At 38.1% G+C, this 72,089-nt stretch overlaps 1 protein-coding gene across 1 annotated transcript; it reads left to right on the top strand.

Annotated features, from left to right (window-relative positions):
• The first annotated feature begins 37,013 nt into the window (after window positions 1-37,013).
• On the top strand, window positions 37,014-66,975 carry cdh10a (cadherin 10, type 2a (T2-cadherin)). The gene is made up of 12 exons (XM_053486459.1): window positions 37,014-37,097; window positions 42,876-43,221; window positions 49,462-49,756; window positions 56,161-56,280; window positions 59,171-59,338; window positions 59,572-59,759; window positions 60,586-60,839; window positions 62,032-62,168; window positions 62,260-62,381; window positions 63,929-64,037; window positions 64,154-64,405; window positions 66,159-66,975. The coding sequence occupies exons 2-12, from the start codon at window positions 43,027-43,029 to the stop codon at window positions 66,650-66,652; spliced, it is 2,334 nt and encodes a 777-aa protein (XP_053342434.1). The 5' UTR covers window positions 37,014-37,097; window positions 42,876-43,026; the 3' UTR covers window positions 66,653-66,975.
• Window positions 66,976-72,089: the final 5,114 nt, after the last annotated feature.

The raw sequence follows: 72,089 nt of genomic DNA, 5'->3' as shown, positions 1-72,089 counted from the left end.
GCAGTTACTGTACAAATTTACTGTTGTGTTTTCATGCTTTTAATAGATTTTTTTAAAATAAATTCTGTTTTATGTTTTAATACATCGCCATGTAGAGATTTTTTTTTTATTTTAACAAAATTCCCTTTAAAAAAGGAATAAAAAAATTTCACAGATATATCACAGATCGCTGAGAGTCTTGTGAGTTATGTAAGATGTGAACGCTGCACCAACAGCAGTATTTTATCAAACATACTGCAGAAATGTTCATTAAAAATAATTGAGAAAGTAACCTGACAAGCGAAGCCACTGTTCTGTAGTTACCAGAAGTCTCCAAATTTCCCACAGGGAATTAAAAAAAAGTCCTCTTAAAACTTTAGAGACTCTCACCAGATGCTCCCCACCCAGTGGACGTCCAATCCCATATGGCTAAAATTTGACGGTTTTTAAAATTCAAGGTGGGGAAATAAAATATTAATCTATATAATGGCACACACACAGTCTAAACGCCTGGAATAAGTGCATATGTTTCCTGACATGCAGAACATATTTGCATTAAATGTGCTTCTACTTGGAAAATATCTAATGTATTATTTACTTTCCTGCTTAAGCGATCATTAATGTTAAAATCGTGTATTCTTGTGCATGTTTTATTATAGAATCATATATTAAATAATATTAACTCAAAACAATAAGCGGTGGTCCTCAAGACATCGCGAAACCGAATGCAGGCTCTCATCTTTTTTATCATCATGTGTATTTATATCAAGGACATTCATAAGAGTTATTTTAGATTCAATGCCAACTTATGAGCACTACAAAGCCACTGAAAGGAAACAGGATAGACAGAATGAAGTATTCCGCCTTTAAAATAATAACAAGCCATTTCATACAAAATTTATTTTGCTAGACTAACTGTATAACTGTAACCGTGCAGCAAGGTGAAAGAGTTATAGTTATAAGTTTATGTTGATGTGGCATCAATGATTTTGATGACAGAAAAAATGACTTTTTTTTGTTTGATTTTAAATTTTGTGGCTTGATTTTTTTAATTGACTAAGACAATTTAAAATTTCCTTTGAAGTTCTGAATTTTCTGTCATGTTGTTAATTTGTGTTGTAGTAGTTGTTATGTTTAAGGCAATTGTTGGCTTTTGTTTTCTAATTTTCTAATTTTCTAATTTCCTTGGTAATTTTTAATTACCATTAAAATTTGCTGTTAAGATTTTGTTTTGGGTTTTCTTTATTTTATTTAAATTTTTTTTTTAATGTATTTCTAATTTCTGCAGGCAATTCCAATGGTTTTGATTTTGGTATTGTGTTTTTTGCAGATACGTAATGTTTGAAAAAATGTGTCTGTATTTTGTGTTTTGTCCTTATGTTTATTAATTGTTTCCAGATTTCCTATGTTGCTCTGAATTAGCTGTTACTGGTTTGTTGTCAGTGGTGGTGGTGTTATTGCTGCTATATGGATTTGGTTTTATTGTCATGATTTAGATTTTTGTTCTTGGGTTTGTGATTTGTTGATGTATTTCCGTATTCTGCAGCGGTTATGAATTTGCTGTTATGGTTTTATTCTGACGTGCTGCCATTCAAACTTTGACTCTGGGTTTGTTGTGTTTTCAGATTTGTTTGTCTCGTTTGAGAATTTGTTTGGTTGTAGTTTTCTAATTCGTTTACAAATTTACTTTGGACTTTCAAATTTGGTGTCATGTTTTCGAGTTTTGTAAGTCTTTGTATTTCATTGTGTGTGTGTCATATCACGTTTTTTACACTCACATGCCACCATCAGAACTTGCCTAACAAACCCTGGCTTAATTTACACTGCAGTTCTTCCTGTGTATTGATTTCCTTTGGCATTTTATGACCTACACACTTGACTTTACAATCTGCTCTCGCAACCATAAACACACTGTACAAGTAACAAGAGGTGGGCTAAACGCATCGGTTCAGCTCTGCAGTTTTTGATGGAGTTCTTCAATACGAATCATTGCCAGAATCTGTTTTCTTCCATCCAACTGGCAGAGATTTTCCACTAGAAGCAACCTGATGAGCAGATTCGAGAGCATCCAAAAGCACCCGAGGCAGCGATGCTCGCATGCTGAGGAAGTACAACACCAAGCTGCTGGTTGCGACACCTGAGCCAGGGGCACTATGACCCACTTCTTCTAACAGACGATATTTCACCACCATTTACACCAGCGTTTTATCTGCGATCATCGCGAGACAGCATGAGCTGGAATCTTGACAGTTCTGTAGCCGTCCATGGGCAGGAGTCCAAGAACTTATCGTTGTCCTGCTGGATGTGTGGGAAGGAGCTTTTCTTTCCCTGTTGATCTGAACAATACTCAAAACGATATTGCTGCTAGTGTCTTGCATGTTAACAGAATTACACCACAGTGCTGTTGATATTCAGATTCTGATTGGTCAGAAGATGTTGCATAATTGTTTACAGCAGCTCTGAAGGCAGGGCAGCTAAACATCACAGGTTTTTTTTTAAAATGCTTCTTTTTAGATTTAAGCATGGATGATCAGATGCAAAACTCTTCCAGCAACCTTGGACATGGTGTTGTTGTTTTTTTCCTGTCTATTAACATTTATAGAAGATGGAAGGAGTTTCCGGTGTCAGATGTCTCTTAACAGCCATGTTTTGTAGTTTCTCAGGAAAATCAAGAGTAGAAATTTTGTTTGTTTTATTAAATTCACGAGAAAAGAACATTAAAAGCTGAAGAGGAAACGACTGATCAGGGAACTAACTTGCACAACATTAGATAAAAAAATTCATGTATCATTTCTTAATTAAAAAAAAACAAAGATTGCTGTAGCATACAAAAAATAAAACTCTACAGGATGTGCTGTTACCAAAAAAAATATTTATCTTTGGAGTAGTTACACTAACTCGACTTTATCACAGCACACTGTCCTTGATTATTTTCCCATAGCAGCCGCCTACTCGGGTATAAAACAGCATTGGCTGGACAACTAATACATTGTACATGCATGAACTAGTAACATAGCATTTATATTGTTTATTCTTTATATATACCTTTATCGAAATAAATATATAAAAACATTAATTTCCCCCTAAGTCTCACAAAATGGTCAGTTATTGTATATTAAAAAAACGAATCAGTTTGTGTCATGGCTCTAGTCATTTAACTGAAAATTTGCATACAGGAAGATGATTGGCTCTTATAGTTTATGATGTAATCACATAGATTTCATTTATATTTTTAGAGAGATCAGAAATTTTTGTTTCTCCAAAGGGACCAAATTATTATAGTAAATATCTCTGTCTCACCTGTGCACTATAAATAATATATTTGTTTTTACAAAAAAAACTAACTTTTTGTTATCATCGTCATTGCATTTTTTTGTTTTTGTTGCAAGTCAAGGCCAGTGAAGTTAACTTATATAGTTCCTCTCCCATCTAACATAATGTTAGAGGCATAAAAATGTATAGGAATACAAAAAACAACAACAAAAATCCACCACCCCAATTCCAGAAAGGTTGGGACAGTATGGAAATTGAAAGTAAAACCAAAAAGTAGTCGTCTGTACAGTCTTTTCCTCTTGTACTATATTGAAAACTCCACAACAACACCAACTTTGATGATTTATCACAAAAATGTATTTGTTTATTATAAATTTGTATAACATACAGTATCAAATTCTTTGGTTGCAACATTCTTTGGTTGCAAAATGTTGGGAGAACTTACTAGGTGATGAGAAACAAATATTGTTAAAGAGGTGAAGCAGTTATGTTGTTGCATTAAAGACCCTCAAGGAAAGGCGTGGTCATTCTAGGGCATGGATGGGATAGGGTTTGCCAACTTGCCAATGAATGCAACAGTAAATTATCCAAACCATTCAGCATAACATTCCCCAATGTACAGAATATCATCAAGAATTTTAAAGAAACCTGTCAAACCTTAATATGCCATGCGTCTGTAGTGGATATCATGATGTGGGCTCAGGAATTATTATGTCCATATTATTATATTGTTATATTATTATGTTCATTAACACCATTTGTTACTGCATTTACTGTACTTAAGGCTTAAAGAAGCCATATATCAATTGCATCTAGAAGTGTAAAAGACATCTCTGGGCTTTGTCTCATCTGAGATGGACAGAGTCACGCTGAAAACGTGTTTTGTGGTCTGACGAGTCAACATGGTCTCTGGGTCAAAGAGAAAAAAAGCAACATCCAAGCTGTGATCAGCATCAGATCCAAAAGTCAGCATCAGTCACAGTATGGGTGTGTGCCAGTGTCAGTGCCAGTGGTCTAGTGCCAACGTTAGTTATAGTATGGGTGTGTGCCAGTGCCCATGGCATGGGTAAACTGCATTTCTGTGGGGGTTCCATTAATGCAGAAAAATATGTTTTTCTTAAAGCAACATCTGCTTCCATCCAAATATCTAATGTTTTTTTGGAGACATCCTTGTATTCTCCAGCAGGACAATGCAAAAGCACATTCTGCTTGGATTACACATGCATGACTGATAAACACAGAGTACGGGTGCTGGACTGGCCTGCCTGCTCCGATTTAGCATGCGTGGTGCATTATGAAGTGCAGGAAGACTCCATACAACTGCTCAGTTGAAGACCTACATAAGGAAAGAATTGGGGGGAAACTCCTGCTACAGTAGCTAAACTTGACCAGCTAGTGTCTTCAGCGACCAAATGTTTGAAAAGTGTTATGAACAGAAATGGTGATGTTACACATAAGTAAACAGTTGACTGGCTTAAATTTTGTGGAGGATGTTGCATGCACAGATTTAAAATAAATGCATATTGTCCACAATCAGTTACATTTGCGTGTTAAATGATCAAATAATGAGTTGTTGTAGAGTTTTCAATATACTGTAGTACGTACAAGGTGAAGGGACTGTCCAGATGACTGCTTTTTTTTTTCTTTTTTTTTGGGCCAATTTCCATTCTGTCCCAGCTTTTTTGAAATTGTACAGTAGGATTGTAGTAATTCTACAAATACGGGTTGTTTCTTGAGGTACTGATACTGACAGTTCGATCCAGGTCAATTCAAACCAATCAAACCAGTCCTGTGACCTTTGCTGATGTGCTGGGAGAAAGCATGTGGCCTTACTACCTTATACTGGGGCACTGGCTTACCATTTTTGACACCCACAACAGTTACCACATGTGGTTCTTTGCTATGATTAAGAGTTAAGATCATTTTTAGACCAGAGGCTTGACTGGGAAGACCTAGAGACATCAAGCAATACATTCAACTAATTGCATCATGAAGCACTAACAGAACATGAATGCACTTCCTGATACACACTACAAGCACCATCCAGTTCTGAAGAACGTTCTGTCTAAGGGCTTTCTCGTTCTCATGATAAGCAACAGAAGCATAAAAAGTTCCCATAAGAGCATCCTATATTTATTCTGCCTTTTTATTCACAGCTTCTTTTATTTTCCCAGAAGCTCAGTGCTGCTGCTGCACAGGAGCGCTAATTGCCAGTAGAAGACGGCTTTAGAAGAGCATGAGTGATGGAAGCCGCATGCATAATTCAGCCAGAGATGGAGATGGAGTTCGAGGTATGAAGAACGATCGCAGTTAACAGAAGTGTGTGAGAGTGTTAATGTGTGTGTGGTCTAAAAAAGAAAAAAAAAAAAGACGGCATAATGAATTTGGTGCGGGCGGCGCCGCCGGGGCGAGATTATTAGCGTAGTAGACTGGAAGATGACGGCTGAAGAAAGACACACACGCATTTTTTTTCTTTCTTTCACTGCAGACGTTTGATTAGCCGCCTGGGACCCCGAGGGCTCCAGAAAGAAAACTCCTCGACAGGAGAGGGAAAAAAAGGTCAGAACTGCCTCCTCGTTTAGAAGCCTCCCGCCGCGTAGAGGAGCCGAACAGGAAATGGCTGAGTGTATACCACACGACGCCTACACGAGTCCCTGCTAATTGGCTCCGCAGTCACTTGTGCGAGAGTGCGAGCGAGAGACGATGTCCGCCGGCGCTGAAGGATATAATCGTTACAAATCCATTCTTCGTTCTTGAACCATTCCAGATCTTGAAAACAAGAAAATTCTTGCTGTGGGTTTTTCTTCTTTGGATCCATTGTGGTGTTAAACAATGCTAGCGCCCCACCGCTCCAGGATTAGCTCAGGGTTTAAAAATCAAACGCGTGGGAATTTCAAGTCTTTACAGTGTTTATTCATGGAAGACGCTTGTGAAGGCCTGACCTTGTGTTTGCAGAAAAAAATAATTACTTTGGACAGCGAGGTTAATGATGGATTTCTGAAATATAATGTATAAAGACATTCTCCTGTTTAATGTAAACTTTGATGAAATTTGTAAAAAAAAAAAAAAAACAGCTGTTTGTTTTTTGAAAATGTTTGTCATAGAATTAAAAATTTCAGTCACAAAAAAAAATCGCTAACATTATAGTCACTATATATAGAAATAAAGTAAATACCCCAATCATGTGCAGTTACAGGAAAATAACTCACGAGACAACCTTGGAAAAGATTATTTTCCTTTATTTTTTATCATTAAATAATGACATAATAGGTTTTTTTTTTTTGGGGGGGGGTTTCCCCAATTTCCCCAATTTCCCCCCTAATTTAGTCGTATCCAATTCCTCCCAGTCACTAGGGGGCTCTCACATTAAGCTTCTACTACCACTCAGTCGGGAAGGACTATCACGTGTTTTCTTCGACCCACGTGATAGTCACCGACCGCATCTTTTTTCGAACTGCTTGCTCACGTCCCATTAGGGGTGGCGTAACACACTCGGAGGACAGCGCTATCCGCTCCTTCCTCTTGCGCAAGCTCACAGACGCCCCTGATTGGCTGTAGAGACGTGATTAATGTGGATGCACTAAGTACCTCTCATCCCTCCCCTCTGAGAGAGCTCGGCCAATTAGCTCTCTCTAGGCCTCCGGCTGTCAGAAGTTACAGCATCACCCGGGAATCGACCTCGCGATCTCCGGATGATAGGGCGAGCACTTTACCACTACGCCACAAGTTACTTCCTGTTCTAACTTATGTTACAGCAGCTGTACACTCATTAGACACTCATTACTTCACCATCCTCTCTTTATTTCTCTTTCTTAAAGTTAAGACAAAAAACAAACTAAAAACATGCATGCAAAACTTTCTTACACATGACATGTTATAAAGCTCTGAAGCTAGAGACTCCTTCCATAAATGTTACATAAAAAGACAACTCATTACAATCAAACTTGTAAGCACCATTCCACTGAACGCGGTCTCTCAGACGGTAGGGGTGGCATACCCACGCTCCCACATCAAACACAGTGGTGCTAGCCAATCACGGGCGTTTGTGAGCTCATGCAAGCGGAAGAGGTGGATAGCACTTTCTTCTTAGTGTTTTACCAGGATCCCCCATAAAAAGATGCTGTTCAAAAAGACGCGTCTCATGTCTCAGAGGAAGCACATGATGGTCTAGTTGGTACTGTAGTTGTTGCCTTGATGGGAGAGAGTGGCCTGTCTGACGGGTGGGAATAGGATACGACCAAATTAGTATGGAAATCGAGGGGGATTTTGGTTTACCAAAATGAATACATTAAATAAATGAATAAATAAATAAATAAATAAACAAATAAATAACATTCATGGATTGTAAACATAAATGAAGCAGCAAAGTGAGGAGAAAAAACACATCAGATAACAGAATTAAATTTGTATCGCACTGCTGAAGGATTTAAGATGCAAAAAATCTGCTTAACAAAATAATAAAAAAAAAAAAAGCAGAACTCTATTCCTCTGACGTACACACGTTTTTAATGTTTGATCAGACAAGTGTGAAATCCGTTTTTCTGAGCGTGCACACGCACACACACAAACACACACGAAAAATATGATACTGGGACGTCAACCTGACACTAAAACTAACAGAGCGCAGAAATGAAGTGATGTTGCAATTAAACGCCACTGCTAATTATTTGAAAGCTCTCATTCACTCACTTATCTTCTATACCGCTTTATTCTCTACTCAGGGTCGCGGGGACCTGGAGCCTATCCCAGGAGGCTTAGGGCACGAGGCAGGGTACACCCTGGACAGGGTGCCAATCCATCGCAGGGCATACACACACACACACACACACACATTCACACACTACGGGCAATTTGGGCCACACTAACGCTAATTAGCCTAATCTGCATATCTTTGGACTGAGGGAGGAAACCGGAATAATCTAAGGCAACCCACCAAGCACAGAGAGATCATGCAAACTCTACGCACACAGAGATGGAATCAAGCCTGGCCGGGAATCGAACCCGGACCCTGTGCAAGCCGGACCCTGTTAGCACCACTACACCACCGTGCATATGAAATATGTAAAATAATAATAATAATAATAGTTTAAAAAATCTTTACTCAAACTTCATTAGTTAAAAACAGTGCAATGTGTTTGACTCACTGCTGTTACTCATGAAAACAACCCTATGTGACTACCATTACGTCAGTCACAACACACAGTGCTAAGCGACATTAATCTACCGCGTGTTTTCACTCATAATTATATCCGAGTTGTATTTCAAAGCCAAACAATAAGAGAAAGATTACTTGCCAGATCACCTAATGATCACCTGATGATCTGATGAATTACCAGATGTTTTGTCACACGGATAAAAGAGTAAAAGCATCCGATAGCTTCCGTTCTGATTATTTTCATATGCAGCGTGTCGTGATGGACCTCGTGACTTATTCAAAGGAGAAAGGAGCATGTGAAAAGTCTGTGATTAGCTCAAATGCTGTAGAAATATGTGGTTCCTCCTGGATTTAGAGGCGTTTGATAGTTATGGCATTAGCGGAATGTTATTGAGTGCTTCTGTTCCAAATGAGACGACGCTATACAATACGCCGTGCTTTACACCTCATAAAATGACGAGCAGGCATCGTTAACTAATACTGACATTTCATGCTTTCTAATTAATAGCTAACTTACTGTTCTGGGATTAAATCCCAAATAACGGTAAATGAAAAGCTTGTCATGTCCTGTCATGTCAAATCATGTTATGTCAAGTCGGCTTTTTATTGTAATTTCAGCCATATTTGGTTAATTGATGAAAAGGAATGACTTTACTCCAGGACCAAAGTGCTTCACAGAGTACAACATCAATTAAAAAACCTAATTACTGAATAGCTAAAGCAACAAATGAACACCATACGTTAACAAACTTAGCTAAGGTTATCTAAGAACTATACAAAAACAAAAAAGACGCAAATGTGCAAACAAGAGCAACAACACGGACACAATGCAATACTGTGTGATAAAGCTAGCGCACTATGTAGTGTGTACAGTATAATCCCTTCTTTCACACTTTAAGTAGTTCACTTAATCATAGGTTAGAGAGGGATTTGGGATTAAGCCTTGTGTTAAAAGCTAGTTAGCTTTGAAGCTAAGCGTTAGCCGTGAACAGAACGTCCCGGACAGTTCAGAGGCGATTCAGAAGGACTTAGACGTGATTAGTGCCGAGACGGCGTGTTGTTTTAAACGACATAACGTTATCAGATGTGTGTTCTTACTGAAAGTGCTTTTGTGATTTAAAAATAATTTAGCCTTTAATATGAGATGACCTGACGTTTTTTTGTAAAGTTCTGGCCCTGATGGTTCCCAAGCAGAACCCAATATCTGACGGATCATCGTCGTCTGTTCTGTGTGTAATTTTGTTTGAGAAAAATATCGTCCAGCAAAATGATATGAGTTTTTCATAATTGATGAGACCTAAATTATTGAGTGTGCACTCAGAGTTTTGGTTAATGTGGTTGATTTTTCTGGAAATAAATCAAACCCCCGCTCTCATCTCCTCGTCCGCTTGCGATCTTCGGATCCATTTCATCTTAACTTTCGTATTGGGCTTGTGCTTGAATTTTAAACTCGGTCAAGACAAATGTAATAAACGTGAGCATTTTAAATTCTTTGTGGAACTGCGCGGTTCTGACAGTCCTGACAGGTTTATGCTAATGCGCTCGATCTTGGACGTTGCAGTTTCTACAGCAACCGCTCTTTCAGCGTGACTCCTGCGACATGCCCTCTTCATGAACCGATTGGTAAAAAATTAAAGGAGTCTCCAGTTTTAGTTACAAATTCATCATGCTTCTTTACACTCCTCAGGCCTTTCTAATCAAACACCATCCTGTGTGGCTTTTTTGCCATCTCACAGAATGTAGTCTGGGTTTACCGCTGGAGAAGTCGAACTTACAGTAAGTAGCACTTCCTTTTTCTTCCTTTAACGTTTCTCCATGTCGTCCACGCTGTCGCCTGACAGACGTGTGTATTTTTAGATCTCTGCCTCAGGACCGATGTTTTACTCTCATAGGAGTTTATACGGCGGCTGTAAGACTGCAGGTGTGTAAAGGAACATGTCTCATTACATGTGAAATATCCTCATCTTGGTGTCCAGGTTGTGTGTGTATATGTGTGTGTGTAGACAAGTGATGTGGCTAATTGGCTGGCTCTCTGTCTCCGAGCAATTTGTGAAGCACAATAAGAAGAGAAAAAAAGAAACAACTGGCTAAAGTCAATACAGTGTCAGAGAAGCTACATGTGTAGGTGTGTGTGTGTGTGTGGTTAATGCACGAGGTATAATTGGCTTCGATCCCAGAATGTTTGCCAATATTCTGAACAAAGCTCTCTCGCAGCAGCGGTTGCTGACATGTTCTCATCTCTCACCTGGAACCTGAGTGATAAAAGAAATGGAGGAAATTCACATCAGTTTGGGAATTCGGAAAAGAAATCGCAATTTGTTCTTTGTCCTGTGCTGAGATTTTTTGTTTGTTTGTTTGTTTTCTTTAGATCAACAGAAAGAATCAATGAGAAGAGCCTTTAGTTATTTATTTAGCAGATACGTTTTTCTAAGAATGCAGTGTAATCCAGTATAGATCTGTGCGATTAAGGAATATACGTCGATCTTAAGCACTCAGTAAAGACTTTTCTTTTTTCTTCTTCTTCTTTCTTTTTTAAAAAGTCCTCTAGAGTTAGACATTTATTCCATCTTCATTATATTTCTTTTATGTATTATATATATATAATTTTTATTATATATTATTTATTCCATTTAAAGGAATGTGCTTGAGGTTAAACCTTTAGACAGTACAGTAGGAATCCTGTATGTATGAATGAGTTCCATTTCTAGAGCTCATTCATACGACCAACAAACGTTTTCTAGGTACTACAGTGAAGGATACTAACACAATTGGATACACACAGTATAAAGCTGGCATGTTTCATGATCATGTCCTTGTTCTTTAGAATTGTGCTGATAGTTGAATGATCATGTTAAAAGAACGAGCAATGTCTGCCATCTTTTCATCTTGCTCCATTCTATCAATTATTTTCACTTTTGTCTACATTGTTGTTGCTTGGCGCTTCTTAGATGTACTAGCTTTATTACTTCCGTTTTTACGCTCGCTTCTGGACATGCTTGGCTTGTACTGCACTTGCAGACGATGCACGCTGCACAATCTAACTTCTGCGATTAAACATGCGCGAATGAATGTTCATATCTGCAAAAGTTCATAACTCGAATGTTCGTATGTAGGGGACTTACTGTATTAAAATAGACGTAGGTGGTAGTTGTCCATTATTCGAAATTCAGCATCTATTGTACATAACCTGATTGTGAATACTCATAAAATTTCCCTAAATACTATTGCTCAGTATTAATTTAACAAGAAGAAACAGAAGCTAGGCTAAAACAGATCAATCCTATGTTTTGATAACCTTGGATGCATAATGCGCCAAAGGCTGCTTCCACAATGTGGACTCGGGCACAGATCTGAGTCTACTAGGCCCCGAAGTCTGATGGGGTTGGCTAGTGTACCATGTTCAAGTCTATTCGAAAAGGTGTTTAATTAGCCAACTGTACCAAAACATTGAACAAAAACAAGCCAATATTTGCCATGTAAATTACAGCACAGTGATGTTCTTTGCATTTTTTTGCATATCCCAGGTAGCTAGGACCCCCCCAAAAAATGTCAATAATATCAGGCAAGTTTTAGACTTCTTTGTCCTTTTCATCTTATTTGTATTTACTGTACTGGCAGGCCGCCAGCTTCCACCTGCTGCAACGAAGGGTGTGGATACACAAGAGAAACCTAGGTATGGGTCAACATTACTGATGCATGATTTCACGCAAGTTAAAAAGAAAAAAAAAGCAAACAACATGTGATAAAATATTAGATCACTAGTTGGGTGCTTAAAAACAGACCTTGAAAGAAAATATCACAGCCTGGTTTGGGAACAGCACCATGCAGGCCAGACGAGCTCTACAAAGAATGATGAGATCAGCTGAACGTATTATCTGCACGGAGCTTCCTAACCTGCCCTCAAACTACAGCAAGCGATGCTAGACCAAGACCACGAAAATGATGAAGGACGTCAGCCACCCCACCGATGGACTGTTCTCTCTGTTCCGGTCAGGAAAGCGCTTCCATTCCCTCAAGTTCAACACAGAGAGACTGAGAAGAAGCTTCTTCATGCTTCATGCTACTCATACACCACTCAGCACAGCAGACATAAATGCACATTTGCACACTGTTATGCTGTTATGCTCATGACTGGATGCTCATGACTTTCATACTCTTTTATATATATATATATATATATATATATATATATATATACACTGTATATATTTCTATTTCATGTTTTATATTTATATATATTTATATATTTATATGTTTTATAATTTTTTTTAGGTTAAAGATGGTTTGTGTGTGACAAATAAAATTTGTTACTGTAAATTCCTGCTATGTGGGTGACATGGCCAAGTGTTTGAGCTAGCACGTCACTGACTGGCTTTACTGTTTTCTTTTGATGTGTTTATCAGAGAAATTGTTGAGTAGTGGCTTTGCGCTGGACTTTAGCTGAAGATTTAGTAAGTTTGTCCATCAGGCGTTTACTCTAATTACAGCAATCCAATGTCGTTGGGTTTAAACCTAGATCCAAATAAAATAAAAACTTGCTTTGCAAAAGTTAGGAGCAAGTTCTTTTCTTTCTGCTTGATCAAAAGCAGCACAAAAAAAGTAAAAAACATATGCTGTATATCTCACCCAGACACGGGATGTATTTGTCCCAGACGCTCAGGTGGTTAGTCACACATTCTTACTTTCTCGGAATAAAAACTTCTCATACAATTCTTCTTTTTTTTTCTCGCTGTCACAGAGATTAGAGCTCTTGAGGAAACAGAAGCGAATGAACAAAATGAACAGTGAACAGCTCTCCACAGCCGAACTCTCCCTGCTTACTCCAATCTTCCATGATTGGAATTTACTCTCCACCAATTACAATATCGCTTCTGATACCCGGATTAAATTAGCTCGCTCAGGACGAGTTTACAGAATGGTTTTCCAGTGTGGAAGTGACAGGAACGAATGCATCAGGTATAGAGATATTTAAAATAGAACCTGTCTGTCGCTTTGTATTTTACCTCGCCATTCATCACTCTTCAGAGAGAAGTTATCCAGGACACCGCTGCATACGATCTCTTACACGCCTCTGAGGTTTTTAATCCAACCAGCTGCTTTATAAATAATGTTAACCACGTTCATAAATATCGGCCAGATCTTAAATACACTGTTGCAGTGCACTGAACCTTTGTACACATTTAAATGTCGCAGGGTTAGTATCTGAGCTCATCCATCTTCGCAGCAGTCTCATCAGGAGAAGAAAAAGAACATGTTAAAATTCTGTGTTTAACACATTCTCACCCTCAGCACTTCCCGTGATCAGTCCCAGTGGAACGGAACCCCGGGAGCCATTATAAACACCATCTTAAACTAAATTGTTAGTATTTCAAATAGCATGAAAAGAGAGCTTCCTGAACTATAGAATGGGTCTAAGTGTAACTAGATCAATGTATCTCCCCACTCTTATAAAAAATAACAAACATAATCTTAGATTTTTTATTTAATACCGTAGCCAACTTAATCAGAAATAAGACCACTGCAGAAATCTCCACAACAACATCGTGTAATTGGGAAGACTTCATTAACTTAAAAACTGTAAATATTAGGCATAAAATTGAGGTTTTGAAACCGGACAATGCAATTGATGCAGATGTTAAACTAACAGACTATGTCAGATCGGAACCTAGAATACTTTACTCCCCTTGAAGAGAATGAACTAACTTCACTCATCTCTTCTGCAAATTCATCAACCTGTAAATAAGATTCTATACCAACACATTTTCTCGAACAGATAGTGCCGAAAATAGCGGAATCCCTGTTGAAAATAATTCATCCTTCACTCAGCATGTGTATGTTCCCAAATCCTTTAAATTAGCAGGTATTAAACCGATAATTAAGAAGTCTGACCTCAACCCCTGTCAGCCCTCCAATTACAGGCTGATATCAAACCCCCCCTTTATCTCTAAGATTCTGGAAAAGATAATAGCTGAGCAGCTATTCTCATATCTACATAGAAATAGCATACATGAACTGTATCAGTCAGGATTTAGGCCACATCACAACACAGAAACAGCACTCGTTAAAGTAGTAAATGACCAGGGTTGCATCACTATGCTTGTGTTACTCGACCTTACTGCAGCTTTTAACACCATTGATCATAGTATTCTCCGTCACAGATTTGAAAACGTGGTAGGAATTAAAGGAACAGCCCTCTCCTGGCTCAGATCCTATTTGACAGATCGTTATCAGTATGTAGATTTATATGGTGATTATTCTGCATGTTCTCTAGTGAAGTTTGGTGTTCCACAAGGTTCGGTTTTAGGGCCACTGCTTTTTTCCCTTTACTTGCTTCCTTTGGGCAACATAATCTGTAAGCATGGTATTCGTTTTCATTGTTATGCTGACGACACACAGTTATACATGTCAGCAAAACCAGATGAGAAAAAACAGCTTGCTAAAGTTGAGCAATGCGTAGAGGAAATAAGAGACTGGATGCTATTTAACTCTTTTTCTGCTTAATCCTGATAAGACAGAAGTTCTAGTTATAGGACCACATGCAGCTAGAAGAGAGATTTTAGATCACACTGTAACTTTAGATGGCATTTCTGTTCCATCAAGTGCAACAATGAAAGACCTCAGTGCGATTATACTGTAGATTCTAGTCTTTCATTCGAAGCTCATATAGACAATATCACCAGGACAGCACTCTTTCACCTCAGATATATTGCCAAGTATATCGTCACTAAATGATGTAGAAAAACTAGTTCATGCTTTTATCACCTCTAGGTTGGACTATTGTAATGCCTCACTGTCTGGTTGTTCAACTAGGTGCATAAACAAGCTTCAGTTAGTTCAGAGTTAGAGTCCGCACTAGTACCAGAAGATTCAACACATCATCTCTATCTTATTTTCACTTCCTTGGCTCTCTGTGAAATTCCGTGTCGCTGTACGAGTGAACTACAAGTGTCATATGGTCTGCCACGCCTACTTCGATTAAAGGATGCAGGCTGCGTGTCAGTACCGCATATTTTTTTTTTTCAATTTTTTTTTTTCTTACAAAGCCAAAGTAAGTTTATGGAATAGCCTTTTGAATAGTGTTCGGGACTCGGATACAGTCTCAGTGTTTAAGTCTAGGCTAAAAACCTGTTTATTTAGCCAAGCATGTAAATAGATTAACCTTAGGTATAGGAGTAGATCTGGGGGACTCATGGACGTAGAGTATTAGGTGAACTGGTATGTTTAGATGCTGTCTTCCCCACTCTCATTGATCACTCAGGTTTGTTATTGTTTGCTTTACATCTCAGGGAGCCCTCATATCTGTGTTTCCTTCTGGCTCTCTCTTTTGGTTATGCTGTTACAGTTAGTCCTGCCGGAGTCCCTGCTTGCACTCTACACTAAATATACATTTAGATTATACATTATGTGACTGTGACCATACCTAACTCTTATGCTCTCCCCTCTCCTGTTCTCTTTTCCCCCCCTCTCTCTTTCCCTTGCTCTGTCCAGACTCCCTCTACCTTCTGGACCTGTCTGACTCATCCTGGAGCCCTGTTTCTGGTTAAACATCTCATCACATGAATGCCCCGTGTGTCTCTTTGGGATGAGTCTGGTGTCTGGGGATGGTTCTGGCCTCAACTGATGTTGACAGCTGTTTCTGTGAAGACTTGACTTGGCTGCAGTCGCTCGATAGTTCAGGACTGGAATTTTCTACAAGTCTACCTGAGACTCCAATAACTACCTGGACTCCACATTAACATCAATTAACATCAACTGTTATGCTGAACTGCCTGCCACCTAACACACTGTATGAATGCAGATAAATTCCTGCTCCCTGTTTCACCCGAATGAGGATGAGTTTTGGGTGAGTCTGGTTCCTCTCAAGGTTTTTTTCCTATTGCCATCTCAGGGAGTTTTTACTTGCCACTGTCGCCCTTAGCTTGTTCATCAGGGACTATCTAACCATTTTGATTTATACACATTCACATTCCATACAAACTAAAATAATTATTTTGATTGTGTAAAGCAGCTTCGCGACAATGACAGTTGTAAAAAAGGCAAATAAAATTGAATTGAATTAAATCCTCATACCATATTAACTTGATCCGTGTATGAGTGAGAGTCGAACTCATAAAGGTGTAGATTTCAGCAGCAGAACTTTAAAAAAGTTAATGTCTTTGCACATAATCACTATGAACTTTATCTGCACTATTGCTGCACAATTATTCATATACAAATCTAGCAATTATTTAATTAACATAGGTGCAACTTATTAAAGGTAATATACACATAGTCTGTAATGTTTGTAGAGTTTGTCAATAATTTAAGTAGTTGTTTATTTTAAAATAATTTTGCGTTAATAAATAATTATTTAAGAACATCTCTATTGAGATCATTTGACAAATTATTTGCTGTCAGCCCAGATATATTTTTTTCTTAAAAGTCCTATTCTTCTAATTTAAAAAAAAAAAAGTTTTCAATGGAAATTTTTTTAAATAAATTTATTTAGTTTTTAGTTTTTCTCCCGATTTCCTCCCTAATTTTTGTCGTGTCCAATTCCTACCCGTCACTAGGGGGCTCCTACATTAAGGCTACTACTACCATTCAGTTGGGAGGACCAAAGACTATCACATATTTTCTCCGAACCACATGGTACTGTACTGGTTCACTAAAAACACTACAAATGCGTATACTGGGGCAAATTCTCTTGCAAATTAAACGTGGACACTTCATGTGTGTCGAAAAAGAATAAAGAGGTAAAAAATAAATAAAAGGAAAGACATGGGAGGAAATGTGCAGCAAATAAAATGTTAGCAATAATCACTGATTTATTTATTACTTCGTTTTTTTTCGATTTCGATTTTAAATGTTTTTCTACAGTTTGTACGGGGTTGATTCAGACACACATCACATTTATAATGTAAAAATCAATCATTTATTCCAAATTTTTTAAATCTACAGTTATTTCATTTGTTTAAGTCTTTTTCAGGCTATGGGTGTACCACTTTCTGCCTTCATTCTTTTTTTTTTTTACAGCGTGTTCACACATAACATATTTGCTTTTATTAATACAAACTTTGCTCTATTTGTTCTGTTACGGAAGTTTAAGCGTTGCCTTCCGAACCTTAGTGCGCACCGAACAAGCAAACCAACACTGCTTAAAGAGGTGTGCCTTAGATATGTAAACAAACCAAGTCATCCAAGTTTATTATTTTTACCTGATAATGATGTCTGTACCTGAGAACTTACACAGGTTGACTTTGTCCTAGCTACTGTCCCATCACATGTGTTATTTAGCACAAACAAGTTTCAGAAGGTTCTGAGATTACATAAATAAAAAAAAGGGAAATAAACATCATTAATAGATTTAAAACTGTCAAATTAAATGTTAAATTGGGAATATCACAGCAGGACAGCGTTCAATAACAAGAGCGCTTGTGAGACGTTTATAAATGTACTGTATGACAGTTGACCGCTTTAATGAAATGGCGTATGTTTTTGAATGCTCTCGTTTTTGAACACAACCCTGCTGTAATGTCATGCAGCGTTCCTGTGCTCTCGTACCAGGCAGGCAGACGCAGGAGCGGCGAGAGTCTGTCAAAGGAGTTAACATCACTGCTTATTTATTTATTTATTATTTATTTATTTGTTTGTTTGTTTGTTCATTTATCTTGTGGCCGGGCATTCGCTACCCATGGCTGTCTGGATAAAAGCTAGTCTCAGAATAAAAGCCATCTGGAGCTGTGCTCGTGTTGTTCTCAATGTATAATGATACATTTTATAAACTTAAAGGATTCAGCAGATAAACACACAGCTGTACAGTGTACAGGTATGATCCACACGCCTTCTGTCGTCATTTTTGGTCCAATGTTGAAAATGGTGGTTTGAACAAGAAGTGAACCAGGATACTAGTAAACCGAAACTAATTTATCGTTTTATGCTTTGGGCCAAACCAAAAGAACTGAACTACAAGTGTGAACACACCGTACATTCAGAGTTCATAAGAAAACCTGTACTCTCTCAATACTGTACATTTTGTCTGTACAGCGGTACCTCGGCTCCATTCTGGAGGTAAGTTCTTAAGTCAAAAGTTTGTATTGTGAAACGCGTTGGCCCATAGGCAATAATGTAAATGCAGGTAATCCGTTCCAGCCGCCCAAAAATATTAGCAATATTACAAATTTCCAACACTATAATCATTTTTAAATGGCAATGGTTAGCACAGTCGCCTTGCACCTCCAGGGTCCGGGTTCGATTTCCAATCAGGCTCTATTCCCATCTTTGTAAGTATGGAGTTTGAATGTTCTCCCCATGCTTGGTGGGTTTCCTCCGGGTACTCTGGTTTCCTTCCACAGTCCAAAGATATGCAGGTTAGGCTAATTGGCGTTCCCAAATTGCCTGTAGTGTGTGAATGAGTGTGTGTGTGTGTGCCGTGCGAGGAATTGGCACCCTGTCCAGGGTGTACCCTGCCTCGTGCCCTAAGGGATAGGCTCTAGGTCCCCTTGACCCTGAATACAGTATAAAGTGGTATAGGAGATAAGTGAGTGATAATCTTTTTTTGTATATAAAAACAATTAAAATATTGAAATGTAAATGAAGTAAAATATTAAATAAATAGACATTAAACCTCACTTAACTGCTGCTTTAAAAAACAAACTGAAACATTGATAACATTCTTGATACCCATGGTGCTACATCTTCACTAAATCTTTCAAAAAAAAGCAAAAAAAAAAAAGATGTAAGAAATAAATGTAAACTCGTTTGCTTGGCTTTCCACTGACACAAACAAGTTTTGAACGACTCCCGGGCATACACGCAACTTTTTTTGCAAAATGTCAGTTCTTAGAGCGGAGCGTCCGTGTGCCGAGGTACCGCTGTATAATATTACATCTAAATGCTGATAAAACGCTGTATATTTCCAGGATGCAAACAATTCCAACTAACCCATACTAAACTATCCGCACTCTAAAGCTTTTTTTTCAATGAGTTCAAATGGCACAAATGTAACTCTGGAACCGCTCAGTAAAACGATATCCTCATCATGAGCATTGTTTCGAGGCGTTGTGCTATTCATTTTCGTTAGCAATCTTCACATTGCTAATGCTAGCTTTTTTTTTTACCCTGGTTTGTTACATAAGGAGCGATGCACGTCATGACACGTCGTTACAGTAAGTGAAGTTCCCGTTCTGTAGTCGAAAATTTTTTTCTTTTTCACCAGCGGAATGTTATTTATTTATTTATTTATTTATTTAATGAAGAACAGCACATCATAGATATTTCTGCTCTTGATATGTTCACAGAGCACAGTCTGCATCCTGCCTTGCTTTGATCCTTAATCATGAAATGTGTCCAGTATCAGTATCGATTCATCTGGGGTCCCTTTTGAAACGCTACACAGGGTCGGCTTCTGAACCATCCCACCCCCCAAAAAAAATGTTTTTTTTTTTTTTTTTGTTTGTTTTTTTACTGATTTAGCACTTTTACTATAGTGTTTTATGATTTATATTTTTTTTGTTTTGTTTCTTACATCCAGTTAATAACTACAGATTATTTGCCTTTCTGTTGACTATGATTCTGTTTCTTATTTATCTCTTCCTGTGTGTGTGTGTGTGTGTGTGTGTGTGTGTGTGTGTGTGTGTGTGATCCATTCGAAATGAGCTTCATGCATGTATGTAATCACCTTGACCATCTGTACGCTAATCCCTGCAGAACCATAACCAGACCCGGCTCGTTGTACAACGCTAATTTGAGCGGCACAGAAAGTCCGCTTCCTTGATTTTTATGCTAATCCGATCCCGAGAGAAACTCAACGCCTACTGCGTGTGTATTGCACCGCAATGTCTACTAGCTCTGTTGATAGTCTTCTGGCACTTGCTAAGCATTTTTGTATTTGTTTGTATTGCAAATATCACAAGGTCACCATGTAACATCATGGAAATATTGGCTCACTGGTGTAAATAAAATGCTGTGACCTTGACTTCAGATGTCCTGCTATAATTATTCCATTTAGGACCTGTGGTGCGTCTATAAATTGTATACAAGCTAAATGTCGGATAAAGGTGAGCGCCAAAACTTTTCTTGAAGCGTTTTTGTGTTCGCCTGGAATCCCATTTCTTTCCAACCTGAAATGCAATTACAGAAGCATCACTTTCATTTCCCCCTGTGGCTAATATTTGTGTCCTTCAGCCAACGGTCAAAAGGTCTGATCAAGACAGTGCTTAGCCTTGAATCGCTTCTAAAAATTTATTTATTTATTTATTTATTTATTTTTTAAAAAGCACTGCTTCGCCTGCTTCGTGCAAATCCCATTGATTGAGTTCAATCTGTCAGGCGCAGCATTCTCTTCCAACGTGAAGTGCTTTATTGCTCGAACTCGCGCACAAGCGCTGCGCAGAACCAACAACGGTCACATTGAGGAGACAAAAGAAACTGAGTCGTCCTGCCACAAACAATAAACAATACAAGCGCTCGAAGAAGTCAGTACTGTCACTGTATTGTGCTTGATAATGTCAATGTCACAGCGGAAAAATAATAAATTAACCTCCAGGAGAGAAGCTGAAGCATCTTGACACATGAGACCTGTCCTCTGGGCGCTTTTTGTCAAAAGGACTCGGGTGCATTGAAAGAAAAAGAGGTAGAGAAAAAAATTCCCAGTGTGTCATGATTGTGGGTCGAAATAATACTGTGTTTCCCTCAAGGCTTTTTATTTAATTGGATTTTTTTTTTTTTTTACAACAATGTTTCTTTACTGTATATATTATTTTCTTTTAATTATAAGTGTGCAAAATGTTTAATGTAAATATAAAATTCTAGTTCATCATCATACATAAGGGGCATTCAAACCAAACCAGGACTTGAAGATGTAAAAGTTATTGACATTTACAAAAGACCCGAAGCACAGTATGGTGATGAGACTCTTAGCGGCAGTAACACACCTGCATGGTGCAAACGTTTTAAAGAACGCTGGATGACGAACCCGGCCGAGGTGGCTCGGAGCCCACTGCAGTCGTTCCTGTAAAAAAGAAAACTGATGTACTGTCATTCTGTACAAAGGTCCCGCATTGACTTGAACACCCTTTATATATTAATGCTTATAATAAATCACTAGTTGGAATATGTTATCGTTTCCATGGTAACAGTTTGTTTACAGGGGTTTGTACACCGAACACTCCACTTTTTGATGCTCAAAATTTTTTTTAAATATTAATTATAATTTGTAAGGAGACTTTTACTGAATATTAGCATAAATACCCATCATTAAAGAGTTTGCAAAAACAGTTAAAAGATTAAATCTAATAATCTTTGGATGTAATCAGTGATATTATTATTATTCCAGGTTGAAGACTACGTACATGTCTGTTTGTCTTTCTGTCTTTTCCGGGCTCTCAGTTCAGGTTTTTGAAACGCCCTAACCTTTAATCTCATTGAGGCGCTTCACACTACCGCGGTGCACATTATCGCCACGGTTTTGGAACCTATTCTGTCTCATTCATCTTTGAATGTTCAGCCTACTTTCCTCTTTTTTGAGGTACTGTAAGCCATGATGTGCCGCACATTCGTTTGTGTTTCATGAGGATTTTTGCAGCTTGAAGGTGCTGTGATGTATTGTGGCACAAAACTGCTCATAACCTCACTTCTACTTAAAATTTTGATTTCATTCATGATGCACGTTTAGCTTTAGGCAAATCCTGAAGGAATGGCAAAGTTTCATTAAATTCTGTCAGTTTTATGTGATGCTGTGACAAAATCTGGCTGACAGACTGAAAATTTGTCTGGACTGAAAAACCGGTTTTGGGTTCTCCAATGTACAGTATGGAACGTAAGGATATCATTGAAAGAGCAAGTTCTGACCAAAGTACAGACAAAACCTTTCTTTTAGTTATAATGAAGGAGTCTCCAGGTTTGAGCTCTCTAAAAGACTTAAGTGAAAGAAGAAGTACGTAGAGTATAAAATACCTTTGAAATTGTAACATGAACTGTTTCGTGTCATTCGGCATTAGAAAAAAATTATAAAAAAATATTGTAATTAAGAAAAGTCTGGTATAAAAGGAATAAATAAATAATAATAATAATAATTTCTCAAAAGACGCGGGAGCTGCCTTTTGTCAAAGTGACACAGAAGAAAAAAAAAAAGCTTCCCAATGTGGCGCGACTGTCGACGCTGCTTGATAGCGAACGCTGCCGCGGATCCCAAGTGTGCCGGGATAAAGCTGCCTTCAGCTCGGGGCTTTTTCACTCCACACATCTCTCGAGGGAAAACATGGCTGCTGGGATTTCCTTGTGCAATATCAGAAATTTAGATAAGGCCACAGAAAAACATACTTTCTTAAACAAATAGTTGGAGGGCCGAGATGTTCTAAATCCTCCATCCTTTCATCTGCTCGTAATATTTTCAGGCAGTTACAGTTTCCTCCCACTGAGACAATCTTTCAAAATCCTGTTTTGGCAACACATAAAGAAAAGAAAAAAAAAAAACCATCTATTTTTCAATGAGGAGTTCACCATCTTGTTCAGTGTCAATCACCTACGATACATCTCCGGGCATTTCTGTTTCTTCTTCTGCTTCTTCTGTTTCTTCTTCTTCTTCTTAATAGTTTCTCTACAGTTGTCTCCGGTTCAGGTTAATAATGAACATAATGTTTTAGGATTATCACTTGTCACTCCGCATAAGATCCCAATTTAATGTCAACTGAATTCTACAACAGACTGCTAGCTTACTGTACAGGGTGACAGTCCATATCAGGCCACGCCCACAAGAGACACCTTTACATGTAATGCAAGTGCCTTTCCTCCCCTGCTTTTGTAATAATATTCTCTCGCTCTGATTTAGTGCTAACGCTTTTGTCTTTAGCCGTCGTCCGAGATTTCCATTTTCAAACCCAAAAAAATCCATATCAGTTCCACTACAAAATGTGGGAACGAGGGGGCAAATACCTATGAAGAGCTTTGTGTGTTAAAGAATTTATGGTGACACAGGAGTGAAAATAAACAATTTGCACCGTGCGTTGTTTTTTTAAGAGTCGTCCCGGTGCAAACCTCAGCCCCAATTAAATATAACGAGAAAGTAAACAGAGGCGTCTGCGTCGGTATTTGAATGCATTAAGTATCCAGAAAGCTCTGGCTTGATGCTCAGGAGGACCTAATCACACACTTACAGCGGCGAGGTTACTAAGCAACCAATGGAAGAAAACAATCTGCCGCCCATGGCATTTCTACATGGCATTAATGTTGGCTCGGACTTAGACGTGTTTTGAATGTGAAGTCGACAGCCAGCTACAGACGTTCTGCTGATTCTCTCTCTCTCTCTCTCTCTCTCTCTGTCTCTTTACTTCAAATGCATTGTGAATTGCAGCTCATATTTTAAGCAAATTAGTAATTCATTAGGAACAAATGGAAATGAAGGAAATATCTCTATTTGTTCATTTCGAAGTCGTGGCTCTGGGGTATGTGGTGGATCAGTTCGGAGACACCTGATTATTGTAGAGATTACACGCTGGCGTGAGTCGATATGTGGTTATGCTCCTGGGAGAAGAGACCACAGGGTTGTGAGTTCAAAAGTCAGAAGTGAAAGAAAGTCACAATGGGGTCTGGAAAAAAGTCGGGATCCGATCCCGTCCTGCGATTACGCTCGTCTCTGGTAAAGATACAACGCGTCTCTGGATGAGCTCTGGATAAACAGCTTCCGGGATAGGTTATAGTTTATCTGCAGAATAAATGAAAGAAAGAAAGAAAGAAAGAAAGAAAGAAAGAAATAACAATGAATAAATAAATAAATAATGCATAAGACAGGCAGACGGACAGACAGATGTACAGTGTGTAATTAAACAAATAAATAAATGCAAAAATAATCAATAAATAAACAGACATAAACCACACGCAAACACACACAAGCAGGCACATGTACGTACATAAATACAGAAAAAGAAAGAAAGACATACAATAAGTGTGGGTGCATAAACAAAAAATGGTAATTAAATAAATAAATAAATGCCTAAATAACTAATAAGACAGGCAGATATAAGTGTGTAATTAAACAAATAAATAAATGCATTAATAAATCAATTGAAAGGTAAAAATAAAAGCATAAATAAATAAAGATTTTTTTTTATCCCATATGCAATGTTGAATGTTTCTTTTTTTCTTTTTTTTTAATCTTATTAATGTTATATTAAATGCACAAAATGATGACCTTAAACATTCTCACTAAACATTTTTTAAATTCAGGTTTTTTTTGTCACCGCCATGACAACACGACATGTTTCTGATCAGTTGTAAGAGGAATCCATCAGTTTGGGGGGCATGCCATTAAAGAAAAATAATCAAGGTCAGGGTGCAATGACACAGATTGATTAATTATTTTACACTCGTCATCTACATGTTCGGGTCAGGCTGATTTATTAATACACCAGTTTTCTTTCTTTGAAAAAAAAATACACTTATATTTCTTCAACTTTTGAACTCTTTCATTTTTGTCTCCATTATTTACATGTCGCTTGTAGGAGCTCTAATGTAATCTGAAACACAACTGGTGGCCCGTAACAGTGGACAAACTCCTGCTCTGGTGTTCAGATGACTCCAGATGGGTCGCCTTTGGCTCCTACATCCTGGAATCCGGTGTAAGAGCTGTCAATCTCAATGAAGGTGGAACTGGTGGCCACAGCTGGTGGACAGCGTCTCATCTCCATGGAGCGATTGAGGCTCTCGATTCTCACCTGACGCACTCGGCCAAGCGTGATCGAATGATTAGAGACATGGATGCGTTCGACCAGCCTGTCACTTGCCAGTCCAGCCCGGACCTCATCACCAGGAGAGAGAGAGAGAGAGAGAGAGGGAGAGAGAGAGAGAGACTTGCTCTACACCCTCACTCCATCTGCAATCAGTTTATTTCACTTTTATTACTAAGCCTAATAAACTGAATTAAAATGTATTCTTATATCTAAGACAGTTTTATTACAAAATGAGACAAATCCATTGTCCTGGCATATAATTAATCACTTCACTATCATTAGTTACATTAAATTAAATAAAGTTTTATTTGTATAGTGTTTTATTTAACAGTGGTCATTGTTACAAATCAGCTTAAAGAATAAAAAAAAATGTGGAAATAAATAAGAAAAATGTACAGATGAGCAAGTCGAGGTCGACGGTGCCAAGGAAAAACTCCCTGAGATGACAATAAGAAGAAACCTTGAGAGGAACCAGACAGGGAACCCATCCTCATTTAAGAGTCATTACTGTTATATTTTAGTTATTTGTTATGTTTGTTAGCTGCAGAACTACAGCTATGACTCTCTGGGGAAACCATACGGTATAAACACTGTGTTAATACATTTAAGATAAACTTTCTATTTATTTTTTCATGTTGTATTCTATTTCTGTCCTTTATTACAACCTTGTGTCCCTGTTCCACCATGCTTAGAAAACCAAAAGGTACAATTTAGCACCTTTTTCTTTTTGCCCGCCCTTTAAAAAAGAAAGACCTACTGCTCTAAACTAAGACTCTTACACTCTTAAAATACTTAAAACCCTTAAGAGTGCTTTGGCTGTTCCTCCGAAGGATTCCCACAAGTTCTACGTCCCTCACCTTCAGCACAGGTGGCACAGACAAGCTATGAACCGCGACCCCTCAAGCTTTAAAATAAATAAATCAATACATTTCTTACAAAAGATTCTGTCTAGTTTACTTTCAGAAACCGGTCTAATAATAAAATGTTTATAAAAAAAAAAAAACTATTTGCATTAACCTTCACATGAACCTTTCTCCTGTTTTTCTTTGGGGGATCACGTAAAATGGCAGGAACAGATGTTCCTTTTCAGAAAGTGTTGTAGGGGAAAATTGTATTATGAGCTCTAAATTTAATTAATCCTTGGACCCCTTAGAGCAAAACTTATAGTTGGCCTAGGAAGCGGACCTTTAAAAGGTCTATCTATAGCTCCTATTTAGAAAAGATTTCAAGATTTACTAACCTGTTAACGAAACATAATTTAGAACCCTAAACAATTCTTTAGTTTAGGTTCTTCTGTGTGATTTGTATGCACTAACTCAACTGAGCTGATACACTCCTAATAACCCTAAAGCAGAACCATTGAGGTGTTTATGTTTTAAACTTGGAAAGTGTTTCCTATAAAGAAAGGTTTCAGGCCTTAGATGCTACAAATCCATGTATCTCACACGACTTATCACATTACAAGGACTGGAGCCTTTTCCAGGAGACTTCGGGAACGAGGCGGGGTACAGCCTGGGCAGGGTTCCAATCTACACACGCGCACACACTCATTAACACACTTTTAGAAATATAGGAAGACCAGGCAACCTATTCTGCATGTCTTTGGACTGTTGCGGAAAACCAGAGGAAACACATCAAACATGGGGAGAACATGCAAACGCAATGTACACAAACCCAATGTGGGAATCAAACTGACACCCTGGAGGTGCGAGGCTGCAGTGCTAACCACTGTCACCAGACGCTACATGTTCTTAACTATCTAATTAGCAGTGAATGCTTGAAGGACCCTCAAAGAACTTTTTCTTTCTTTTTCTTTTTTTGTTAGGTCCATTAACTGGGTAACTCTGCACAAACTCCATGTTATTGCTCATTACTTTCTTCCTAATTTTTTAGAACCTGTCTGGTGTTTTATGTTTCTTGATACTTGATACAGAAAAACAAGATTTACAAAGGGTTCTTTCTAGGGTCACAAAATAATGCTGGATTTGTAGACATGCAGGAAAAAAACGATTCATTTACAAGTCATGATTTTTGTGTAGCAGTTCATGCATACCCACACGGCCAACTTTTCTGCATTTGCGCAGTTCCTTTGCAGACCTACAGGTGGCACATTGTAAGTTATTCAAACACATCAGTGGCTCAGCAAGAGGTCTCTCGCCTGTCATGCAGAAGGCCAGGGTTCGATTCCCAGCCAATGCCAAAACCCCAGTCACTAACTGCAATATTGGTCCCAAGCCTGAATAAAAATGAGAGGGTTGCGTCAGGAAGGGCATCTGGTGTAAAACTTGTACTGAGTTTGTTTGAATCTAATGCTTTGCACCATTTGTTTGGAAACATTTTGTTTAGGATTGTAACAAAATTTGTAACAATCAGAATACTTTAAAAATGATTATACCTACAGAATCACATTACAAATTAAAAGAGCACTAAGGTATCGTGATAATATCGTATCAGTTAATCCCTAGTGATTCCCGTCCCTATTAATTCATTATTTTTGACCAGGAATCTTTCTGTTGTGGGGATTGATGATCCAAGATAGACAACTGGAAAACCATTATGTCTTCTAAATATTTTAAAGCACTTTTTTTTTTCCTAAATGTACAGTATGCATGTACTGTACTATAATGTATATAAAAAAAAATCATTTTAATATTTAGAACCTGTCATGCATTTATTTAGGCTGGGTTGGAAAACATTTTTAAGGCATTCAGTACTGTAGATAATAAAAGTATGAGGAATCTTCTAGTGCTTGGTATAGTTCTAGACTATGGTGTGTTCTTTTGTGTTGTCATGCTCATGTTTGGATAGGCCTATTGGCGCATGTGCGCCGTTGCACGCAACATTTGTATATTTTAAACACTTCCGAGGATAGTGGGGGTCACGAGTCACTGGCACGGTTATTTTGGGGGTCGTGAGCTGAAAAGTTTGGGAACCCCTGTTCTAGACAATAATGGGTTCTTCTTTTAAAGGTTCAGTGGAGGTTATTTGTTTAGTTTTGGGGTTTAAGGAAGCTTTTTCATCCGTGGTAGCTCAGTGCTTAAAGTGTTGGACCACAGATCGTAAGGTCCTAGGTTCAAACCCCAGCACCACCAAGTGTCCACTGTTGGGGCCTTGAGCAAGGCCCTTAACTCTCAAATGTAAATAAATAAATAATAAAACAAAAATGTATGCCAGTCTGGATAAGGGCTTCTGCCAAATCCTCAAATGTAATGTAGAACTTGTTAAGCATTTAACATGTGATATGGGTTTTACTTCTTTTAATGTAAAAAAATTATTTTTTATACATTATAAAAATTATAATGTATAAAACTAAAACGTTGCTCTGTTATTTTCTTTTGTTCAAGAACATTTCAGGATTCCTTAAAAGAGATAAATTCTTAAGGTTTAACATTTTCGACCCCTTTTTTTTAGTTCTTCGGGCAATATGAAATAATTAATGAGTTTTTTTTTAGTATATTTCTGTGGTCAGTTCATGCATGTGTAGCCTCCAATCTGTAGTAACCCAATTAAATCGAGAAGTTCTCCTGGAGTTAGCCTTGAGCTGGGCATGACATCAGAACAAATTGTGCTTGCTAGTGACCTAAAGGTGGCAGAATGGTGAAGTGGTACAGACCCCAGGGAGCAACGATGGTACAGGCTCTGGGGAGGACGATAGTAATATTCTCTTCACACGAACTTGGTGTTCTCTCACCAAGCCCTGTGTTACACAACGTTTTCTATTCATGTATTGGGAACACTTCAATAGATCTGCTTTGAAGGGAAAAAAAAAAAACATGGAGGGAGAAGTAAAAATCACATTTGTGGAAAATGGTTGCAGGCGTGAAACGCTCCTGGCAAGTCGCTTGCACAGATCCTGTTTTCCTGGGAGGCCTTTGTGCAGACAGCATGGGTTTCACAGTCCTGCCTCTTCTTTAGCCCGCTCTGGCTCTCGTTTTCCCCTTCGACCATCTGCAGAGTGAAGCAGCAGGCGGTGCCACCTCTGACTGTATGCCACACAAGGCTGTGTACTCATTTAAACCCACTCCATGGCTCATTTTAAATCTCTAATCGACAGGACATTGTTTTGTCTCGGTGTTCCCATCAAGCAGTGACACCTCAGGCAGCTGAAAACGACAGAACCCTCAGGAGCTAGCTCGCATAAACAGTCCACGACCCGAGTGAAGGTCGTCTCACTAGAACACAGTGTAATCAATAATGCAGAGGCCATAAGTCATAAACCACAAGAAGTACCAATGGTTCGGGCAGAAATCCATCACGGCGAGCAGCTCGAGACTGAGAGTTGATCGAAGTAATAAAAATAGTCAAATTGTTTTCGAGTGATTTATTTGAGAACACGGGATGAAGCTAGAACTCTATTCATTTACAATCTCTCCAATGCAAAACATATTTTCTGCAGCCTTGTTCCTCAAAAAAAAAAATTCTAATCAATATTTATTAGCATCTCAGCATCCACAATTGTTCTTTTGCACGATTCAGTGTAAACACTTTAACAAATGATAACCATCTACAACATTAAATAGGTGTTCTTTAAGGGTTCTATCATGTTTTAATTAAAACCCTCTGTGGTCTACGGGCTTCCTGCAGACCTGCAGTGACTTGCAGACTCTTAAACTTATGCTAAAGTACACATATAAGAAAATTAATCAATTAATTAGTTGTTTTTAGCCTCGTGTCTGACAGGAAACTCTTACAAAGTTCTGTGAAGAACCCGAATCAGATAGAGCCTAATCACTGTTCGTTACATTTCATGGTCTATATACTTATGAAAAAAATGTTCATTGGACAATTAAGGGTTCTTCGTACCGGTTCTAAAAGTGAACCTTGATTTTGTAGCATTCTCACTGTTACCTTAAGCGTTCCGACAGAGGCAGATTGCTTTCAGAAAGAGAGCTGATCATTAGCCCTGAGTATTAGCGTCACAGCATTTATATGCTTACAGGAGGTTAAAATGCTTGTTTAAGTTCCTGATATATATTTAAGGTTTTCTGTTTAATCCTTTTTGTTTTTGTTTCTTGTTGAGTTCGGTGTATTCCTTAAGGATTCCCCCGTGATGACAACTCCCCACTTCTAGATCGAACTTTAGAGTTTTACTTTTTGTTTGTCCCTTTGAAGTTTAGGAGAACAGAAGAAAGTCTTGTCAGTTCAACATTTTCCTAGAATGCACCTTTAGTGTTTTTTTTTTTTTTTTTTTTCCTCAGACAATTGGACAGTTGTATGCCTTGGGAACATAAACTTTTTATTACAAATCCATGAGCTGAAGATCTCGGGACGTTGTCCAGGGCCTCACTTGTGGAGTGTCTCGGTGTTGGCCACACGGACTGTGTGGAGGCCAAAGCCATCTGTTGCTGGAGTATTGATAATTTCCCCAGCAGGCCCGTCAGCTGCAGCGCAGGCTTGATTGGGCAATTCTCAATCTCACAGTGAAGCAGCAGGATGTCTCTGCACCTGGGCTCGTTCTGCAAACACACAATTATACTTCCAATCAGCGGGAAGATGAGAACCTGGCGGGGGATCCGCTGTGGCGAGAGGTTTTGTCTCACGATTTTAGACGTTATGATTGAAGTTCCGTTTGAGATGTCATGCTTAACGATTGATCGGCGCGTAATCTTCTTTGCTTAGGAAATGACTTTGTGAATATCAATATGTCAGTGGCAGGCCATTTAGGTAGAAGGTGAATCTGGCTGTTTGGATATTAGGCCGGAAATCCAACCTTAAACACCTGAACTAGCAGATTTATTTTTTTTTATCTGGGTAAAATGATAAAGCAGACACAAATAATATACATTAGGATGCAACGATGTTTTTGAAATTTGTAATGAAAAAGCGACACCTAAAAACTATTTATTTATAGCTTTTATATCACTTACTGTGAGCCTACACAATGTCTGACCTTGGAACATCTGCATGCAGTGCTTTAATTTTACACTTAAAAGTACGCCACAACTACACTTCATTATCCCACACAGCTTTGCTAAGTATTTACATTATTCTACTGTGATATGTTGTTCACTCAGGAATCCAAACTGGATAACCGCTGATTTCAAAGAATGGATCCCAGACATCAAGTGTTTTTTCATTTTTTTTTTCCCCTTACAAGCTGTAAGCTATCCTGGTCAATAGCAGTTCTCCAGTATTGTTTGTCTTGGAGGAGCTTCAACTGCAGGTCAAACGGTAGTAAGCAATCAGCGCACTAACCATCGAGACCGGAGTTTTAGATCTGCTCTGACCATTGACTAGGGGAAAAAAATCTATCAACAGCATGAGTTTCAGTTAAGAGGTTGTCGTATTCACACGTTGTCCTGGTGTCATTCGTTCAATGTAAAGCCCACATCATCTAGTCACCATTGCTCTGATGTCATTTCATTAGTCATTCCAACTTTCAAAAACAATAAAATTTTCACAGTGTCCCAAAACCCATCACATTGCCAAATCAATATTTAGACAACCTAAAAGATCTTCTGCGATTTGAAGATATAACTCAGCTCAACTGCAGAACATTTAAAGGTATTTTCTCACATCATGCTCATCTGTTTTTTTTAAGGGTTCGATTCAGGAATGAAATACAGCCTTAGCACCTGTAGACCCAGACGTCCAGTATGTAACACTCTGTGAGGTGACAGTGTAGACATGGACATATAATTCTACAAATATGCAAATATTCTCAGTTTGGTTCTTTGGCTGGTAAAATCCTCCTAAATGAAATAATTTCTAAATGGAGATCTTTTTTACAAAGTCTTCTGTGTAGAAACCTTAGGAACCTGTCTAACATGTGCTAACTTGAAAACTTGAACCTTTACTTATTTGTTTATCTTCAGGAAAGCTTCTGGTGTAGGTGTAGTAAGATTCAGTCCAGGGTTAGTGTACAAATTTCAGAATGATTTCCAGGTGGAACCTGCATCTTTTTAAAAAAACAAAAAAAAAACACTGGACTAAAATGGGACCAGTCTAAAATAATATAAATGTCTAAAAAAAAAAAACGAAAATATGGCTAATCAATATTCATTAGCATCAAAACATCCACAGTCCTTCAAAAGTCCTTCTAAAAAGGCTCTTCAAATGTTCTTTACTTGAACAGTTAAGGGTTCTATAGATCATTTCCCAAAAGAACGTCTTTAAACATTACAGTATGTAAAGTTTATGTTAAGTTTACAGTATGTACGTTTTAGTATCCACAGGCTTGGATTAAATACTTTTTGATTCAGGCCACCATACATAGTTCATTTTTGTTTCTGGTTCTTTCTTGCAGTAGATTACTTTCTTCTGTTTTTTTTTTTTTTTTCATTTTTTTTATTTTTATAAAACTTTTACATGGAACTTAAACCCAATTCCACCCAAAAATAACTGACTATTAAATGAATGCTGAGAACCTTCATAGTCATTATCTTTACATGAGAATTCTACACGGCATCATGTTCATTTAAAAATGCCACTGCTCTGATAATTTCTGCACAGATGTTTTGTCCTGCAACTGCGACAGTTCGAGCCAGATGCAGCATTTGGCTAGAGGAATCCCCAAAGCCAAAGCTGGCCAGAGTCCCATTTGCATCTCCCCAGATACTAGATGAGCTCCCAGGCTGCAAGATGTCTGCATGGTCATGTGAAAGGTTTGTGGACTTTTGTCCTTTTGGGGACTGATAGTTTGGCATATTAACGAGAAGATGTCTAGAAAAATCAATGATAAAGGAAAACGTATGTTCGTAATTGTTTCTGTAACAAAATGGGAGAGAAACGTAATGATTACGTGAAATGTGTACGATCAAGCAACGTGGACAAAATTTTAGCTAAAACAAATAAAAGGTACGAGAATATAAATTCTTGCTATAGTAAATAAACAAAAGCTTATTAAAAAACAAGTGATGGGAATTGCCAGGGATCACCTGATACGATAATCACGATACTTAGATGCCAATTTGTCTTGTATTGCAATTTTGCAAGGATCACAATTTTATAATATAATGATTTTGACATTTTCTTTACAGATTGTATTATAATGCTGAACAAACTACAGACAGTATACTGCGAGTGTAAATAGTTTAGAGCACATTTTGCCACTTTATTGCAAACATATATAAATTGAAAAAAAGAATTAAAAAATAATTTACATAATACATGAACTCCATAACTTTCACACACACCCATCTCTAGTAACTACTTTATTTTCTTTATTTTATGCATTAATTGTATTGAAGCTTGAGATATAACACATAATTTCATTCCTTTTTTTATTTGTAATTTAATCATTGCTTTTTTATTAAAAAAATCAAGAGGAAATTATGTTTCAAGAATGACAAAAGACATATATTGTCTTAGTATTTTAGTGTGTAAAAATATATATATAAGTGATTTTGTTTATTTAAAGGACAAATACAGATGTACAAGAAAGATTAACAAATGAGAATGTTAATTTTAAATTAATTCCATAAAGTTGAAAGCAAGTTAATAATTTTAACATGACTTGTTAAAGCACGATCATACTGTACTTTAATTCTGATGGCACAATTAGCCTGCGTGCTCAGATGCTAAAGCCAGACATTCAGTTATTCAGTTTGCAAGCTGATGAACCACGAAGCACACCTTTATCAAAAAAATGCAAATCTACTTTTAAATTTAAATAAAACACAACAAACATAAACATACATAAACATTTTGTAAAGTAATGGAGGCAAGCATGAGCTAAATGTAGCTAAAGTTAAAGTAGGGTTTGTACCATTTAAATCGAAACACTTGACCTTTATTTTGAGCAGGTAAGTTCTCTTTTAATACATTTTGTCAAACAAATGCTTTCACTTAAAAATGTAAATTTACTTAATAACCTACTTTCAAGCAACTCCAATGTGGGAGGAGTTAAGATGACATCACACTTCTGTGAAATCCCATTATTTGTGATGCATTTTAATTACCTCTTCACACACATTTTCTTTGAAACCTTCGCCATAAATTTTTTATGTTTTATTTTCCGACCTCCACCGCTGCTCATGTCCCGTCATTGTTGTAGGTGATGTTTGCAATCTACAGTAATTGCTATGGAGTGGCACCCAGGGAGGACGGCAGGACTTTATATCCATTAACATTTCATGCAGACTTTACCTGCCACTGACTCTCAATGCCATTTTTGTTAAGATGACACTTATGAGCAAAGTTAAAAGTTTTATGTTTAATAAGTAAACAAATAAACAACCAAACACTCCTCCTCAGTAGCGCTTCTCCTGCACAGAGTCATGGGAGGCCTGGAGCCTATTCCAGAAGTCTTGGGGAACAAGACGGGGTACACCCCGGGTGAGGTGGCAATTTAATACAGGGCACAATCACACCCACCACGGGCAGTTTGGGAACGCCATCTGGCCTAATCTGCATGGCTTTGGGCTGTGGGAGGAAACCGGAATACCAGAGAACTCCGAGGACATGCACACAGAACTCCCAAAGAGGGACCCAAACTTTAGACTGGGGGGTGGGGGGGATTTTATTGTTTTTAAAAAGAAAAAGATAAAGTGTTACTATTGATTTAAAAACCATATTAATCTCATCACAGCATCAAAGGAGGAACCCTGACACAGAGCTGAGATTCATAACAGACGCATTTAGCCTCAGGTGAAAGGCTAGCTATCATTTTCATCATTATTTATTCATTTGTTTATTCGTTTTATGACAAATTGACTGGAGTATGTGTGCAGCTTCTGAGCTCCAGAATCGCACGCCGCTCTGCTCTTGACTCAACATTAAAGTGAAGCTCGGCTGAGGAGCGGGATTTAACATTCCCAAATTTTTTCAAAGTGACAAACAGAATCATATTGAAACAAATCATTGTTATTATCAGCCCTTGTTGTGGTTGTTGTTTGTTTTTCATTGGTTGCTTTATTACAAATGTTACTTTGGTAGATACGTTTTAAGTTCAGCTTTATTTTTACTTCATTAACCACTAACTAATTATATTTTTTTGTTTTATTTTATATATTTTTAGTTAAACAAATTGTATATATTTTTTATTATTGTTTTTAGGCCTGTTTTTCATAACATTTTAAAATGCAGTTGTTTGTTATTGTTGTTTTGGTTGTTTTAACTGTTTGTATTATAAAATTTTTCCATTTGTATTTATTTGTTACATTTTGAATTTAAATATATTTTTACCATAACATTCGGTGTTTTTTACATTTTAGAATAGTTTATGGATTATTAATTTAAAAAAAAATCATATTAATTGTAGTTAGTCAGTGAAGGAGGCGTGGCTTTTCTGCCTCTCAGTTCCAATGAAGGGGGCGTGGCTTCTGTGGCAATAAGTCTAAATCTGCACTATTTTAAATCCTCTAAATTGTTCACAATCCCAATCTCCAGAGCGATCGGTATTTGCAGCTTTGTAAATAATTACACATGCGAAAATCCAGCTGAATTAAATGTCTTGCATACAAAGTGTGATAACCTTTATCTTTTCATTTTTATTAGTTTTTAATTTATAAGTTAAATTAAGTGATTACCACTTTTGTTTTAAATCGGAAGCAGAAAATAAACAGATGTTGTTGAGATATGATGAGATACACCCAGCTAAATAATGTGCATATGCTACTTAGGTTTCACCGCAAAGCGAGATAAATCCTCTTGGGCATTTAAAAAAAAAATACATTTTTGTAAAAGATGCAGTAAGTGTTACAAACTGATGGTAAATATTTTGTGCATCTTTTCTTTGACTCACAAGGGTGTTTACAATGCAAGTTATAAAGCAGCATTAGCATCATTACTGCTTCAGTGTTTGACTAACTTTAGTCCATGACTGCTGGGGAAAGTGCGATGGCACTAACAGACTGTAAACCACCTAAAACATTTATTTAATTTGTTGAACTACAACCATGATTTTGTCCAGCTTGTTCTTTTGCCTTACTGTTCATGTGACGATGAGAAGTGAGGTATTTGTTATTTTTGGGTGTGTCTCATTTTGCTCTAAAATGCGATGATTCACAGTTTACAAACACATACGTTTAAAGCTTCTATAGGAAGGCCATCTCACAGTTGGCGATAATTAAAAAAATTATAGACAACTTCTATAATTCTGAAGGGAAATAATTCTCCAAATTGAGTGAAAGTGTTTTGATACCTTTTGCCACCTTTCATATATGCACGTGATTGGCAGTAAAAGTTAATCTGCACCAGCAGCTGTGATGGTTCAAAGGTTCACGTTCAACAAAACGCAGATGTTTATCACTGAAATACTTTGCTGATCTAGCAGTGGACTGACCCACAGACAGAAAAACGAGAGGTTGGACAGGGAACAACTGTTGGGGGAGGGGGGGGGACACCAATTGTTTATAGCTGCTAGAACTTAATCAAAAACAGGAACTAACTTGTTTCACAAACGTTCCACAAAGATGATGAATGTAACATCCGACATGTCGGTCTTTAAAAAAAAATCGCAATTTAAATTGTTGTGGGATTGCCGTGGTATAAACGGAATGCCTCTGTGGTACCAGTAACGGCACAACCAACCCCCCACTGATTATTTTCCTAATCGAGCACGACAGGCTGTTTGTCTGGCTCTTATTTAGCACTAGTTTAATATTTTTCTAACTTGCTGTCCTCGTTTTTGGTGCCTCATTCTGCTGCCAGCATCACTAACACCCCTGCACATACACACCCCACCGCCACCGCTACCCCTCCCTACCACAGTCTTATGAATGGCAGCCAATCAGCAGCAGCACACGTCCCCCCCCCCCGCCACCACCTCCATCCACCCTTTGCAAACTGCATCCTTGTCTAGCAGAGCGAGAGAAAAAAGGATAGAGCACAGAGAGAGAGAGAGTGAGTGAGAGAGAGAGAGAGAGAGAGAGAGAGAGGGAAAGAGAGGGAGGGAGAGAGAGGGAGGTAGGCAGCTGGAGTCTTCTGCACAACTGTAGCCAGTCTCGGAGCCTGAGCACTGCCAAGAGGCGAAGACAGGAGCCAGTGTCGCACTTCAATGAGAACGACACGCGCCCAAAAGAGCGAGGGAGCCGTCTTTTGAGGTAAGAAGCTTTGTTTTGTTTTGATTTTTTTTTTTAAACCTGCTATGCCACATGCTTCTGCATAAAAGGAGGTGCTTTATTTTATATGCATACATTTGAATGAATTTTGTTCCTTTGCAGTGCAATGCAATGCAGTATAATTTCATAAAGTAAAACATAATAAATATAATACAATGCTACCATAAATCATTGCATGAATATCAGAGTACGATCAGTATTGTCACTTCTGTACAAGTTCTCCTGGAAGCTGGTTTCCTGCTGTGTTGTCCTGATGATTTATGATTCTACTGCTTTGTGTTATAAAAATCCGTCATTTAATTTTTTTTTTAAAAAGGGCAGTATTTTACAATACAGGCTCAAAAATTAAAATAAGCATCACAAATCATTTGACAAGTGTACATTGATATTATATTTAGCTGCGATGAAAGAGTGAAATGTTTGCTTTCTGTCCTTATTTCATCTCCTGTTGCTTTATTGCTTAATTCTTAAAATTGTGTCTGAGCTGAACCGGTTTCGTGTCCACTGATATTACTTTGATGCGTCAAACATATATTCTCTCTCTCTCTCTCTCTCTCTCTCTCTCTCTGACTGTCTTGCTCTGTCGTTTACAACCTCTGTCTCTGTCCATGCCCTGTAGTTAGTAAGTCCCTCAGGGTCGTATCTTGGGTCCTGTAAAATAATTTCAGAGATCGACTTTTAAACAATGTTAAGACGGAGAACGTCGAGCTGAGCGTCACTCGGTGTGACGGTCATGATTTTTTTTGCGTGTTCATGCATATTTGATTTACGATCAAGTAGGTAACCTAATGCATAAGTGTAAAACATGAAATGTAAGAGTTCTACGTCTGAAAGGGATTTGTAATCCAGGGAGCTCTTTAATGCTGCATGACTTTGAATAATAATTTGAAAAAATGTAGTAGTGTTGTGGATTTAAAAAAAAAAAAAAAACACACATCAACATTTCCTGGATAGTTTGGGTCGAGTTTGATTTGCATTTTGCACTGCGAGAGTGTTTGTGTTTGTGTGTGTGTGTGTGTGTGCGCACGCAAGAGTGATTTGTACATCTGAGCCGGACGCATAATGGCACGGCTGTTTGGCGCAAATTAATGTGCGTGTTTCCTCCGAGCCGGTGTCACATATATAATTGCCTTTCAGCGCAGATATGAATCATGAGACTTGCGCTTGCACTTTGATTCTGGATCACATTCACATCCCCCCCCCCTTTCTCTTTCTGTCTCTCTTCCTTTCTCTCTCTTTCTATTTCTTATGAAGAGGGGATTAGAGTGGATGCAATTTGCCTCATAATGAGATAAAAGTCAGAGACAATCAATTTATTTCCTTGGAGGAGATGTAATAATATGAATGCCTCCATGCTAGGGTGCACGTTCTGCCTCTCTCTCGGCCTGGTAATTAATCCGGCTCGAGGAAAGAATAACATGTGTACGGAGAGGGGAACGGCTAGGGAGCTGTAGCGACTTCATCCCACCGTGCTGTAGCTTCTTCATACGCAAAGATCTCCCCCTACACACACATATACAGTATACACACACCCAAAATGCAACACAACACTGATACACTAATCATCCAGCATCTTAAATGTCATGATTTAGGGGAGACCACCGTCGAGGTAGAGGACGGCCTACAAAAAAAAAAAAAAAAGAAAAAAAGACGGTTCATTAATTCCGGCAGGCGTAATGGAATCACAGGAAGTGCCATCTTTAATAACACACAGTTCACACGATTGCCTTGATTCTGTGAACCTGGAGGTATCAAAGCCTGATCCTCGGGGCAGCCAATCATCGAGGCAGAGATTTGATCTGTATCAAAGTTTCAAAACAAAGACGACAGGGCATTAATATTACAGAGGAGACAGCAGCTGTGAAAATTGTCCAAAGTGAGAGATAGATAAAGAGAGAGTGTGTGGAAGAGTGAGAGAAAGAGAGAGAGAGAGAGGGGTGTAGAAAAGCTCTGGAGCTCCACCATGTGGTTAAGGGTTGAAATGTCACTTTTAATTTAAAGCCCTGCTACATCACATTAAACATTTTCCAGCGACTTATTATTATTATCAGTTTCTTTCAAAGTAAATTCTTATATTCTTCATAGTGTCTAATTTTTCCAGTCGATCTGATCATTTGTCTACATGACCTCATTCGCTCCCCACGACAATCTTCTTCTTCTTCTACCTCACACGTCCTTCTCCTCCTTGATCCCTTCAGAAGCACGTCGTTGGTAATGACGTCGTTCACGTCCGGCGCTTTACAGCGACGTCTCTAATTAGCCCACTCAATAATAATAATAATAACAATTAGAAGGAGAAGAATTATATTTTAATTGTTACAAAAAGGTACTCGATTTGTCTCTCACACACACACACACACACACACACACACTGTGAGACTCACACGAAGCCTGAGGGCCTGGAAAAGATTAACATCGGAGCTGCGGCAGGATTAGGTGCGAGAAGCATCCGCGCTCTACAGAAAGCCATTAGCGGACTTGCTCGGCTTTTCAATTACAAAAGCAATCTCGGACTAATTTTCGGAAGGCCCTCGATTACGCCATCCTTCATTTTAAGCAGAACGCTTAACTTTCAGAACGGCTGCGTTATTGCACATCTTGAAAATCTACAGATTTCGTCCCCGTGTCGATACTGTGGGGGTTTTTCACGTGTTTCTCAGGACATACACACCTCACACCGCCGGAGGTCCAGGTCTGTTTGTTTCGAACCCGTTGATGTGGAAGCCACGACGTGTGATTATGACAAACGTGTCAAGGCGTCAGCGGTGTCTCTTTCTTTCGATCTATCTTTCTTTCTTTTTCTTATTTTTTTTTTCGCACCAGAGAGGAGCTGTTGCTACGAGACGCCACATCCAAAAAGTCCCGTGCACACACACACACACACACACACACACACTCCTGTTGGCCTCAGAGCCGCGGGGTTTAGTTTACTGAATGGTGGAAAAAAAAACATTTGATGATTTCAATGGATGCTTAATATCCTTTCACACCTCTCCACTTCAAAATCTGTCTCTCTGTATGTCTCTGTCTCTCTCTCTCTCTGTCTCTCTCTGTCTCTCTCACCCGTGCTGCTTTCATTTCCCTGAAGAAATCAGGTGCTTTTCTGAGACACACTCGCTCGTTTCCTCGTTTCCTCTTATTAAGGGCTTTTTAATGATCTGTTAGAACAGCTTTTACAGGAAATACACCAGAGCGTTACGTGTTAATGATCACGTCAACAGGATTTATGTTTCGGACATTTCTTCCTTCCTTTTTTTTTTTTCACATGGACTGTACCTATGTTTATTTTTACATCCTGTGATTTTTTTTTTTTTACCAATTTATTTTGTTTAATGAATCATTTCGTACATGTGATTTTTCTTTTCTTTTTCTTTTTTTTTTGGGCCACATTTCACATTAACTTGACTTATTGTACATATAGATTTATTTCAGGGTGGTTTTTTTTTTTGCTTTGCTTTTTTTTCTGCTCATTCATTTATGTCCACAAAGGATGTTTACTCAAAATTCACTTGTAACTTTAAGGATGTTCATGCATTTAGATTTTTTTTTTGTTCCACATGATTCACCTGATTTATTTACAGTATCCACATGATTATTCGGTCACATGACTCATTTCTGTTCTCGTGATTTTTTTTGGCAACATGACTTATGTTGTGTTTGCTAACGTCATACAGTGATGTATTTTCCATGTTGATGCTCCGACAACATGTGCACATGTGATTTTGTTTACGCAGTTGATTTATTTATTTATTTTAATTATTATTAACCAGAATAACACAGTACATATTGCTCAGGTGATATTTCTGACCATGACATGAACCCGTGGTTGAATATTACTCTAACAATACCAATACTCCACAGAAAAGTGGATGTGATTCTTCCATAATGGAGGAACCTGGAAACCTAAAAGAAGCGTTAGACGTGATGTAAGTTCTTGTTTCCGTTGCGTCGAGTGAAAGTATCCTGTCAGCCTGAAAGCCGAAGAAACAAACTCAGGCCTCTCAGCAAAAGGCAATTACTAGACGAGGCAACAAGCTGAGCGGGATTTGAATTCGACCCCAGACGCGGCGCTACACTTAATCAAAGTCGAGCGTATCGATTGGGTTATATGAGCGGCTTTGGTGCACCCTTGTGCATTTATGCACCTGCACTTTACTTTCAGCAGCTTAATCCGGCCGTGAAAAACTGGTGAGCGTAAACAGATTTGACATTGTGAAAGCAAGGACGACCTGATGCTCCGTGAATAAGATTTGTTGCGCTGCTTTATTGAGTTGCAGCCCTTGTTTTGCCGGATTATTCATTGTTAGTGCTGGCTCCGGCACGAGGGAGACGATGTCATCTCGATCAATAGCTCTGACACATAATGAGCACGATAGCGTTTAAAAAAAAAAAAGAAAAAATGTATTGAACAATGAGAAAAGTGACTTGTGCAATCATGCGTCCGCTGTAATGGTGTCATTCTGTACGGCAGAAATCATCAGGCTCCAGATCGCAGAGTCGAGTCATTATCGAGAGGAGATTCTGGATTACATTAACTGGGGGATTTTCTTTGACTTTGACTTTTAAAGACCGGGTTGTGTGATCACGGCCCGCGTCCTGATTCGTCGTGACGTTAATTGTGTTAGGAGATATTGCACGAGGACATTAGCGTCCTGTATGACAGCGATGTCGGGTTCTGGATTCTGATTGGTCGGAAGGTGATGATTCGTTTCCTGACAGTACTGCAGCCGCACATCACAGATATATTATTATTAAGAACATTATCATTTCTGTAGAGAGAGCTGTTTGGAGTTAACATTACCATGGCAAGGTTTTCTGTAAGAAGATCTTTATTTAGCATACAGCATAAAGTGCAAAAGTCTTGACCCGCCCTCTTCTTTTTTATTTCTTCATATTTTGCTTCCAAAGCTCCAGACTCCCTTTTATGTTTAATATAGTCTTGAGGATTAGTTCTCCAAGCTTCCTGGAGGACGTTTTGTCTCTTGTTATTTTCACTCCAGTTCCTGGACCTGAGTGGTTTTAGTGGAATGTGTTTTGTTTGTTAAGCCACACAGTGACCTACAGTATGAATCATTCAAGCATTTAAAAAAAATCATCTAACTTAAGTCCTGACCCAGTGAGAAACAGGTGCAGATGATGACAGATGATGATCAGGCCGGTGATGATGTTGATACCGCTGATGCTAAATGCTGGGTGGTTGGAAGAGACGAGAGGGGAAATGAGGTCGCTGCTTAGGTTGTTACGTAAACAACCAGTTTTTTAATTGTTTCTTAAGGCACTTTGCAGAACGGAAATGTTTGTTCCCATTTATTTATTTTTTTAGTCTACATCACTTAATTAAATTATTATATGAAGATTTTTAAGCCTTGTGCTTTCTTGCTAGGTTGTGCTGTAACAAGAGTGAGGAAACAGGAATCAGGGCATGTTCTGCTTAAACAGAGTGCTGTAGTATAAAAGGAATAAAACACTTTTTAACAGAAAATCCCTGTTAGAGTCAAACCGACCATTTCAGTGTAATAAGTGCCTGCGCTATGACAGAACTACAGTGCATACAGTAATAATAACAATATCATAAGGCTTTCAAATTCATATTGAGTTCCAGCTCTGCTCGAATGATGGATGAAATGCGTGATAAAAATATATTAAGTTTTCATTTCACGTCAAAAGCCTGGTATTGCATTAAATGAATTTTCCTTTTTTGACAGAACGTTGTCATGCAGACACACTCACTTCTTCCCCCCCGCTTTCTCATTTTTCCAGGGATTCAAAGGAAGATCAAAGCCGCCATCTACCATGCCAGAGTTGCTGATCCAAGCGTTTAGATTGTTCCCCGTTCAACGCCGCCTTCCTTATTAGATTATTCATCCGGGATCAAGCCCAAGCCCGAGGATCAATCGGAAACAGCCGAGCGATGAATCCTCTCTTCTGGCTGTTTGTGCTGCTTTCCCTCCTCCCTCTGGTTTCGCCCGTGAGGAGTCTGGGGATCGGTACACGCGTGCAGCAGCCGCATGGACGAGTGCTGCACAGGACCAAGCGTGATTGGATGTGGAGGCAGTTCTTCCTGTCGGAGGAATACACAGGAAGTAACTATCAGTACGTGGGCAAGGTGAGCGACAGCACTGTTGATGCATCCTCCTCATCCTCCATCCTTCATCCTGGCTCTCATCCCCATCACCCCTAGCCCTCCGTTTGAATTGGAACTGACTTCCAAACAAGGCCTTCGGGGGGGAAAATGTAAAGGAATGAAAAATCTCCTTTGAGGTTTATGTGGCATGACATAATATTTGAATACGGGTGCGTAGCAGGGCCGTTATCAAAGCAGGAAAAAAAGAAGGCCGCGGAAATGTGAATTACACAGTCCACACAGGCATGAATATTCAGAGACAAGCTAGAGAGAGAGACAGAGAGAAGGGGAAAGGGGTAGGAAGGGGAAAAAAGAGAAAAGATGTGGGCCGAAGGGTGGGCATCTGATAAAGAGGGAGAAGATTTTGTACCGGGCGTTGCGCTGGTTTTACCGTTCTCATTTCTAGGACAAAGTGGCTCACGAGGGACCTGACAGGAATCGACAATTACAGGCTATTTCATTCTCTTTCTCGCCACTCTCTCTCTCTCTCTCTCTCTTTCCTTTTTTTCATCCTTTGACTTCCTACCCATCTGCAGCGCCCGTGTGAAAGGAGGATTTGCAATTCATCAAGCCGCAATTCAGAGGCAATGCCAAATTTATGCCACATTAACCATGAAAGAGGAGCCCACACCAGCACTCATCAGCACGTTCTCTGTTCCCGACACGGCGTGATCACAATGTATAATTTGCAACACTAAAAATATAATGCACGTTTTGCCTGTCGCTACCGAACGCAGCGCGACAGGCGAGAGAGAGACATTCGGTCGGGTTCAAGGAGGATTCCAGGTCATCGCTTGTCACATTCCCGAGGTTTGTTGTGCTCTTATATGAGTACTGACTATACAGTATGACCACTCTGTATGACTACGCTGTATGTTTCGATGTTTCCTGTCCTTCCTGCTGACTATCTCATTTTGGGAAAAAAAGAGGCCCTTTTTGTCTGTTTGAGGCTAATTAAATACTCTGATTCGATCAAAAACACTAATCTGGTTAGAAAAGAACGAAGTCTAACCGTGCCGGTCATGTTAGCGCATCACCCTGCTTTTGCTTGATGGAAATCCTACTTTCGGTTAATTAAAAGGCTAATAGGTTTAGCCTTAAATGTCAATTAGCGTCATGCTTATTTGCTAACGTCAGCAAAGTCAGCCAGCTGTGTTTCAGAACCGTCTAAAAAAAGTTACTAGCAAGCCTTTTTGCCTAGAACAAGATCTGTGTGTGTGTGTGTGTGTGTGTGTGAAGTTTGCATGTTTCCCTTTAAGTAATCTGGTTTCCTCCCACATTCACACAAAGACATGCAGAGTAGACTAATTGCAGTACTGTGTAAGTGAGCGTGTGTGTGTGTGTGTGTGTGTGTGTGCTAGTCTTGTGTGATAGACTGGCACCCTGCCAAGTGCCCAAAGTCCCCAGGATAGACTCTAGGCCTCCCCGTGACCCTGTACAGGATAAACCCTGTAGTGAGTTAGTGAGTGTGTGAGAGTGAGTTTCAGAAAGTTTTAGCTGTACGTCTGAGTGTTACCAAGCACCAAACCCGGAGACTTTCTTTTAACAAAGCTTGCACCCAGACTATCCACTTTATAAGAAACACCTGTACATCAGGATATTCATGCAAGTATCTAATCAGCCAATCGTGTAACAGCTGCACGGTTCATAGGAACAGGTTCGGTTAATGCTCACGACTGATATCAAAGTGAGAGAGGATCATCGAATAAGAAAGATGGTTGACTTAAATGGTAAATATTTCAGAAACTTCTGGTCTTTTGGAAATTTTGCAAACAATAGTCTCTAGAGTTTAAAAAGCATTAAGTGATTTCCACAATTCCCTGGATTGAAGCACCTTGTTGATGAAAGGGATCAGATGAGAATAACTAGACTGGTCTGAGCTGAAGGAAGGTCTGTAGTAACTCGAATTGTCACTGTTTACAACCGTAGTGAACGAAAAAAAAACACATCAGAAGACACAAAACCTTCAGCTGGATGGGCTACAAGAGCAGAAGACCACATCAGGTTCCTGACAGGTTCCTGTCAGCCAGGAACAGAAATCTGAAGATGTCATGTGCACTGGCAGACTGATACAGGGAACTAGGCCGGGCGGGTGTAGCTCATTGGTTAAGGCATTGGACTACAGTCCAGAAGGGAACATGTTCAAACCCCACAACATCCAAGTTTTCACCATTGAGCACCTGAACTGCTCAGATATATAATGAGAAGTCCATCTGGATAGGTGCATCTGCCAAATACTTTAAATGAAAGATTTGGGGAGTGTGTGTCCGCGATAGCGCCTGGTGTACAAGTCCATCTGAAGCTGTTACTATAGAAATCTATCAGAAAAAATAGCAACATGACAAATGATGGTACCAGGGTCAGATATGCACTTTACTCAGACATTATGCACGCCTGGAAAAGCTTGGCTTTTCCCACACTTCATTTACAACTACTGTACATTCCTTAAAACCAAGTAAGTAGAGACTTCTTAAAACCAACAGTTTTGTATGCAGGATAGAGGTTTGGGGAAAGATAAGATGCACAAATATTGCATATCAATGATCTTAATTTATTCCTCCAGTGCTACGTTAACTAATGCACATAATTAATTATCTGAACAAAGAGCCTTGAGAACCAACTGAAACATGTTCTGACCCTGACTCTGAAAACATCTAACATTATATCCATAAATATCCATCTGACCTTTACACCTTAATCGCTAAGGGTCGAAAAATATTAAAAAACATACATTTTCATGTCATTTTTAAATGTATCGTATAGACCTTTCGCATGTGACGACATAAAGTCTGTCCTCCATGGTTCCGCCCACTTCTGTATGGCCAAAGAGACATTACAAAACCCAACAACCGCCCGTGTTCTGTTCACGGTTAATGCGAGCCACAAAGCTAACTAGCTTCCAACTCAGAGTCATTTATTGTTTATCTTTATATCTATAGCAAAGGTTTAGACGAACAACACAACCAACTAAGGAAAAGTGCTACGAGTCTACAGGAGAGATTTCATTCTGGTTTACTGAAAGTACAATCCATAAAGTTGAGTACTGTATAAATCACATACATGATCCTCTTTCGAGGAAAGCTTGAGTTTTCGGATCTTCTTTCCTCTTCCTATAACAACAAAAACAATAATAATAATAATAATAATAATAATAATAATAGTAACAAAAAAAAAAAATAGTTAATAGGAAGTTGGGAAGTAAAAAAAAAATGTTCACTGACAGTTGGAGGAACTCACAGCTTGTGTGGGCTATTTAGGGACAAAAAGGCTTCAGTTTGCTAGGGAGCCCAAAAACTAGACTTTGAAGTGATGGAAAAAGGTCATGTGACCTGATGAGTTCAGACTGAGCCTATTCCAGAGTGATGGGCGTGTCAGGGTGAGAAGGGAAGGACATGAAGCGATGCTCCCATCATGCATAGTGTCCACTGTACAAGCCTCTGGAGACAGTGTTATGATCTGGGGTTGATCAGTTACTCAGGTCTAGACTCAGTAACGTTATGGGGCAATAAAATAAAGTCAGCTGACCACCTGAATGTACTGAATCACCAGAGTATCACATCTATGGAGTTTCTCTGCCCTGGAGGGATGGCCATATTCCAAGATGATGATGCTGGGGTTCATCGACTCTGGATGGAAATAAATGTTCTGACATTGCATGAGCTGATCAGAATGATGCTATTGTGGGATCTAATCAAAGCAACAGGTGGTGTGTGACTTTTTCTTTTCTTTGTATTTTTCTTTTTGGCCATGCAGTGTATATTGAAATACAGTAAGTTCCAGTCAAAGGGGTGAAAAAGGCGTGGCCTCTGTGTCTGTTAGTCGCATAAACAGTAGAATTTGTGTGTCCTTTAGTACCTGTGAAGGAGGCGCGGCTTTTGTACCTTTCAGTGCCAGTGAAGTAGGGGTGGCTTCTTTATCACAATTATTGAATTACTATTCTCTGTCTATCTTAGTGAGTTAGTCTATGTGTATTATTCTCATTAAAGAATAAAAAAAAGGAGGTGTGGCCTATGACTCCTCAAGAGCAACACTTTTGGTAAATGAAACCTAAATGATGTGCTGAGAGCGAAGCTCTAAATCACTTTCTATTAAATCACTAGCTGCTTGAAATGCATCCTTCAGACATCCCATGCCCAATTTATCATCACCGAATTAGAGATACACACCCTTAGGTCACGACTATATATAGAAGTCAAATTCTACGAATTTCCAGTAATGAGCCCAGGCTGGATTCTCTTTTGCAGATTTCCTTTCTACATGCACACCGCATTGCAGCTTCTTGTATGAGTTTGGTCTGAGTGCCATTAAATGCAAAAAGGGCTGTTTTAAGCTGTCAATTTATTTTTTTTTTACCTTTCACAAGAAAACACCCCACACACACAAATAATCTGTCAGCATGTAGAGAGGAACATCGGTGTAGCACAGCAGAGGTTTTGGCACCAATTGCGCCTTGGCAACTATTCATGTCCAACACCCACGAGTGAAAATCTGATCATGCATCAGTGGAGAGAATGTGGTATTTTATGCAGCATGATTGAGATCCTTCATGTGGAGAACCAGGTCCACAGTGAGAATGTTTATATATACAGTACGCAAGGCACCATCTTATATAAGATAATATTAGGCTTTCCTGTAGGGTACAAGTCAGTAGAGGGCTTATTTATAGTGCATTATATAAACATGAATCTGATGAGCTGATTCATCCCTAATCAAGTCATGAAGTGAAAAAAAATAAAAAACCGGGGATGCACAAGCACACAAGCAATGTTGGTACAGAAAGAGAAAACAGGAATTCAGTTCCATTACAAATAGTAATGCAGCTAAAGGATACAAAAAGAGAAGCAGAAATAGGGGAGGAAAAAAAATCTAAATCAAAACGGACTAAAAGCTTCATTAGTGTTTAATGGAATAAGTCCCGAAGGTGTGTGCTCTGAAAACTCTCTCTGTGGTGCTTATTAGCTGCTTTTGTCCCTGGAGAGCCTCCGTTCTGAAAGCTTTTGCTGATAAGCCGCAATTCACGGCTGAGAGTCCATCAGCGGCACAAAAAAAAAAAAAAACACAAGCAGAACATAAAATTAGCGATTTCAACAACCAACACACACAGTCATAAAATTAAAAACCTTGTAAGATAAACTGTGTCCAAGTCTGGACTTTAATGTGCCCCAGTGTGGGTGTCAATTTCAAACATTGCAGGGGTGGCATTGGGGATTCTGGACGCTTTGAAAACCTCATATACTGATCTCCCACCCTTAAAAAAGTCAACCCTAAAATAAATAAACCCTCCAAACCCCACACCTCAAATCTTTTATAACATTAATAATGAACTTTGAACTGCTGTTTTTAAAACAAAAGAGACTGGCCAAGTGGGTTAAAGCATTTAAGCTAAAGACAGAGGGTGGGTACAGGAGGTGTTTTGTTTATTGATTTTGCAAAGAAAAAAAAGAGAAAGAAAACAAGTTTAAAAACATTGTTTGTAATCTGTGATAAATGTATTTTGAAAAATATGATATCAGTTCCTTTCCAATGAATGTTATTAAATGACTTTGTACAATGCCCAAGTCAGTGTGGGCATCAATTCGATTGAGGGTAGGCATCAATATGATTGATCTTGGGCATCAATTAGATTAAAGGCTGGCATCAATGCGATCCAGAGTGGACATCAATTAGATGAAGGGTGGGCATTAATTAGATTGAGGGTGGGCATCAATATGATCCAAGGTGGGCATCAATTAAATTAAAGGTGGGCATCAATATGATCCAAGGTTGGCATCAATTAGATTTATGGTGGGTGTTAATACGATTCAAGGTAAGCATCAATTAGATGTAAAGTAGGCTTCCATATGATCGATTGTGGGTTTCAATTATAATAAAGGTGGCCATCAATTAGATTTAGGTTGGGCATCAATATAATCAATGGTGGGCATCAATAAGACTAAAGGTGGTAATCAATTAGATCCAGGGTCGGCATCAATATGACGGAGAGTAGACATCAATATGATTAATAGTGGGCATAATTCCTAAAGTAAGTGTCTTTTAGATCCCATGTGGGCATCAGTCTGTTCCAAATTGTCAGTAAGACCTAGGGTGGGCATCACTGTATCTCAGAATGGGTGTCAATAAGATCCTTCCTGGGGATCAGTGTAAACCAGTGGGGGGTGTTATTGCATCCCAGGGTGAACATCAAAAAATGCATAACACATCTGTCTTGTTGTGTTCTTCCAGCTTCGCTCAGATAAGGATAGAGGAGATGGCACAGCGCGCTACGTCCTCTCCGGAGAAGGAGCCGGCACCATTTTCCGCATCGATGAAAAATCAGGTGATCTTCACGCCACTCAGAGACTCGACAGAGAAGAAAAATCATCCTACACCCTACAAGCGCAGGCCTTTAACAAATACACCGGCCTACCTCTGGAACCGGCGACTGAGTTTATCGTCAAGATTCACGACATCAACGACAACGAGCCCAAGTTCACGCAGGGCGTCTACAGCGCCAGCGTCCCTGAGATGTCTGACGTCGGTGAGGGATCTCATATCGAATTTCTCTTGTTTTCTTGTTTTCCTGCGGCACACTTATTGTCACGCTGGGAGATTGCTCTCGGGCATGATGCCTCTGTGAATCTGTCGTCCGAGAGCCTTTAAGGTCAAGGATGGCTTCATGACTTTGTTTTTTTTTTTTGTTTTTTTTTTTTTAGGCTTTTATTTTTTTTGACAAGGTGCTGAAGCATGAAGAATGTCAGTGAGTGTTGAATTGGGACTGAAGTGTGATTTGGGAGCAATTTTTTTTCCCCCTCTTGGTAACCAGTTTTACTTCCTGTGCGTGCAGGGATGTATGTACCTATTTTGTTTCTGGAAATTGAGCCACAGTTGAGTGGTGATGCAACCAAGGCACGAAATAGAAAGGCTGTTACGGCACTGCAGTGTCATATTTATATATAACAGCATACCCACAAGCATTTTTTTCTTAATGCAATGCCTCAGAAATCTCTAACCGTGCACTGCTGGAGCAAAACGAAATGAAAATTAGTGAGATAATTAATGGAAACACTTCATCATGCCCTTAAATAATTAGTTCCAACTTTAGTGCTATAACTAATCAACCTGACTTTGCTAAACAGTATTAGAGCCAGTGGTTAAAGGGCTAATAGGCTCAAATGACAGGGGACATAGCACCCCGCCCTGTGGGATGCCGTATAACAAAAAACAAAAAAACAACACTCATAGGAAGCATTTTGGTAGCTTGCCTACTAATGTAACCATCTAATTAGAGTCTAATCAGACCTAGCATAATTAAATATTAGCGTAATTCTTCCATATTACAAAGACAAATTTTCAACCTCATTAATGCCAAATGTTAATTTTATTTACCATTTCTACAATCCAACATATTTTAAATATTTGTGATTAATTATAGTATACTAGATATTCAGTGTTTCATTTTTTTTAAACATTTAACTTTTTCTTCAAGCTTTCGAATGACTTCAATAGAAAGGAGTTTAAGTCTTTCAGCTTCACAGTAACATGACAATTTGTGTTTTTTGGGTTGGAAAGAAAAGTGGGAGCCTGAGGAAGGAACAACTCATAATGTACAGGAAAAATGAACTAATTTGTTTTGGATGTTCCACAACATTAAATGTGATGACAAAGAAATAAAAAGAATGTCATGTAGTTGCTTACTTTAGGTTGTTATGGTTAATGTTGTGGAATGTCCTCAAAAACAAGTTAGTTCCTTTGTGCTTAGGAAACACAATGCCATGCAGAAATGTAGTTAAGCAAAAGTACTGATATTTGCTGTGCATTTGAGTGGAGTCAAGGTTAAAAAGTATCCTCTAATAAAAATACTAAAGTAATGTAATGATACGTGAAATATCTACTTAATTACAATAACAAACTAGATGTACTCAGTTACCTGTACAGTATATCATCATAACTGAGTACATCTATTTTGTTATTGTACTTAAGTAGTTTCGACATTTTATTCCTTTGTCATTATATTTAATGTTGTGGAACATCTGAGAAATATTATATATTTTTTTCCCTTTACATTAGACAGTTGCTTCTTCCTGAAGGTATTTTCTTTTCAACCCCAAAAAACTCAGATTGTTACAGTATGTTACTGAGAAACTGCAAACCAGTTTTAAAGGAGTTTGAAAGCTTGAAGAAAAAGTTAACATTTTTAAAATATAAATATTTACACATTTATTAAATGTTTCAGATTGTAGAAATGGTAAATAAAATTAACAATAACTTGGCATTAATGAGGTTGAAAATTTGTAATCTGAAACAATTACTCCAATATTTAATTATACTAGGTCTGATTAGACTCTAATTAGAGGATTACATTAGTAGGCAAGCTACCAAAATGCATCACATTTTTGCTTGTTTATTTTATTTTATTTTATTTTTTGATACAGTATGTGACTTATAATTTTATATATATTTTAGAAAAATTATGTATATATATATATATATACACCTGTACTTTTACTCAGGCACACAAGTACTGGGGGACTTCTACTGTTGCTCGAGTCCAGAATTTGTGTACTTTGCCCTTTCTCTTTTGATAGGTTTAAAAAAAAAAAAAAGGGCTATGGTTTTATTAATTATTATACAACCATAAAGGCATGATTACAGCTATGAGTGTAAAGTAGTTCAGTGAAGAGTCATACATAACTTTAAATCAGTTAATAAACTTGAGGTCAGCTGTTACTGTACATAATGTTTTAACCCAATGCTCCTTGTGACCAGTGTAAGACCAAAGCTGAAAAATTAAAACTTAAAGATTTCACTCAAGACCCCAGAAGTGTTTTTCTGAAGGTCCTGGGAACTGAACTTGCCCCCTTTCTGGTCACTGAAGCTCCTCGAGTCATTAGAGCGTGTTGATGCAAGAGCAGGAAGAGGGAAGATTAAGGGAGACGGCAGACTTGCTCCAGTTTCAATAAGAAAGTTAAATAACTTTAACTGAACAGTTTTAAAAAAGAAAATTGCTTTTGCATTACATTTCCAAAGCATCCTTGGTTATTTATTTATTTTTTTACTTGCTAAAAGATGAGATATTGCATTAGCAGCGTGGCGCACTGCACCAAAACTGATGCTAAACTGATAACTGCTGTACGACTGGATTGCATTTCTATTTCTGGCCTCGAAGCCGTAGGTGGGTGTGATGATACCCAAAATGAAGTTGTCATAGTGCGCAGAAACATTAAACTGCACCGTGGGTGGCCAATGACATGTAAGCGTATCCTACAGTCTCCATAAAAGAAAATAGCAGGGGAGTGCGATGTCAAATATTATCTTTAAATGAAATCCGAACTTCTTACATTACACAAGGCTTCAAATGGTTTAGGAAGTTAATCTGATCTTGAACTATATTTTGTTCCATTTCTTTTAAGTGTACTTCTTTTTTTCTAGGTGTTTTGGTGTCACAGTCGTGTACTTTATGGCTGCGTATTGATGCTAATAGCATTAAGTGTCTATTTTAGTTAGCCTTGAAGTTCTGGTTAAAAACCAAACAAGAAGACGCTGAATTAAAGCCCTTAGACTGTTGGGCTCTTCACATCTTCCTGAGTGGGTATTAGCTCCATTACAAATCATTTTTACTGTTTATCAGCCAGGCATTAAGGCACTTGAGCTTCTTTAATCCTGTCAGGTAAGCTTATACTTTGAGAAGGTGTGGAAATGTATACTGTAGGTAGTTAGTAAAAAGAATTACAATTATTGGTTTGTTTTTCCCAGCACAACTACAAACTCATCAGGAAAAAATCCAGTCACATTGGCTCAGTATAGCGACATACTGTAGCTAGTCATGTAGCAAAATATGGAAGTTGGCCTCAAAAAAAACAAACAATGTAGGTAAAGAAAAAAACGAGGCATGCTAACTTTAATGTAGCTAATATTAGCGCGCACATACGGTACACAGCACGAATTCGGCAGTAGGATTTTAGACATGTACAAGCAAGACTCAAAAGCACACCTGTATGACCGTGTATGACCTTCACGCTAGGCGCTCAAAGCTGAGCACATTAACATTAGCGTTACGCGGTTATTATCTACGTTTCCGGACGAACGCATCGACACGTGATCTGCAAATCTGTCTGTTTAATATTAGCTGCTATAAAAGCGTAAGCCATGACATTGATAAGCGTTAATGCAATGCTTCTTACATTAGTCTATAATAAATGTATTATATAGGGCTAATGCATGCAAATGTATGTATGGGTGAAAAGAAAAGTGACCTTTTCTGTTGTATAGGAAGCTAAGATGATTCCATTTGCATGTTTTATCACATAGCCCTCTTTAGATCTCATTTTAATTCTGTCTTTATCACCGAGTTGCCACACGATCAGGAGGGATGCTTTTGTGATGACATAGAACTCGGGGACAATGACTCTGATATGCAGCAGGTTATACATATTCATGAGCACTGCTGCTGCTGCTGCTGCTGCTTGAGCTGCTTGTGCTGCTCCTGCTTGTGTTGCTGATGCCCGCTGTATCGGGACAGTCCCAATCCTCAAGAACAGGAGGCGTCTGTCTGGGGTCTTTATCTTGAGATTAATCAGCCGATACTTTGCTCTAGCAGCGGTGTAAGAGCTCGTGTTCAGAGGGATGATTCTTACCTAAAGAACATAATGTTAGCACAAAGTCACTTGTTCACTCGGTCCGCAGGTCACAGACTAATTTCCTCCATCCATCATTTATTACCGGAGGCTAGCAGGAAGTCCAATTACAAAAAAAAAAAAAAATTACACAAGCTGAGAGCTCACTTTCCTGCTGCTATTATACATTAGTGCTATTGAATTCTACATTCTAGAGTTTGACAAGAGTGCAGGTGCAAATCACAGGTTCATATTATTTCTCTCATTAAAATTATTATTTTTTTTGCTTTTTTTTTGCTTCTATAGTAGCATCTAATTTACATTAAATTATGTATATGGGAAACGATCCACATAAATTGAGGACGCGGCAGAACTTTTTTATTTAACGTTGATGTAAGGAGTCTCTAATGTGTCAGTGCTTTCTAAGTTAAAAATCTAATTTAGACTTAGAAACACCTAAGCTGTAAATTGCTGTCAGGTTTTTGTCTGATTAACTTTAAAAGAGAAAATAAAAAGAGGCTGGTGAGAAAGCAACTGCTTACATTTGCTCTAACGTAAGTAAGAACAGGAACCAACTAGTATACAACAACCAGAGACAAGTCAAACAGTTTCTGAAAATATATTCATTCCTTACACCTGTGATGGATGTTTTAGAGTGCTTGGCCTTTTAAGGGGGTTCTTCTTAGAACTATTTCTGCCAGGGACTCTTTGGTATACGGTTTTACACAGAATCAAATGTCCTTCTACGTTTCTACATTTAACCATCAGTTGCTATGTGTTGTCTATAAGAGGGAGTGTCAAGTTTCAACGTAGAGTCCCATTCGAATGCTAAGCAGCATAATTATCAATATCAATAACACTAAAGAAGGTTGTTTTAAAATTGATTCAGTTGAAAGCTCTTTTCGAACCCTGTTCACATTCTGTGGAGGCGCTCTTCAAGAGAAGGACAAGATTCCATGTAACTACCCAAAATATTTCAGCAATCTCTTTTATGTAAGTCTTTGGTTTGGTTTTGGTTTGTCCTTTATATCAGACTATTAAAATTTCAACATTGAAAATTTTTCAGGGTGCAAGTTTCAAGTAGAAGTTCTAGTGAGAACCATGTATGGAACTCTATTCCCTTATGGTTTATTTGGTCTGTGTTCAGGGAAGTGCTTTAAGTTTTCGAGGGTTGAAGGTACGATTTCCTCTTTGGGGCTGTTTGGAGTTTGCATGTCTTCTCCCCATGGTTGGTGGGTTTTCATCAGGTACTCCGGTTTCCTCCTACCATCTAAAATAGCTTCCAAATTGCTTCCAGATTCCAAAGTGTTTAAGTGTCTTCTTGTGACTTGTAATGGACTGGCACCCCATCCTAGGTGAACCCTGCCTTATGCCCCAAGTCCCCTGGGATAGGCTCCTGGCCTCCAGAAACCCTGTACAATGTGTGAATAAGTGGAATGGAGAGTGCCGTGTAAGAAGTAAACAAAACAGCATAGTATTATGATAGAAATGTACAGTATGCACCCAGATTAATTGCCGTTATTATTACTACTATTGGGGGCTCAGTCGGTTGAGGCTCTGGGTTGCTGATTGTAGAGTTAAAGGTTCAAACCCTGCCACCACAGGATTGCCACTTCTGGACCCTTGTGCGAAATCCTTAAACTAATGTTTATGTTATGTATGTCCATACAAAAGGCTGGGTAGGTTGGGCAGAAAGTTCATCTAGTGTAAAATGTCAACAGCTTGCAGATCTGATGTGGCAAGCAAAAAAAGCTTCTTCTGCTACTACTCCCATTACTACAGTATATTACTACTATTTTCTGTTTCCTGCTTTTCATATTGAAATAGACCTGTCTTAAAAAAAACATGTCTAAAAGTGACAGATCCTAAGAAATGTCTAATTTTTAAAGACATCAGATTTCTGCTCGGCCTCAAGGCAGACTACCCAGAGACAAATTTCTAGGAATCTTTACAAGAAATCCCTCTTTTCTAGCATCAACACAATTAAAGAAAAAAGGAAACCACTAACAGAGTCACTGACTCTGAAGTCTTCATGCGAACATCTGTTCAGAAGGAATCATTTTGGCCCGGGCTTTTTATCATTAAAGTACAAGAGTCTAATTACTTCTTGCATGTTTGTGTATGTACAGTACTGTACGACCCGAAGCTTCTCAGATCAGAAAGAATTTTGAGCAGAGCTAAGTCTCATCGACCTAAATAACCCTTAAACATGTTTTCTAAGAGAGAGCTTCTAGAGTATACTGTATGTCCTTAGCAATAACAATTAACAGTAAACTATGTTCTTAACCATGTGACCTGACTCACCACACATCCCGCTTCTTTTATTCAGGTACTTTTGTGATAGAAGTCAATGCCACGGACGCAGACGACGCATCGTACGGGAACAGCGCTAAACTCGTCTACAGCATACTCCAAGGGCAGCCGTACTTCTCAGTGGAACCAGAGACAGGTGTGTCCTTTCAACATATGGTTACAAGTGTCATTTTCAGGGCTGTTGTTTGAAGAAGATTGATGTCTATGTAAAGCAAACGAGGCTTGCAGATCACAGCATGCCATCGCATTCTTATGCATGGTGCTACGGGCGACATATTGCGTTCGTTCGAAAGGCATCGTTTAAAACCAGACCACATTTAAATATTAACACAGGCCTGCTAGGCCATGTATACTTTTTGTCATTTTTTATTTATACTCCTGTAAATGCACAAAATTCCCCTGGACCCTTCTCTCACTCTGAGTGTTCCCGTTATGTCCATTAAGAAGATATTTTACCCCATGGGGGTGCCGCAATATGGCGCCCCTCCCTGCAGCTGCCCCATTTTCACCAAACAAGATGTGATTTTCCAAAGATGTTGCGGCACACCAACTGTCTTTACATAGAGAAGAGCAAAGTCTGCTTTGATTTTTCTCTCTGGATTAGGCTTTTACTATATATTTTTTTACAGCACAATGAAACGATTTCGTATTTCATTTTTAAGTATGTAATAATTCTGTATGCCTGGTGTGTACCTTGCATATTAAATGCAAGGTATTTACAGCTGTACTTGGTGCTGTGGTGCCATAATTACTTGGCTGAGTGCACACAAGTCGATAATATAAAAGCCTAAATCTAACTTTGGAAAATAAAAACTCAGTGGGTATACTGCAGATATACCACAGTAACGACCAGATTATTTAAATAAACTGAGTTACACGAAACGAGAGATCTCTATCTTGGTGGCCGAGATGCTTTAAAACCCGTAAACGAGAAAGACACCACATTCACAATAAACCAAAGTGTATTATACAAAAAACTAAACAAGAGGTGAACCACAACAAACTTTTAAACAAAATGAATGTGGTGTGTTGTGGGAGTTTGTAGAATGTCCAGAGTCAAGGTTATTAAAAATAGCGAGATTCCGATGTCGGAGCAAAAGTTAAATCTCGAAGCAGTCCAGTCGGCCATAATCCAAACAAAGGGAAAAATCTGCAAGGCACAGACTTCGAGTTACTCTTCGTTAGCTCCGTAAATGATTCTGATAATCACAGAGTGCTGTTTCTCCATACTCTCTCTCTCTCTCTTTCCCCAAGTCATTTCCCGGGCCTGCTTTATATCCAGGTCAGGTGACCATGTCAGGTGATCATTATCTTCCCAATGCTGCCCAGCTGTCGACTCTCATGAAAACTTGAGTGGAAACCAACGCACCACCGTCGGTGGACAAATACAACCGTCCTGGGCATGATTAATAACGCGCCACAGCTTTTTTTCTCATTGAGCCGGCTTACTCTCACCCTATAAAAGTGTCCTTTATGTGGCTGTGCTACTGCAGTACTTAGACATAACAAGATGAAGTTACAGTAGGTAGATACAGCATCGTCTGATTCAGCCAAATCTAAATCAAAACAACTAGTGGAAGTGAAAAAGAACTCAATTAAAAAAATTTTAAAATGGGTTATTTACGTACTGTAACAACCTCAGCAGCAGCAGCAGCCTCATTTCCCCTCTCGTCTGTTCCAACCACTTAGCATTCAGCATTAGCAGTGTACCGGCCAGTAATCACCGGCCTGATCATCTGTCATCATCTACATCTGTCCCTCACTGGGTTTCTCACTGGTTCACAAAAAAAAAAAAAAACATTCCCCTAAAACTGCTCAGGTTCAGGGACTGGACTGAAAACAAGAGATAAAACCTTGGCAAGAATAAGAATCCTTTAGGAAGCCAGGAGTAATCTTTAAGACTACAATAAAAATCCAAGAACGTCTGGTGCATTGGAAGCAAAATATGAAGGGAACGATTTTCCACAGTTCTGTAGTTTGGACTGTGGTCCTGTATCCTAGTCCTTATATCAGAAACCACTAAGGCTCTTCCTGGCTACCAGATATGGGCATATGAGAAATCCATATCAAGAACCAACTAGAGTGAATGCAGATATATATATATATATATATATATATATATATATATATATATATATATACATGATTAAAGTTGTCCTAATACCAATGGGAGCATTTATGGTTGTAATGAACAGATCAATCCATATAAGAATGCACCATGTCAGATGAACCCCATGTGCATCCAATGAGAAGCATAAAAAGTTGGCATTGACTTGTGAGGAGCAGGAAATAGCTTTGATGTGATGGCAGATGTGGTTCAAATCAAATCAAAAGGAATTAACCTCGACATATGAAGGAAGGTAGAGCTTGAGAGAGCACTGATGATTAAAACCAAAGTATTAAATATAAATCTAAGATTCTTTTGAGCTTTACAATTGGGCAGACTTGAAATTCCAGCAACTTGTAAGAGGAACTAGATGTCCTGTAGATAAGTGTAGACAGGGTTAACCAAAGTATATCAGCAGGTAATGGAAGGTGTCAAGCTCAAGATGGATAGATCGATCTGGGAAGACAAAAAACAGCATGCGTTCAACAGGAAGCATAAACCTTTATCAAAAGCAGTCCCTTAGCCATATGAATGGAGCAAAAGAGTGATGGAGAGACTGTGTTGGACTTCCAGATCTGGTCATAGGTGATAGTGCCTCAAGGAAATGTATGGACAGGTAAGGAATAAAATGAAGAAAGATAAAAAGTAAGGAACCTGCACAACAGGTTGTAAGTTCTTACTTAAAATGGTGGCTCAAAACTCCAGAAATGATAGCACTCGTCTGAGTTTTGAAAAAAATGAGACAACTGCAAGTGAGACATCTTTAGTGGAAATCCTTCAATGTGTCAACAGATGTTGTTTCTAAGTTTGTTGCCTGACTTTCACACCAATTGTGTGAAGGTGGTAAATGCTATATGTGTCGGTACACGGATCTGAATACATGACTGCATAATAAAGATCACAAACTCTGCTTTTGTAGGAATCGTGAGAATAGCCCTATCCAACATGGACAGAGAGGTGCGGAAGGACTACCAGGTGGTTATTCAGGCCAAAGACATGGCAGGACAGATGGGGGGTCTGTCTGGAACCACTGTGGTCAATGTGACCCTTACAGACGTCAATGACAGCCCGCCGCGCTTCGCCTACAGTAAGACCCCGGCATTTCATTAACATTTAAATCCAGTGCACAGACTTATTTAAGAGCGGCGCACACTTAAGTCACTCACAAATTAATTGACAATGAAAACATCATCCATTTTGAATAATAGGCTTGTCCTTAATATATTAGATCCAGGTCATATAAATTTATCTCATCATTTTTATAGTATCATCAGGCTTATGATTAGACATGAAACTAATTGCATTTTTCATATCACTCAGGCTCCTACCATTTGAGCACTTACGAGTCGGCGGAAATTGGCTCCATGGTGGGTCGAATTAAAGCAAACGATGGGGACGAGGGAGAGAATGCCGAGCTGAGGTACAAGATCTTAGAAGGAGACGGGAAAGACTCGCTCGACATCATTACCGATGAGGTGACGCAAGAGGGAATAATCGTTGTCAAAAAGGTAGAGCGAAAAAAATGGCAAATGAGACATAAAAAAATGTTTGAATTTGTTGTTCTTGATCGAGCTTTGAAATATTTATCAAATAAATATGGACATGGTTTAACAAATTTCCCAGAATATGAGATTTTTCTCTCTTTTTTTTGTTGCTTTAAATCAGTTTTTCTATTAATTGTTTTTTTCCAGCTGTAAAAATGTAAATCAGTAATTTTGCTATTATTATTATTATTTTTTTTAATTATTATTATTAAAGTAAAAGTTACAAGATATTTTTTGCACTACGCCACTTGTAAAAAGTGTTTTAGGGAAAGAAATTCTAACAAGTTTTTTTTTTGTAATTTTTCTGTTTATTAAATACAAGAGTTTTTTTTTTTTTAATAATTTCATGTAATTAAAATCCCACCACCCCAGGCCAGTACACACTTTATGTAAGGACTAAATTACTCTATGTCATGCTGATATAAACAAATAATCAACAAAATGTGATGTGACGACAGTTAAAACCCTAAAGGTATTTATTTTTCCCATATTAGAACATTCTAAAGAGTTTTTTTTTTTTTTATTACATTAATTGGCCAACAATTGCAGTTGCCTATTAATTAAGGAAACATTATTTCACTTATATTTACAATTAATGGTTGTATAACAAATTGGTTCCAGATATCACTTACATTATAGCAGCTATAAACAGACAATAAGACAAACAATATTGTAGCTTGTCGTGAACAGAAACATAAAAGTCAGCATAAAAGCATTAAAGCATAAAAGTCAGAATTCAATTACAGCACCGTTTTCATTCCTAACCACTGTTTTTGGTGTTTGCTTTAAGAAACTGGATTACGAGAGCAGGCGTGTGTACACAATCAAAGTGGAAGTGAGTAACACACACACAGACCCCGGCTTCCTCCATCTGGGGCCTTTCTCAGACACGGCCATTGTCAAAGTGACGGCAAAGGACGTGGACGAGCCACCGGTCTTCAGCCGGCCGCATTTCATTATCGAGGTCAACGAGGACACGCCGAAGGGAAGCATCATTGGGACGGTTACAGCCTGGGATCCTGACGCAACCGACTACCCTGTGCAGTAAGGGGCTTAAAGTTGGAGTTATATTTTGCCAAAACAAGTAATGGCTTGGATTAAACTGACATTAATAATAGCTAGACTTTGTAGAAGATCCGATCTGAGTCTGATAAACAGAATTATTCAAGTACTCTGGATTTCTGTATTCTGATTGGGCAGATAAATTTCCTGTATATCACACTGTCATATCAATGGTTAGTTTCCAAGACGGTTTCAATTAACAATGGGTCAACTTGAGTTTTTTTAACTTAAAAAAGCGATATACGTTTTTCGAGTCTAGCGATATGAAGTGCAGTACTGTCGCGTGAAGCTGGGTGGCAGCAGAGAGCCAGACCTTCAATCACATGCTGTGATTATATTGTATTAATTTTAGTGAGTTATATTAGATGTTTTAATGCACCATATTACTAATTATAATATAAAACGTTTTCTGTAAGGTGATCCGTGCTCTGTAACAATTAGACGTGAAGGTTTTTTAAACAGTTTTTCCAGATTTGCAAGACTTTATTATTAAAAAATAAACCTTATATTAGCAATGAAAGGAACCCAGGAAAAAATATATTCTGCCAAAACACAGTATTGGTGCTGATTTTACTTTATTCATTTTTTTATTTATGGTTTGGACAATATGTTGCAATATTGTTGCAATATCTTAACAATTTTGCATTTTAAAATAATACACTTTTTCAGATTTATGTCTTTTCATGTGAAATTTAAATTGGCCAAGTTTCATCTTAATGATAGTTAAGATCATTAAAAGATGTGAATTCAAAAAGTTAGACACTACGGTCATAAAAGGGCATGTTTCTTTTTATCTGATAAAAATATAAATGTGTATGCATGTTTACAAAAAACAAGGCATGGATTGGGAGATAAAAAGTGTTAAGTATTATGAAAGTAGTGTTATATGATCCTATCAGAAAATTTTCTTTTTAGCACCAATACCATGTTTTGGTTAAATATATTTCCTTTTGTAATATAAAAATGAGTGACAGATTAAATGTTTGAACATTATTCAAGCATTCTTTTATACGGTTTTGGCTTCACATATGCTGTTTAAAGAAGTAAAATGGGTCAGATTCCAGCGCCGAGCTTCTCGTTGAATAGAGTTCCATTATCCCATCAATACTCCTACATAAAATATAAAAGCACAAGGCAGGCACCGGAGTAATTTCAGCCTAACATTTGTTCGCAGGTTTGCAATAGACGAGCACACAGATCCCGACAGACTCTTTCACATCGACCCCAGAAACGGCTCCATTACAACCCTGAAGTCTCTCGACAGAGAGGTGTCAAAGTGGCACAACATCTCTGTGCTCGCCAGCGAAATAAGTACGTTCACTCTCTGGGTATCAAAAAGCTTTTACATCAAGAACCTTAAGCAGTGCTTTTTACACTCCGGCTTCACTTGTCATTATTTCAGACAATCCTCGTCAGAGGAGCCGCGTCCCCGTCCTGATTAAAGTGCTGGATGTGAACGATAACGCGCCTGAGTTCGCCATGTTTTACGAGACATTCGTGTGTGAGAATGTCAGAGCTGGGCAGGTAGCCGACATTTTTTTTTTTTTTTTGCCAAACACAAATTCACATTTTTCAAAGAAAACTCTTTAAACTAAATTTTAAGTTTATTAATACACACATTTTTAATTATGACTGTCAGGCGCAAACATTACATCTCTATAACTATCACTGAGAAATACTGAGGTCACGCCCACTTAAATATGACTGACACGGACAGAAAACCATGCATCCTTATTACTATGCGTTCTTCGCTGTTACTGACAGGCACACAGGCCACACCCCCTTCATAGAACTAAAATACAGAATCCTTGTCTTCTTCAGTATGATTTACATAAACAGAGGCCACGCCTACTTACTGTACAGACTGTCAGGCGCAAAGGTGACATCTTAACTGTGATTGGCAGGAACAGAAGCCACACCCACTTTTTATACAAACTGTCAGGAACAGTGGCCATACTGTACCTTTATGGCTCGAACTGACAAACAGAGGCCACGCCTACTTATTCAACTATGATTGACACACAGAGGCCACTCCTATTTACTATACTATTGTTGACATATTTACTGAACTTTGATTGATGCACGCATACACGATACCTAGTTACAATACTACAAGTTACATGTTCAGAGGCCACGCCCACCTAATGAACCATGATTGACATGCACAGAGGCAACATCTACGTACTATACTACTGTTGGAATCGACATAGGCCACACCCACCTAATAAACCATGATTGACAGACACTGTGGCCACACCTACTTATTAAACAATGATTGACACACTCAGAGGCGACACCTACTTACTCAACTATGATTGACACACTCAGAGGCAACGCCTACTTACTGAACTACTGTATGATTGACACACACATAGGTCACGCCTACTTATTGAACCATGATTGACAGACACCGAGGCCACACCTCCTTACGGAACTATAATTAACACAAACGGAAGCCACACCCACTTAATGAACTATGATTGACACACAAAGAGACCACGCCTACTCACAATACTACAATTGACCTGCACAGAGGCGACGCCCACTCATTAATATTCACACACAGGCTTTACTGAGACTGTTACGTCTGATTATTTAGTATTTATGTAATACTTTGATTAGGTAAAAACAACCCTACTTAATTTAAATACTATCCTGGAAATTATTATTATTATTATTATTACTATTATTATTATTATTATTATTATAGGTACAAAAAAAGTGATATGAGATTTAACTTTAGACTAAACACATTTATTTATGTTTTTTTGTTACTATACAGAGTCAACCAAAAAAACTATACACACTTCAGGAAAAGAAAAACTTATATATATATATATATATATATATATATATATATATATATATATATATATATATTTGAACACTAAATATAATTAATATTATATCAATATAATATACATCATATTATTATTCTTTTCCCAAAGCATGTATGAACTTTTTTGGTGTATTTATTTGTATATAAATTATTTTATCTTTGTACCTGTAGTTAAAATCTAACAAAAAAACAAGAATCGTGACCAAAAGTGTTTTATTTTTTATTTTTCCAGTTAATCCAAACCATCAGCGCGATCGACACAGACGAGCCCCTCGTCGGACACAAGTTCGTCTTCAGTTTAAGCGCCAACAACCCGAACTTTACCATCTTTGACAACGAAGGTGAACCTGCTTCATTCAGTATGCATGCGCTGTAATGTTTTTTCTCTTTATTCTGCCATGTCCTTGGGTTAAATTGGGGCCCTGGAGATTTATCACTCTGTGTTTAAATATTCCAGATAACACGGCGAGGATCCTGACCAGGCGGAGTGGCTTTAACAGGCAGGAGATGAGCACGTACTACCTGCCCGTGGTGATCTCAGACAGCGATTATCCCATCCAGAGCAGCACGAGTACTCTGACCGTACGTGTGTGCGGCTGCGACAGCACGGGGAACCTGCGCTCGTGTAGCGTGGACGCTCTCCTGCTCTCGGCACGACTCAGCACCGCCGCCCTGGTGGCCATCCTTCTGTGTATCGTCATTCTGCTTAGTACGTATTTACCTTCAATACACATCTATACCTTAATAGGTTTTCTGTGGATGTTTAACATCGTGAAACGTAGCTATATTGAAATTCTCAGCTTTTAAGAAGCTTTGTCTGGACATTGTGCAGAACTTGTGTTTTCAATTATATGTTTACGTTTCATACATTGGAGAACTGGAAAGCAGTCTCAGAAAAAACCCTGTCTGTCTGTCTGTACGTCTGTCCAGCCAGATTGGTATTTAAAGTTAAACCTGCACCATAAATAAAATCTATAAGTAAAAGTGAAGTTATGAACAGTTTCGTGCCAAATTATAAACCAAAAGTGACAGTTTTGACAGTGTACTACGCATGCGTCAAACTGTGGGCGCGTCTTAAATTGCGGTACTTAAATATCTACCTGTAGTTTAGGCCTTGTTCACACTGGTGTTAAATTTTTGGATAAACGAACTCGCTCTGAACGTCCTAGACGATTATGTTGCGTTTTGTTGTGGCGATAGATTGCCTTCTACCCCGGGCGTTTGTTTGTCTCTGTCTAATGCCAGCCTGCAGCCCAGATTGTAGTTTGTGTGTTAACCTGTGGGGGCAGTGTGTCGGGAACTGGATATGAAAGCCCTTGTCGTTTTATTTGAGGTGTCTCCTTTCAATCACTGTAGTCTGGTAAAGAGATGTCCCATATCAGTGCTCCACTTCCTGCATGAGCTGGGCTGGATCAACTTCCTCCGACATTTTATTATTATTATTTTTTTCGCATTTCCCTATGTAAAGCATGTAGGATAATGGGATATATCCGGTCCTCCGAAGCATAAAATTAATTCAAAGAAAACGCACTAGAAGCGGTTTCCTTGCGGTCGTTGGGATTTGAACGCCAAGAAAAAGCTGCAAGCAAAGTTTTTTTGATGCCGTATAAACGCGCAGCCGGACAAACGCACATCACCAAAGCCCGTGCGAACACTCTCATTGACGCCTACGTGTGGAAAACACTCTGCGCTCGATCCGCGCTCACTGGACGCTACGACCGTGAAAAAAACGCTCGATTTTAGTGAAGATTTGTGAACAAGGCCTAAATCTGCACCATCAGTGAATCTAAATGTTTAGTAAAAGTGATGTTATGAACAGTTATGTGTGTCATTTAATAATCTACTTTAAAATAATCTACTAATGCGCTACTGTCTCAATGTAAACAAACACCTGCACCAATAGATATTAATTAGAAAAGATAAAGTGAATATTTTGACTGGGATTAGTTCATATTTTCACTTTGGCTGAAATACCAGCGCTGAAGTGGTATAAGTGAATTTTAACACGCTGGAGTGGTTTTAAGACAAAACTTCATCTTTATCCTTTGATCTACTTTTTCCATTTCTCATCTGTGATTCACTCTCCGATTACCGAACAGGGAGTGTATTTGTCTGACCACCAAAGAAGGACAACTTAGTGTAAACAAGGCGTAAGATACTCAACCTTACAGAATGGGATTTCTTTGTATTAATAAGTTAGACAGAGAGTTCTGCTGTACAGAGAGACACACAGACATGGACGTGGGCTTCAACCTCAAATAATAATAATAATAATAATAATAATAATATGATCACTGATTACGTTAAAGATCAGCAGATTATATTAACCTTTTAACTCTTACTATAATAAACTCTTTTCCCATCAACAATGATAGTTGTTAATAAATTGTTATAGTATAAGAGGGATTTAAAACACTTCATGTATTTATATTTGTTACGTGTATTATTTTGTTTTGTCTCAGTGATCGTGGTGCTGTTCTCGGCCCTGAGGAAGCAGCGGCGTAAAGAGCCTCTGATCATCTCCAAAGAGGACGTCAGGGACAACGTGGTGAGCTACAATGACGAAGGCGGAGGAGAGGAGGACACGCAGGCCTTTGACATCGGAGCGCTGCGCCACCCGGAGGCCATGGAGGAAACCAACCAGCTGAGACGCGACATCATCCCGGACGTCCTGTTCCCATATCGCACGCGTTCGCCCGCCAACGAGTGCAGCGACCTCAGAGACTTCCTGATCAGCAGGCTGAACGAGACGGACGCCGACCCCTCAGCTCCTCCCTACGATTCCCTTGCGACGTACGCTTACGAGGGCAGCGGCTCCATCGCCGAATCCCTGAGCTCCCTGGAGTCGTCTGTGAACGAAGGAGACCACGAGTATGACTTCCTCGGCACCTGGGGGCCGGAGTTTAAAAAGCTAGCTGATATGTACATGGCGAAAGAAACGGCGTCAGCTAGCTAAGGGATTCCGCTTGTGACTAGCGTGGACTACAAGTTCTCTTACTCCAGATGGATTTTCTACTGACTACCGACTTTCACTTTTTTTTGCAAAAAAATTGAAAATCTGACTTTTTTTTTCTTTGTTCACGGTCTCGTGGCAGTTTTTGTGCTGATGAGAAGAGTGTTTCGTGAATTTTTGTCAAAGCTGTTTGTTTGTTAGCGGGAAAAAAAAATTAATATTCGACCTCAACTTCATTTAATCGTGTGAAAGGTTTTAATCACATCATTTCACCAAACTGTGGATATATCACTGAGATCAAATACTACACACACACATACACACACACACACACACAAACACACACACACACACACATAGGTTTCTGAATTGTTTCTGAATGTCGTTGTGTTTTATATCCATATTTTTTATGAATATATTTTAATAAAAAAATATGAATGCATCGTTGTCCTTGATGTAATCTGTGAGCCGTGATCCGAGAAACACATCCAAAGACATTGTGAGGTTGAGTCACGACGCTGCCAAACTGACGCTGCTGGGTCTTTAACCTTCGTCTGTTTGGAGTTAAACATGAGTCGAATAAAGAAAAGCAGGTTTTAAAGATAAAGATATGATGAGGCGTAGTGTTAATGCGCAGCTCTTTCTATTGAAAATAAATAGAAGAAAAACTATTGAAATTTATATATATTATAGTTATATTTTTATTTGACCAAATATGAAAACAAGTTCATTTCACCAGTCCGAAAAATGTAAAAAAATAAAATAAAATAAAATAAATAATAATAAATCACTGCATTGTTAAGCGACTCTGTTATTGTTTACAAATCCTGTTTTTTTTTTCTGTTTAGAGTTAAATCCAAGTCAAATAAAGAAAAACAGGTTTTAAAGACAAATTATGATCGATATGATAAGGCGTAATGTTAATGCGTGGAGCTTAAAGTTCAATTATTTATACACAAAATAAATAGAAGGAAAATTATCGATATGTTTAAAATTTTATATTTTGATTAAATAAAAATAAATACAAATTAATTTTAACAACGATCAAAAAAATCAACTCTAAAAATGTGGAAAAGTGAAAGAACATCGCTGCATCGTTTAGCGACTCTCGAATGAAGAAAAGCAGTTTTAAAGACAAATTATAATAAATACGACGAGGCATAATGTTAATGCATGAAGCTTGAATTTAGAAAAAAAAACTAAGAAACAAAAAAATTCTAATTTCAATTAAACAAATATGATTACAAATTGATTTGACCAACTAGCAAAAAAAACACTAAAATCAACTTTGAAAATATGAAAATGTGGTAGTGTCTCGCTGCATCATTAAGCGACTCTGTCATTGTTTACAAATGCTTCGCAACATGCTCGCACCCGCGCTCTCCATTAATCTTACAATTAGCGCTTGTTATTTGGATGCCGAGGAAACCACCAGGGCCCGAGGGTAGCAGAGTGAAATGCTGATTCCGAACTCATAAGTCTGGTCCAATTCTACACTTTTAGAGCCATTAAACATGAAAAGTCCAAATTAGCGCTAATGTCGCTCTTTAGTTGAGTCCTGAAGAGGTCAAATTTACAGCCACTGAATTAAACCAGGAATTGAAAGCTAAACAAGGCGTGACACCAATGATGCGACGCAGCACAGCGAATTATTTTCTCCACTTTTTGTATTTGACTGATGGAATAAACCAGCATAATGACTGAGAATAAGAATGTTGATTGGAGTGATGCGATGCGCCGCGCGACACAACCCACACCAGCTCCACTCAGCACGCAGGTAACGAGCGGCTCGCGGAAAATGCCAGCGGAAATCATTTCTTTACTGAAAATGCGAGGAGATAATGAAGCTCTTCAGAAGGTTAGTAATGAAGGGTTCTCCAAAGCTATACACACACACACACACACACACACACACACACACACACACACACACACACACACACACACACACAAACACACACACACACACACACACACACACACAAACACACAAACACACACACACACAATGACACACACACAAACACACACACACACACACACAAAACACACACACATGGAGAGAGAGGGAAAAAAAATCTGTTGTATTTAATTGATTAATTTTAAAAAGCTAAAATGGCTCGCTCAAGGAAGACCTTTACATTAAACTTTAAACAATAAACAACTAAATTTGTTTCTTTAAGAGGAGCATATTTAAAGAGGATGCATGTGTTTTATTATTTTTATTACATATTCTTTTATACACACTACTTAACTGAGTGTGTGTGTGTGTGTGTGTGTGTGTGTGTAAATGTTGACCAGTGGTCTTACCACGGCCTTAAAGATAAACATATTGTTCACCTTTGGCCTCCACAGTCCCTGGTTGGACTTATTACTTAATTACTTTTCTAGAAAATATCAGGATTTTTAATTTCCACAATTTTTTAAAATAGATATCTTTCAGAGCATAAATTAAATTACAACACAAATAATAATAATATATTATAAATCAGTAAAATTTAAATATATAGTAATATAGTATAAATCAACAACAACAACAATAATAATAATAATAATAATTATTATTATTATTATTATTTATTTATTTATTTTCAATTTTTTCAGTATTATATTTTAATAATATTTTCAGTATTTATTATTTATATAGAGCTTTTATCACTGTCACAGTCACAAAGCAGATTTATAAAATTTAAAGAAGATTAGGGAAATTAGCAATGCGTGAGAAAACATGTATAATAATAATAATAATAATAATAATAATAATAATAATAATAATAAATGTAGAGACTATCTTCCTCTCATCTTTCATCTTTCTTCTTCTTGTTTTTTTTTGTAACTAAGTACAAAACATTAAACAGTGTTTTCACATTTCCCGAACAAATCGTGATGAAATATAAAACTTAAGCACACAGAGTCTCGCTGTTGTAGAAAAAGAATCAGCCTTTGGGTGGCAGAATGAAGTGCAGTTCCTGTTATTCAGGTGTTTTGTAGTATAATTGTTACGTTTAATCATGTGGGACGTCAGTGAAATGTCACTTGTGCTTCTTCACCAGACTCTTTCTCTCTCTTTCTCTCTCTCTCTCTCTCTCTCTCTCTCTCTCTCTCTCTTTCTCTTTCTCTCTTTCTCTATCTCTCTCTCTCTCTCTCTCTCTCTCTCTGCTCATTTCCTTTCCTTGTACAGACATCATACATTACACTGACTATTACAGGATTTTAATTAGTGAGTTTTATTGTTATATTATTATCTGACATCACTCACATCTCATCCCTGTGTGTAAATCCAGGAAAAACACACGAGCTGAGTGAAAATCATCAAGGAATATAAACAATAGCGTGTGATTGCGTTACACTAATATACTGTGAGGATGTTAGCGTCTGGTGTTCTGTAGATAGGGAGAGAGGGGGCGTTTATTTTCTAACAGAGATTTTCACACCAAAACACAAAACCTATCTGGGGATGTACGTGCAGATGACGATCACAGATGCAGCTGATTCTCAATTTACATTAATAGCATTTGGCAGACACCCTTATCCACAGTGACTTACCATCATCTCATTATACAGCTGAGCAGCAGAGGGTTAAGGGCCGTGCTCAAGGGCCCAACAACGGCAGCTTGGCAGTGCCGGGGTTTGAACTTCTGACCTTTTTTACCACTGACCAGCATTTTAGCCACTGTTCAGCTACATGTGCCCTGATTATTTTATTTTATTACTAAAGATTTTTCTTTTATTACCAAAAATAAAGAAAACCCCCTAAAAGAAAACTTATCATAAAAGGAAACTTATCATATTTAACATTTGGATATATATATACATTTTTTTTTTTTACATTTTGCTATGTTTTAAAGTGCTCTATATGTTTTCATTAATCAATTCTTTTTTTATAAGCATAAATAATTCTATTTGTGCAAAACTGATTACGTAAAATTAAAGTCCTGGGGGATGCTGTTATAATCCTGTGTTATAATGTTTGAAAAGCTTTATATTAGTTATTAATTTTGTATTATTATAAATTGTATAAGTAGTAGTAGTAGTATGTATGTATGTATGTATGTATGTATGTATGTATTAATATTTTTTATATTATTATTATTATTATTATTATTATTATGTCAGTTGTAATGTTCAGCCCTAGCCTGCAGATGGCAGGATTAAGCAACAGAAGATTTTTACAGTAAAGAAGGAGGAAACATCTGTCTACTGTTGAACCCATAAAGTCTATTGTTTTTTAAATCATATATTATCTAATGCAGCATCGTATTAAGAAAACAACAAATATATAATTACCTTATTATACAGCTATATTGCATATACAGTAATATCGCTTATTGCATGTTAATTAACATTTAATGTGACATTTGTAACAGCATGAGTAACTCAAATCAGAGTGTGAATAAATGAAAAATACACAAACAGCAACAGATAACAATAAATAATGCTATAGAAAATAAACAAGTGATTTATTTAATGTATTTAAGGAGACACCTCACTGATTGGGTCCGAACACAAAGTACAGCTTCGCTCTGACATCAGGGTTTATGTGTATATTCAAGATTCAAGATACAAGATTTAAATAACGTTATTAATCCCAGAGGGAAATTGCTTATATTATACTTGCATTCTCATTTAAATTTGCATATTTCACAAATGAATTTAGGAATAAATAGGTTGTACACTCAGTAAACCGTACATCATCAAGCAGCTCGGCTCTGTTATGAATCACTAAGTGAGTTTTTACTCTGATCTCTGAATGAACACAATTAAAGCTTCATGAAGTGGAGGAGGATTCCAGAGGTGGATTCAAATATTAAAACTACTGAACCCTACCGCTTACCCGGACAAATCAGCGGAAAAAAAATTATTCAATAAAAATTTAAAACTGCGCTCAGTAATATTTAAACTTTCTCTAAATCTGTTACAATCCTGTCCTTTTAAATGCACCTTAAAATTTAAATAAGTTTCACTCTTGGACTCTCCCCACCTTAATTAGATTTATTTGAAGCTTTTAAAAATCAAATATATTCCTAAAAACATGCATAAGTTAATATAAAATGATAAACGTTTAAGTAAAGAGGTTGCAGAAAAAAAAATTACAAGTGTGATAATCATGAAATCCACCTGCCACCATGTTTCATTGTCAGAGACCGAGATCAACATGAATATAATTGAAATGAAGGAAAAAGTCAAAATGGGTAAAAATAAACAAACAATGCAAATATCACATGAACAATTAATGAATAATTTTTTTTAAATAGTAAAAAAAAGATCAAAACTTATATGTTTTAATGATTAAAACAATGAGACTGTAAAAATCACATGACAAAATTGAGTAAGGTGTGAAAATAAATGTTGCAATTGTTCATAAAAAAGAATAAAGAAATAAGTTACATTGAAAAATTATTCATGATTAAATAACAAGAAATAAAAAGATGAATCATAC

This window comes from Clarias gariepinus, chromosome 25, assembly GCF_024256425.1.
Source record: "Clarias gariepinus isolate MV-2021 ecotype Netherlands chromosome 25, CGAR_prim_01v2, whole genome shotgun sequence".
NCBI classification, from domain to species: Eukaryota; Metazoa; Chordata; class Actinopteri; order Siluriformes; family Clariidae; genus Clarias; species Clarias gariepinus.
The sequence above is the reverse complement of the archived record's forward strand: the minus strand, read 5'-3'. Positions and strand labels throughout refer to the sequence as shown.

Coding starts and splice junctions, on each gene's coding strand:
- cdh10a (XM_053486459.1), top strand. CDS start 43,027: ATGAATCCTCTCTTCTGGCTGTTTGTGCTGCTTTCCCTCCTCCCTCTG. Junction 59,760..60,585: donor GAATAATCGTTGTCAAAAAG/GTAGAGCGAAAA, acceptor GTTTGCTTTAAG/AAACTGGATTACGAGAGCAG. Junction 62,169..62,259: donor TGTGCTCGCCAGCGAAATAA/GTACGTTCACTC, acceptor TCATTATTTCAG/ACAATCCTCGTCAGAGGAGC.